The following is a 72,089-nucleotide window of genomic DNA, read 5'->3' as shown; positions in this document are numbered from 1 at the left end:
TATAACCTTCACACTGTTTCTCAGCATTCTTTTAGCTACAGAAGGAATTATGTATCTTTTTCTTATATTAATTCAGCTAGCTTAGAACAAAGAACAATAGCGTTTTGTCTTGACCAGCTGTAATCGTCTTGTTGTCTACTGCGCATGTCTTATTCTGTATGACGTGAAATTTACTATATCAATCGCTTTGTAATAACTCAATACAATTAGTTCTTGAAGGACGCCATGGTGTGTGTGTGGTTTTATTTGTCCTTCGAGAATTGATTCCAGATATATCTGAATTTATACAATACATTGGATCTAAGGTCTGAGAGGTTGAAGGGACCACCCTAGACACAGGATTAACCCTTTCAGAACTGGGCGCTTGTCCCGGGATGGATGTTTATTTACCCTTAACGGACGTGGAAAGCTACTTTTAACGCTCGGTAAGTGAATTCTATTCTTATTGAGTGAAATTGACTTGCCGGAGTCCGGGTGTCAGGTGTGTGACTTGGCTTCCATCCCACAGAGATTGCTGTTGGGTTATAGAACCTCTCATAAGTATACATAAGTTGACCGGTCATGACCTTGGGGGTCATATAGTGTTTTGGGGACACTTGTAAAGATCTTGGCGATCTTAGAAGAATAGGTTTTGGGGACCTTAGAAAAATTTACAGAGTACTCTAGAGTTTTAGTTCTGTTTGGGACAGAACTGGTGACTGATGATCAATGTATTGTGTAAACTTTGTGTATGATTGTATAATTGCTTTTGCTTTAAAAGTATAACGCTGAAAGAATTGCGCTGAGTGTGTATATGTGGACTGCTATTTTGTTTCCAGAACCAAAAGGCATACTTGGTGAGTAGTATTCCCGGAGGTTATAAAGTTACAATTTGGGTAAAGCTATTTTGGAAAAGGTAAACAGATTCATGTACATTGCAAAGTTAATTTCATAGGTGATTTAAATTTGTCTGAAACAAAACAGCAGCTCCATGAGCAAAATTGTGTGTTTATTGTATCTGAAATACTCTTGAACTTGTTCCAAATTTATTCTGTTACAGTCTTGAAGTGATTGTAGCTGTATTAGTACAAAAAAGTATCACGGACCGTACCATATTTTTTGTTAAAGGAATCTAAGTTGAGGTATTGTCTAATTGTCTCATTCACACCGTTGTCTGATTGTCTGCACCGCTAGGTGGCAGTCAAGCATGATAAATTGTTTTGTTTTCATAGGAAAATTCAATGTACGGAGCAATACCTAGTTAACCCTTAGATGGATCATATGGCAGGATGGACAGAAAGCCGGTTTGGGTATTCTGACAATTTTGGATCCATTATTGATCCAGACTTTCCTGAGTAATCTTAAACCCCATTTAGTGGTCCCAGTCAAACAAATGATTACTGAATGGTCCCAGCTTTTCCTTTTGTCTCAGGTGATTTCTTTTTTTTTATAATACTTTATTTCTCTGCAGGAATACATGACAAAGATCACCAAAAAATAAATAAATAAATAATAATTACATAGATCAACTTATCAAATCAATTTACAAAACAAAAACGTATTAATTTAACCAATGATACACATTGCATTCCTGCGAATTTTCCTTTTTCTTTTCCTCTTTTTTTCCCCTTCTAAACAACTAACAATATTACAAAAACGATTCTCCTCAACAACCCTCTGCTCCAAGGCCTTAGATCCCGTGAGGGACTTATAGAACCGAGGAGAGAGAGAGGGGAAAAAAAAAAAAAACCCCAGGGAATCCCAAATGGAACAAATAAAAATATGTTGCCCCTGCCGACAGAGGGACCTGTGCCACATCACTTACTAGCTATTCCTCTAGTTCCTCTCCAATTAGCCCTTTCCCTTCCTCTGATTGTAAAAATGACTCCCATGGAGCCCAGACTTGCAGTAGACATTCCCTTTCCTCCAAAGGCATAGGGATCAATTTTTCCATGATCCCAATTCTTCTTACTTTATTTAACCAATTAGAGATTCGGGGTGTCCCTGATTCTTTCCAACATATGGTGATGCAGCTTTTAGCTGCATTCACCAAATGGCATAGCATTGAGTTCTTGTATCTCTCTAAAGGAATTTGTGAGCATTGTAGTAAGAAAAAAGCTGGGTCTTCCGGAATCTGGTAGTCAGTAAATAATTGAGAGATTCTCTGAACTTCTTGCCAAAACTGTCTAATTACTGGACAAAACCAGAAAATATGGGCTATGGTGCCTCTCTCCCTACACCCCCTCCAACACCTATCCGACATTTCTGAAGATAATTTATTCATTCGAGACGGGGTGTAATACCAACGCATTAGTACTTTGTAATTTAATTCCTGTATCTTAGTACATCTAGATGATTTAAAAGTTAAATGTATTATTTTCTGCCGTTGGGATGGTGTAAAAGTTTGTTCGAGGTCCCTTTCCCACTTATCTAGACTCGCTATACCAAAATCCTCAGGAGGTGCTGTTAGTAACGCATATATCTTAGAGATAATATGGGAGAGAGGTTCACTCTCCCCACAGTACTTCTCAAACTTAGTAAGGGGTCGACCATACCCTTCGGTGGGTCCCAATGTTTCAAGAAAGTGTTTAACTTGTAACGCCTGCCAGAAGGGCAATTCGTATTGTCCTCCTAGTCGCGTTAATATTTCTATTGATGGCCACTTACCAAACCTCAGAAAGTGTGAAGCCTGGAAACATCCTTTCTTTTTTAATTTCCCAAATATTCCTGATTCCAAACCAGGAGGGAAATTTGGGTTCCCTAGAATAGGAAACAGGGGGGTTTCTGGTGATGAAAATTTGGGGATCCGAGTAAATTTAGCACCCATACGAAGGGTAGGTCCTATTAAGGGATGTACTTTTAATATAGAAGGTAACGCTGCATAGCACCATATAGCTCTATCTAAGGGGATAGAGCTGATATGTTGTTCCAAGGTAATCCATCTTTTACTATCTCTATGGCGGCACCAGTCAATAACTCTACCTAACTGGGTAGCTTGATAATATTTATATAAATCAGGAGCCGCTATACCACCCACCTCTTTAGATAGCGTTAACAAATTCCTATTAATTCTTGGCCGTTTACTTGCCCATATAAACTTTGCAAACGCTATTCGAGTTTTACTAAAGAAGGCGGGTGGAATCGAGATAGGTAACGCCTGGAACAAATAGAGAAATTTTGGCACTATATTCATTTTCAAAATGTTACATCTCCCGAACCAGGAATGTGAGGCTTTATTCCATTCATCTAACAATATGCTAACTTCCCTTAGTAAGGGTGGAAAATTTAGGGCATATACATCTATTAAATTGGGTGGAATCTGTAGCCCTAAATAATTCAAAGCCGTCGTTGTCCATTTAAATTTAAAATTATTCTCCAAGTTTCTTTGGGTGGAACGCTCCAGGGATACCCCCATTGCCTCCGACTTGCTATAGTTTATTTTAAAGTTCGACAGAGCACCATAACACTCCACCTCCCTTAATAAATTAGGGAGCGATATTTGTGGACTGGAAAGTGAAAATAAAAGATCATCCGCGTAGGCTGAGAGTTTATATTCCTGATCCCCCAAGGGGATACCTTTAATATCTGGGTTCTGTCGAATTCTATTTAATAAAGGCTCCAATGTCAGCGCAAACAAAATAGGAGACAAAGGGCAGCCCTGGCGCGTCCCATTGGATATTAAAAAATTTTCTGAATTTATTCCATTAGCCTTCACCAAGGCTTGTGGCGTTGAATATATTCCTGCTATCCAGTCCAGCATTCGATCCCCCAGGCCGATCTGTTTTAGTACTCCTAGCATAAAGGGCCAGCTAACCCAATCAAAAGCCTTCTCTGCATCTGTATTCACAAAGATACTCGGCAACTTCCTCTGATTTACATATTGAACTAAATTCAAAACTTTAATAGTGCTATCTCTAGCTTCCCGTGTGGGGACAAATCCCTCTTGGTCCCAATGAACCAGCTGCGTCATAAATGGTTCTAGGCGAGCCGCGAGTATCTTTGTGAATATTTTGTAATCCGTATTCAGTAATGATATTGGACGGTAACTACTGCAAACTGATGGATCTTTTCCTTCCTTTGGGATCAGTACAATATGTGCTCTCAATGCTTCTACGGGGGGTAAAGCAAATTGTCCTAATGCATTAAATGTCTTGACCATATAAGGAGCTAGTAATGGGAAAAAACTTTTAAAGTATTGCAGAGAGAATCCATCTGGGCCAGGTGCCTTCCCATGCCGCATCATCTTCATCACTGTAGATACCTCCTCTATTGTTATTGGTAACTCAAGTTTTCTTCGTGTCGGAGACGACAGTCTCGTTAAATGTGAGGATTCAAGATATTCTTCTAGTGATGAAGAAGACTGGGAAGGCACCGGGAGATTATATAATGAAGTATAATATTTTCTAAATTCCTCTACAATATCCTTCGGTATTGAGGATTTTAGACCTCCTTTTGTTTTAATATAAGGTATATATGAATGAAGTTGTTGTTTTTTTAGTTTTCTGGCCAACAGCCTGCCACATTTATCTCCCGAATCATATATTAACCTCTTCCCTTGCTGTAGTGCCGCCATTGCCTTATACCGCAAGAGGTCAGAGAGTTGTCTTCTTAAATGTGCTAATTCTATTCGCATTTCCGTCCCCATTGTCATCTTATGTTGTAACTCTATTTCCCTTATCCTTTCCAATAAGTGACCCGTCTGTTCTTCTCTGGCTCTCTTTATTCGGGATCCATGTTTTATTAAAATTCCTCTAATTACTGCCTTATGGGCTTCCCAGACTACCCCTACATCAATTTCTCCATTGTCATTAATTTGGAAATATGAGTCGATTTCTTTAACCACATCTTCTCGTATTTCAGGGTACTGCAGCAGGCTTTCATTTAACCGCCAGTTCCATTGTGTCTTATGGGTAGCACCCTTCAAAAAGATCTTAATTATAACTGGTGCGTGATCGGACCAGGTTATATTACCTATCTGAGTGTCCTGTACTAACGAGAGAATTTGCTGTGGCAATAAAAAGAAATCGGTTCGTGAATATCGTTGATGGGGGTTCGAGAAATATGTAAAATCCCTCTCTTCTGCATGAAAGGCCCTCCATGCGTCAACCAGTTGGGATTCATCTAATTTCCGAAGGATATTTTTCCTAATTCTCCCAGAGACAGAGGATGTCCCATTAGAGGTGTCTAACTTAGGATCTAGTGGGACATTAAAGTCCCCCCCTATGATCAATATTCCCTCCCTAAATACCATTAATTTGGATAGAACTTTGTTCAAAAAACTATCTTGATGTACATTTGGGAGATAAATTGTTGCAAGAGTCACCTTAACATTTCCTATAGACCCTTTAAGGAATAAATATCTTCCCCCTGGGTCTTGACATCTATCCAACAGAGACCACATAATACGGTTAGAAATTAAAATAGCAACTCCCTTGGTTTTAGCCTGTTGATTAAAGGCATGATATACATTTGGAAAATGTCTACTTTGGAGATAGGGAAGTTTTCCTTCCTTCAAATGTGTTTCTTGCACCATGCCAATATCAGTTTTGAGACGTTTTAAATCATTTAATAGCATTTTACGTTTTTCAGGAATATTAAGTCCTCTAGCGTTCAGTGATGTGACACATAATCCCTCCATCTTCTCCAAGATGGGGGCAGCACTAAGGGTAGATAAAAAAAAAAAAAAGGGGGGGGAAAACAAAACAACACCTATCTAGGGGTACACAATTACCCGTAGGCGTTGGATATGGGGGCAGTGGCTAGCAAGTGCAGGGTTGGTGGAGCACTACTTCCCCTCCAGAGAAACTCTTTATATTAGCATCCATAAAGACAGCAACTATAATTTATTTTCAATTAATCCCACATTCCCTCCCCACCCCTTTAATAACACGTAACACACAATAACCTGGTCTCCCGCATCCCCACCCTACATTTCCCTTTCAAGTAAACCTATAATGTCCCAGCCAAAACCAATAACTATATCATACCTTGGGGAGAGGAGAAAAAAAAAAAAAAAAACATCCCTCCCCCTCCCCCTCCCCCACCCCATCTCCTATATAAACTATAACCAAAACAGCACACTTATATTCCTTGTATCATGCATATTACTCATTGCAGGTCCCCCCCTTCTGTGGGGACATAACAGAAAGAAGATAAATAACTAAATAAATAACTAAATAAATAAATAAATAAGAAGGGGGAAATGGGGAAATCCCTCATTTCCCTCAACGTCCAAACCACACACCAAAAGTGACCATAAATGTGAGATATAACACCTTACTTCTAACATCTTAGAATCTCGTAGATTTATTACAACCTCTTAACTTAGAACCTGACCCTTCACCCCTAAGTGTGTATGTGTTGCAACATATTTCTGGCCTATGCCATATTGCCCCACCTCCACGCTCTACTACTCTCCCTTACCCTTTATCCCCCTACCCCCTAACTACTTATCCCCAAGACCAACCCACATGGTCTACTCCCTAAGTGTATGATCTATCCACCTCCAAGTGAGAACAGTGCACCTATTTATAATATTTGTGAACCTCAGTTTATTCCTTCATAGTACCCCCCCCCCAACTAATTTATATTTAACCCTTAAAATAATCTAATATACTTTTAAATCGATGTGTATGTGTATTTATATATTTAAATCTATTCCATTACTCCCAAAAAAATAAAAAAAATAAAATAAAAAGAAAAAGAAAAGGAGGGAACATTTAAATATTAACTATTCAAATAATCCCTCGTTATGTTACCCACATGGACCTAACATCTCAAGTAATACGCTTTTAAGTTAAGAGAAAGAAAAAAAAAAAAGGGGGGGAGGGAAGGGCTCTGGGGAGGCAGGAAATGGTATGTAAAAAAAAAAAAAGAAAAAAAAAAAAGGGGGGGGGGAGAAGAGGGGGGAGTGAGGGAGTGAGGGAAAATCACATATATATTGTTTTATATCATAGCATCATATATATATATATTATGAAAAATGCATACATTTATCCTTAATTCATACTTGCCAAAGCCCTATACTCAGGGAGAGGGGGGGAGGGGGGTTGATGAATAATACATACATATCCCAATTCCCTTATAACACAATGTCCCTGGGCAGGGAGCCTACTTCCACTATTTGTTGTGATTTAGCTTCTTTACTTCCCAGTAAGGTGGTTTCACCCACTGTCCTTGAGGCTCCCTCTTTCAGCTGTCTTTTCTTTATTGGCTGAAGCCAGTCCTGCACCTCACAGCAATCAGTACCCAAAAAAGAAAATAGGGCCGGTAAATCCTTTGGAGACATAAGCAGGAAGGAGGCTGACCCCCTTCTAACCGTCAGGGATATTGGATACCCCCATCGGTAAGTGCCCCCTGATAACTTTATCTTCTCCAATAGTGGGCGCAATTGAGCCCTTCTCTGTAGGGTGGCACGTGATAAGTCCGGTAAAATACTGATCTTGGCTCCTTCATATAGTAACGGGCCTATTTCCCATGCTTTCCGACTAATCATCTCCTTGTGTGCATATCTGTGTAGGTGTCCAATTACGTCTCTAGGTCTGGACGGGTCTATCGAACGTGGGCCTGGGGCTCTGTGGAGCCTGTCAAATTCAATTTCTTTTGGAGCAGTGCTAATCCCTAATTTTTGACATATGTTAACCACAGTTCCATATAGTTGATCCTCCTGAATATTTTCTGGGATACCTCTAAATCTGAGGTTATTCCTCCTGCTCCGATCTTCAGCAGCCTCCAATTTTAATTGTATTAAAGATGCCTGAGCTATCTGCTCTGTTTCCAATTTAGATACCCTCTCCTCCAGGCTATTAACCGCAGATGTGTCCACGTTTACCCTATCTGTCAGGGCTTGTACCTCGGACCGTACTAACTGCATTTCCCTTCTGTGTCCCTCTTCCAAACGGGATACCAAGGCCTCCATTTCTAAGCGGGTTGGGAGTGCCTGCATAATTGTTCTCAAGGCCTCTATCTCTTGACGAGTTGGTAAAGCCTGTATTACTGACCTAAAGTCCATATCTTCTGTGAACGGGTCCAACGCACCCTGACCTACCTCCATCCCTCCTTCCACATTCTCTTGTACCTGTACTATGTTTGGGGTTAACGGAAGACTCATCCTGGGTGCCGCCCTCGGGATCTCGATGCCAGCCGTCTCCCTAGTTTCAAGCATAGACGCCCGAGCTGTAACCGCTCTGGTTTGCGGGAAGAAGCTTTTAATCTCCTGCTGAGTAAAGTCCTTTTGTGCATACGAATCCTTTTGTGCAGCTTTTACCTCTCTCTTTTTCCTTGCGACACGCATCCCCCAGCAGGAGGGCTGGATACAAATATTATTATAATATATATATAATTATTATTATTGGTGATTATTGGTGATTATTGGTGATCAATAGATTAATACAGTCCCAGCTTCACCTACAGGCAATCCGCAGCGTCTCTTTTATACTTTTACTTCCACCACCGCTTTCACTTTCATTTCCCTGTACACACCCCCACTTCACTTCATTTTCCTTGCAATATCCATTTACAACAGTCTTATTCACATCGGGGGTTAGTACAGCAGGGGTGAAGCGTTTTACAGACTACATGCTGCGAATGATCCAGATAAGATCTATCGAAGGGCCAGAGGATAGGAGGTAAGAGAAGGGAAGGGTGGACAAACGGGATGGGGCGGATGGGATGAGATATAGGATGATATACACCTTCCTGGTTAATAGATAACTTTCAGTAGCTTTTCAGTAGCTTTTCAATAAATTACCGGTCTTCAGCTGCCAATCCGACATTACATTCCAACATCACATTCCGTGTAGCTTCACATACTCCACTCACTACACACGCCGCTGTGCGCCATCCCCCACCTCCGCCCCCACTTCCTCTTTCACCTCTCGGCTGCTTCTCCGCTCCTCTGTCTCACCCTCGCCTTCTCCGGTTACAAGCTTGGCTGCATTAGCTTGCACTGACCTGAATTTAGCCTGTATCAGCCTCGGTCACACCAGTAATACTGCGGAAATGCTACGGGAATAGCCGAAAATAGCTGCCTTTGAGTTGTGAACGCTGGAGGGGATACCGGAGTGCTCCGCTCAGATCTCACTACTCCAACACTGCCATCACCATGCCACGCCCCCCGGGAAGGTGTGATCGTCTCAGGTGATTTCACTGACAGTCCAATGGTTGCTATTTCAATAAATGGGAGACTCCTCCCCTATCTCGTTGATAGCGGGGCCACTAGGAGTACTATTTGTGAAGATCATTTCAGAGGCAAATGGGAACCAGCGGAACCCTCTTTGGGAATTAATGGGATACTGACAAAAACATATAGGACTCCACCCCTACCAATAGAAGATGATGAAGGGTACACCATATGCACACATTCTTTCAGGATAATACCAAGGTGTCCTGTAAATTTGTTGGGAAGAGACTTGTTTGGGCCACTAGGAATCACAATTAGAACCAACTCAGAAGGAGGTCTAGACATTTCCTCAGATAAAATCACTATAGTAGCATGCAAACCAGGTTTATTGATGCTGTCACAACAAAATAGTGAAGAAGATTTTGAGGATTTAGACCCCCAGGTCTGGTCTACATCAGATCTGGATGTAGGACTTGTTTCATGCACACCATACAAGGCCACTCTCAAAGAAGGTGCATTTCCTATCTATCATAAACAGTATCCACTTTCTAAAGAAAAGATGGATGGCATAGTGCCAATGGTGAAGAAGTTTCTGCAGGATGGAATCCTGGAGGAAATTATTTCTCCATACAACACACCTGTTAACCCTGTAAAGAAGCCGGATGGCTCCTTCAGATTTGTACAGGACTTGAGGGCCATAAATGACCTCATAGTCCCAATAGCACCCATTGTACCTGATGTTCCATCTCTACTGTCCTCCATTCCAGCAACAGCCAAATGTTTTACTGTAATTGATTTAAAGAATGCTTTTTTCTCTGTCCTTGTAGACAAGGAGACAAGGCCACTCTTTGCTTTTACTGTGTCGATTGACCAACACAATCGCCAGTTTACCTGGTGTAGAATGCCCCAGGGATATATAGACTCACCTGTGGTCTATTCTATAGTACTCCAAACCACAATCAGGCCTTGGACTGCCCCTCATGGTTCTGTACTGTTGCAATATGTTGATGATCTTTTGATTTGTAGTTCTTCAGAGGACTGCCGAGCTGATAGCCTATCCTTATTGAAATGGTTACATACGTGTGGTCACAAAGTGTCTAAGAAAAAATTACAATGGTGTAAACAGGAGGTTGAGTACCTAGGGTTTGTGCTGTCTCCGGGAGTTAGGAAAGTCAGTCACAAAAGAACTGTTGCTATAGTGGGTCTGCCCCGCCCACTTACCAAGAAAGACCTGCTAACCTTTCTTGGAATGATTGGTTACTGCCGCCAATGGATACCTGACTGTTCTTTCTATGACAATATATTGAGACAAGCAACACTCTCTGAAATGTCTGACATTGTAAAATGGTCTGATGAAATGTTAAATGCTTTTACCATGTTGAAAAGTGCAATGGTTACCAGCCCGAGCCTCGGCCTCCCTGATTTTAGCAAAATGTTTCACTTGTTTGCTAGGGAAAATTGCAGAAACATGGCAGGAGTACTGGCCCAGGAACATGGTGGGAGACTGCGCCCTGTAGCTTTTTTCTCAAAGGTGGTTCCAGTACAGGTGCAAGGCATGCCTGCTTGTCTCGTTGAAGCTTGAAGCGTTGGCTTCTTGTTCTATGGTTGCAGAGTTGGCAGCACCATTTACCTTGGGCCATAACACTACTTTACACACCTCACACAACGTTACCACACTCCTCAAAACTTTACATACTCAGCATATGTCAGCACAAAGATTGAGTGGGTATGAAGTCATCCTCCTGTCCAATCCAAACCTGAAAATTAAAAGTTCAAACATAAACTCTGGCCCAGCTCCAATTTTGAATGCCTTATTAGGTCTTAAAGGAGAACAGGATGACTTACCACCACCTCATGACTGTACACAATCAATACATCAGGACACTTCACCTAGAGCAGATATGCTTTCAGTACCAATTCCTACTGCACAAACAGTTCAAATGCCCATGCTAACACCTCAGCCATGTTCCCTGAAAGAGACACATTGGCTCACGGAACTACAGGCTTTTGCCACCCCTGATGATATTGCGCAATGGAACTGTGATGGGATGGTACAAAAGGATCCTAAAACAGGATTAATCTGCAAAGAGGGGAAGCCGTGTATTCCTGTTGCTAGCGCCCCCCTGTTCATTGCACAATACCATGGACTGGGTCACAAGGGATGGCAGGCCACATGTGAACTTCTAGATGCAGATTTTTTCATTGCAGGATTACCTAATCTAGTCAAAGCTTTTGTAAGGAGATGTGTCACTTGCATTAGGAACAATCCAACAAACCCAAAGAAATCAAAGCATGAACATCTTGAGTACCCAACAACACCGTTTACCCATTTACAGATAGACTTTACACATATGCCCAAAGAAGGAAAGAAACAACAATACCTTTTGGTCATAGTGATCATGATGTCACGCTGGCTCGAAATTTTTGTCACCAACAATGAAAACGCACAAACTGTAGTGAAGATCCTCACACAGGAAATTATTCCTAGATGGGGGTGTCCATTGCAAATAAATTCAGACAATGGCCCAGCTTTCACAGCTAAAATCTGCCAAGATCTTGTAAAAGTACTAAAAATAGACTGGAAATTTCACCTCCCCTACCATCCACAGAGTTCAGGAATTGTAGAGAGAATGAATAGAACAATTAAAGACAAGAGAAGGAAAGCTACGGGGGGAATTTTGGCAAGTGGAAAAAAGTTCTCCCAGCTGTATTAGCTGAAATCAGAATGACCCCTCACAGTGTGACGGGTTATTCCCCCTTCGAGGTACTCATGGGTAGGCCATTCCCCACACCGTGGGCTAATCATCCCTTGATGGTAGAGAAAGGTGATTTGGAACAAATACAGGAGGAATATGTAAAAAAACTGATTGAAACTCTTGATATTGTTGAAAGAAGAGTTGCTCACACCTCTCCTTCTTCTTCACAGGTACCAACCCACCCGTTCCAGGTCGGTGATCAAGTTGTGGTCCAGAGGCTTCAGAAAGGTCGAAAGCCGCAAGAGGTTCCATTCGGACCAGTGACCAAAGTGGTAGCCATCACCAGGACCGCCATCCTTACAGAGGAAAGTCCTACTTGGATCCATGCCAGCAGAGTAAAGAAGGTTGATCTAAGCCCAGGAATTCAAGAAAGGCTGAAAAGAGGTGAAGCAGGTGTTTTAAGTCCTCAAAAGACAAGCACAGACATAAAGGACAGTGATGTCACTCATTTCACCACAGACTTCTGGGAAGGCCTTTTGCCTTCTGGATGTTTCTACTTCTGATCTTTGTCCCAGTGTGGATAATAACTAACTGTATCTTTCATCCTGACGACTTAGGTGCCTTAAAACTCATATGTGGTAAAAGCGAAATACACACCAACCATACTGACTTTCACCTCAGAAATCGCAGTAAAAGAGATGTCTCTAATGAATTGATCAAAGAAACAAGTTTTTCTGGAAAAATGTTACTGTTAAAATTTAAATATGCTTATGCTAGAAAGTCAGGATATGAAAAATGCTGGATTTGTAGTAAGTTGCACCCAGAAACTGCTAAAATCCCACTTTTAGCTGTCCCTCTAAACCTCAAGTCATTATTGGAAAATACTCTAGTCTTATGTATTAAGAATGTCTCGGAAGGGTACCGCAATCAGAGTATTATGTTTTACACTTTAGGAAAGACACATGAACCTGAGTGGTGTGTTCAGCTAGGCAATACATCCAACGGAATAGGTATGTGTTCCAAGTCTGTATTTAACATTTCAAAGGGTATTCCCTTCCACACCAGTAACATTATCATAGGTCATATGTGTAGTTACAAAAATCAATCCCTTAACAACACCATTAGTGAACTTACTACATACAGGAACACAACCTCTGGGATACTTGTGAGTAAACATTTGAGGCTGGAACTGAGCCCCAACGTAGTTCTCTAAGACGTTTTTCATTGGGAAACAATACATATGTATGCTGTGCTAAAATTTGTTACCCATGGATCCCCGCAGGAGTGAAAGGATGGTGTTATTTAGCACAGTTGGTACCAGTCATGTCAGCCCTAGGCCAGAATCAGGAACATCACATACAAGTGACTTCAAGTCCAGTACATAGGTTAACTTATAAATACAAGAGAGAAACCCCACCTATATTTTCTACTACAGATAAGTCATGGACATGGTTTCCATCCTGGACAGGATGGGGCATAACCATGATGGACAAATTAAATAACTACACTAGTTTAATAAATGATGTTATGGAAAAAAACTCCCAAGATATAGGACTACTCAATGTCGAGCTCAAAGCAATTAGAAGACAACTAGAGTTACACGAATTGGCTATTGAAAGCATGAGTGCAGCTCTGACAGGTTTATGCGAAATGACCCAAGATTATGAATGTTGTACATGGTTTCACAATACCAGCCTAGAAATCCCAGACTACTATGATGTTATTAGTCAACACCGAACACAGGTAAATGAATTAATGAAACAAGCAAGGGACATAGGTAATTATGGATGGAACCCCTTTTCTAGTTTGGGTTTAGGTGGAATGTTTTCATGGTTAAAGGACATAGTGATTATGATTATCATAGTACTATTGTTAGGATTGATAGGCTACCTGATTTTCAAGCTTATTCTACTTTGTATTAGCAAATGTACTACACCAGACCAACCTTCTCACGCATATACACAATATCTGCAGCTTTATGTAAATGAATATAACAAACGTAGCAAGAACCGTAGATTTCAGGAGGCTGCGGAACTGTAGAAGTCATTCCATGACTTAAGAGGGGGTTGAAAGGTTATGTTAAGCATCCATCTTGTTTCTGTCAGCCATCTTAATATTCACAAACTTCCATTTTACAATATGTACAGTTTGAACACCCCTTTAACTTCTCAGATAACTGTCTCAACATGAGATTCTTCTAACTCATGTGTTCTCACACACTTATCTATAACCTTCACACTGTTTCTCAGCATTCTTTTAGCTACAGAAGGAATTATGTATCTTTTTCTTATATTAATTCAGCTAGCTTAGAACAAAGAACAATAGCGTTTTGTCTTGACCAGCTGTAATCGTCTTGATGTCTACTGCGCATGTCTTATTCTGTATGACGTGAAATTTACTATATCAATCGCTTTGTAATAACTCAATACAATTAGTTCTTGAAGGACGCCATGGTGTGTGTGTGGTTTTATTTGTCCTTCGAGAATTGATTCCAGATATATCTGAATTTATACAATACATTGGATCTAAGGTCTGAGAGGTTGAGGGGACCACCCTAGACACAGGATTAACCCTTTCAGTTTGGGCCTGGTTAGTACCTGGATGGGAGACCTTCTGGGAATACCAGGCGCCTTAGGCTTTATTTTAATATGTTGTTGGCGTGGACGACCTGTTTTAATTAAGCCTGGTTGCTAGGTTTACAAAAAGTTGTCACTAAATGATATATTGCTCACAAAAGCCATAGTTATATGTGGAATTGCACCCCAAAATATATTCTGCTGCTTCTCCTGAGTACGGGGATACCACATATGTGGGACTTTTTGGGAGTCTAGCCGTGTACGGCACCCCGAAATCCAATCAATGCCTTCAGGATTTCTAAGGGTGCAAATTTTTGATTTCACTCCTCACTACCTATAACAGTTCCGAAGGCCATAAAATGCCAAAATAACACAACCCTCCCCCCCAAATTACCCCATTTTGGAAAGTAGACACCCCAAGGAAATTGCTGAGGGGCATGTTGAGCCCACTGAAAAAATTTTTTGTCCCAAGTGATTGAATAATGATACAAAAAAAAAAAGTTTACAAAAAAGTTGTCACTAAATGATATATTGCTCACACATGCCATAGTTATTTGTAGAATTGCACCCCAAATATATATTCTGCTGCTTCTCCTGAGTATGGGGATACCACATATGTGGGACTCTTTGGGAGCCTAGCCACGTACGGGACCCTGAAAACCAAGCACTGCCTTCCGAATTTAAATATAAAACGCTACCAAAAAAAACTGTTAGCAATCGCAAGGATCAGGCCTGGCTCTGCGAACGCTGCAGTTATGTGTTTAGTGTTTTGTAAGTGACAATGATCGATCGATACTGCACTTGGGTGGGCTGGGAGGAGGGGCAAAACGCAGGTGCTAGCAGGTATCTGGGCTGATCCCGCTAACAATATGTTTTTTTGGAACCCTAAACTGCTGGGGACGTTAGTATAGATCTGATCAGTCAGATATTGATCTGTTCAGATTCTATACCACTACGGGAGGTTTATGCTGTGCGCGTGGGTGTTAGCGGTACTGGCACTAACCTAGCGCTACCTGGGGCGACGCAGACCCTGACCCTAAAACCTAATTGATATCACCCGCCGGGTGATCAGGGGCTTAAACCTTTATTAGGTAATAAATGGTGGGTGCCCTGATGCTATAAAAAGCAAACTAACTAACCAGATTCACCCATAACACTTATACGGAGATCACTGGGGAAAGGGTTAACTAGCGGCAACCAGGGGGTTAAAATCTTTATTAGGTAGTATATGGGGGTCCCTGGCGCTATATAAAAACCTGACGGGGAACCTAAATAAGTAACTGGCTAACCAGCGTCACCAGTGACACTTATACGGTGATCGCTGGTGAAAGGGATAACTAGGGGCAATCAGGGGGTTAAACCGTTATTGGGTAGTATATCGGGGTACCTAGCGCTATAAAAACCTGGCGGTGAACCTAAAAAAATAACTAGCTACTTAGCGGCACCAGTGACACTAATGCAGCGATCAGAAAAACGATTGCTTAGTGACACTGGCAAAAGGGGGTGAAAGGGTTAACTCTAGGGGCAATCAGGGGGTTAAACCTTTATTGGGGGTAGTAGGGGGCTACCCTGGACCTAACATTAACTGCCCTGACAGCTTTTACTGTCACAACTGACACTAAATGCAGTGATCAATAAATAAATGATCACTGCAATCAGTGACACTGTGACTGGGAGGGGGAGGGGGGTTTGTGCGTCTATGTGTGCCTACATGTCAGTGTAGTGTTGGTGCACACTTACTTTCACTGTTCTCCTCGTAGTCCGGTCAATAAGACCGCCCCGAGGAGAATGACATCCCTGCCTGTGTTTACTATACACAGCGGGGGAAGCTTCTCATTCGCCGGGAGCGATCGAGAGGGGATGGCCATCCCCTCATCCCGGATCGCTCCTGAAGCGAAACGGACCACCGCATCCAGCGGGAGGGGGGTCCCATCGGACCACCCACCCGCTGGCAGGCGAGCATGTACATGTATGTGCTTTCATAGTTTCATAGTTAGTTAGGTTAAAAAAAAGACACCAGTCCATCCAGTTCAATCTGAGTGAGTGTCTACAATTGCCCCTATTCCTGTACATTGCACACTCACATTGGTCCCTACCCTCAAGAAGCCCACAATCCAAGGTCCCTATGCATATACTAGGGCCAATTTTGAATAGAGGCCAATTAACCTACCTGCATGTCTTTGGATTGTGGGAGGAAACTGGAGTACCCGGTGGAAACCCACGTAGGCACAGGGAGAACATGCAAACTCCAGGCAGGTAGTGTTGTGGTTGGGATTTGAACCAGTGACCCTTCTTACTGCTAGGTGAGAGTGCTAACCACTACACCACTGTGCTGCCCTTGTGCCTGTCGGTGCCATTGTGCCTGTCGGTGCCATTGTGCCTGTCGGTGCCATTGCACCGATGTACATTACCATGCGGCGGTCCTTAAGTGGTTAAGGATGATAAAATAAATAGTCTAACATGCTATAGAAGCAGTGTCAGAGTTATGAGCTTTAATCATAACTCATTGCTTGGGTTCATCACTGAATTTTGTGGACCCAAAAATATTACTTGACTGTGTTAGGAATGAAAAAGTATATAGCTCAATCAACTGCCTGAGTTATGAGCTTTAATCAGAACTCATTGCTTGGGTTTACCCACTGAATTTTGTGGATCCAAAAATATTGCTGGATCGAGTTAGGAATAAGAAAGAGAGCAGGGATTTCAGTCTGATCCCTCTTGGGAAAGTCTACAGAGAGCCCCCGCTCTCTGGAAGTAAAGGGCGACTGTTGGAAGACCATCTTACATTTCAATTGTAAGCTATAATTAAGCCTCTAGTCTGGTTGCTAGGTTGTTCTGAAGTAGAAGGCTGAGGGACTGGGTCAATCTCAGTTCGTGCTGGACTTGTGGAAGAGTGCTCATTCCTCTGAGAAGGCCGGGCTAGATCTGATTCAGTCTCTCTCTCTCTTCCAACTGCTTCTATGGCAATATGGCAGGCAGTCCAAATGTTTGGTTATGGCCTATAAAGTGAATGGCAGATCCTATTCTAACTGTTTATCCTTTCTTCTTGGGAATTCAGTGTTTTGATCTTGGAATGGTTCTTAGCTTTTCTTGGTTAGAGTATGAGGGCACCATACTACAGCCAACAAACTTTGGCCAGGCCAAAATCAACGTGCCCTATTCTTGGTTCAGACTTTAGGGACTGGGTCAAGATGTCTTCTCCCCATAGGGGAAAAGGTATGACACATGCCATTCCCACACAAATAGGTTTAAACCTCCATAATTTAAACCATATGAAAGTTTTCAATGAAAACTATTCATTAATGTCCATGTATAGTGTAGCCAGTAGCAAGCAAAAACAGAGTAGGATTCAGGCACAATGCACGTAGATATCACTTGCTGCCCATTTGCTAGAGCAGGATTTAGACAGGACCCCCTCCCAAGCCCACTGTAGCATTGTTTGTATATAATGCTGTTAACTACCCGTTTGCTACTCATTAGTATGCCCACCTTGGAGCAGTGTAGAATGCATTGCCAGTGATTTCCCCTTGCGCATATGCTCTGTGGTCCCAACAGAGCACATTTCATAGGCAATGTAAATAGTAAATGGCTGCTCTACTAGAGCCGACCTTTGGTTTATATGAAATTCAAATGATGTGTTGTGCAATCAAGCCCACTGAAGCATTGTTTGTTTACAATGCCATTAATTCCCCTCCACTACACATTTATATGCCCAACTTGGAGCAGTGTAGAATGCATTGCAAATGATTTCACCTTGCGCATATGCTTTTTGTGGTCCCAACAAAGCAGCATTCACAAGCAATGCAGATAGTGATTGGCTGCTCTAGGGGAGCCAGTTATACGAAATGCAAATGATGTGTTGCACAATCAAGCCCACTGTAGCATTGGTTTTATACAATGCCATTAATTCGGCCTTTGCTGCTGATTCATACCCAGTCTGGCGCAGCATAGAATGTATTGCGACTGATTTCCCGTTTCAGGCTCTCTGTGGTCCCAACAGAGCAGTGTTCAGATGCAATGCACATAGATTTCTTGCTGCCCATTTGTTGCAGCTAGGCTTTCGACAGGACCCCCTCCCAAGCCCACGGTAGCATTGTTTGTATAGAATGCCATTAATTTGCCCTTTGCTGCTGATTCATGCCCAGCCTGGCACAGCATAGAATGCATTGTGATTGATTTCCCATTGGTTTCCAGCTCTTTGTGGTCCCAACAGAGCAGTATTCAGACACAATGCACATCATTGATTTATTTTTATTTTTTTGTTAGGCTTTAGTGCGGTTATTAGTTAGCATTAGAACCATATTGTTTAATGTGAAAATTATGTATATTTTTTTACTGCTGAATGCTTTATTTTTTTAGAAGCCAGGAAAGCATTTTATTGTTTTAAAATGCCTAGCTTGTCAATATTACAATTGAGTGCAGTGTGTTTTAAAGGTTGTTAATGCAATAATTGGGGCCTAAAACCTGATATCATCCTCCTTGTGTTTTTTAATGTTACCAATATCTCGTTGCAGATGACTGGAATGAGCACAAGATGTATGTGTGAAATGCGTCCACATGACCATAGTTTGGTGTCTTTGGTGTTATCTTTGTGAAACAATATAAAAGGCAATCTGAAGTTCTGGATCTGCAGTCATTTCTTTCTTCCTTCTGACTGGAATGATCCAATATGGCTGGGCTGCTGTTCAATCTAAAGTAAGTGAAGGGTACACATTTTTTCTTCATTTTATACATTTATTTTTCTTTAAAGATGCATTTAGCCTTTAACTCCAGGGCACGTTCATCCCATTGGTGGTCAATGGGCAGCATGTCTCCCCTTGGTGGTCAATGATGGGCAGCATGTCTCCCCTTGGTGGTCAATGATGGGCAGCATGTCTCCCTTTGGTGTGTCAATGATGGGCAGCACGTCTCCCCTTGGTGTTCAATGATGGGCAGCACGTCTCCCCTTGGTGGTCAATGATGGGCAGCATGTCTCCCCTTGGTGCTCAGTGATGGGCAGCACGTCTCCCCTTGGTGGTCAATGAGGATTCACTATTGAGTTGGCCCACCCTTTTGCAGCTACAACAGCTTCAATTCTTCTGGGCAGGCTGACCACAAGGTTTAGGTGTGTGTCTTTGGGAATGTTTGACCATTCTTCCAGGAAGAGCATTTGTGAAGTCAGGCACTGATGTGGACGAGTAGGCTTGGATCGGGATTCTCTGCTCTAATTCATCCCAAAGGTGTTCTATTGGGTTGAGGTCAAGAATCTGTCCAGCCCAGTAAAGCTCCTCCACCCCAAACTCGCTCATCCATGTCTTTTATGGATTATGCTTTTTACACTGGTGCACAGTCATGTTGGAACAGAAAGGGGCCTTCCTCAAACTTCCCACAAAGTTGAGAGCATGAAATTGTCCAGCATTTCTTGGTATGCTGACACCTTAAGTGTTGCCTTCACTGGAATTTAGGGGCCAAGCCCAACCCCTGAAAAACAACACCACACCATAATCCCCCCTCCACCAAGTGATTTGGACCAGTGCACAAAGCAAGATCCATAAAGACATGGATGAGTGTGTTTGGGGTGAAGGAACGTGACTGGAATGCAGAGTCCTGACCTCAACCCAATAGAATACCTTTGGGGTGAAATAGAGTGAAGGCTGAGAGATGGGCCTTTATCGTCCAACATCAGTGCCTGACCTCACAAATGTACTATTGGAAGAATGGTCAAATATTCCCATAGACACACTCCTAAAACTTGTAGACAGCCTTCCCAGAATAGTTGAAGTTAGAACTGCAAAGAGTGTGCCAACTAAATATTGAACCCTATGGACGAAGACTGATATTCCATTAAAGTTTGTGTGTGTTCGTGTGTAAAGGCAGGTGTCCCAATACTTTTGACAATATAGTGTATGTGTAAGGGGGCACTCTGCCACACTCTGATGCAAGGGGGCGATACTCTGCTATAAAGTGGGACTCTGATGTAAGGTGTTGTGGGTGATGCAATGGGCTTTGGGGAGATTCGATATTCTGGGGAGATGCGATTGGGCGATGGGATTCGATGTGTTGGGGCGAAGCGATTCGATGTGCTGATGTGATTCGATGTGATGCGATGTGCTGCGATGTGCTGGGGGCGATGCGATGTGATGTGCTGGGGGCCATTTGAAGTTCTGGGGATATGTGATGCGATTGGGCGATGGGATTCTAGGTGTTGGGGTGAAGCGATTCGATGTGCTGATGCAATTCGATGTGTTGGGGGTGATGCAATGTGCTTTGGGCGATGCGATGTGCTGGGGGTGATTCGATGTTTGTGGGAGATGTGATTCGATGTGCTGGGGGAGATGCAATTCGATGTGCTGAGGGTGATGAGATTCGATGTGCTGGGGGAGATGCGATCCTATGTGCTGGGAGCAATGTGGTGCGATGTGCTGGGGGCGATGAGATGTGCTGGGGCGATGCGATTCGATGTGATGTGCTGGGGGCGATGCGATTCGATGTGTTGCGGGTGATGCAATGTACTTTGGGAGATGCGATGTGCTGGGGGTGATTCGATGTGCTGGGGAGATGTGATTCGATGTGCTGGGGGAGATGCGATTCGATGTGATGCCAAGTGCTGGGGGGCGATGCGATGTGCTGGGGTGATGCGATTCGATGTGATGTGCTGGGGGCGATTCGATGTTCTGGGGAGATGTGATGCGATTGGGCAATGGGATTCGAGGTGTTGGGGTGAAGCGATTCGATGTGCTGATGCGATTCGATGTGTTGGGGGTGATGCAATGTGCTGGGGGTGATTCAATGTGCTGGGGGAGTTGCGATTCGATGTGCTGGGGGAGATGCGATTCTATGTGCTGGGGGAGATGCGATTCTATGTGCTGGGGGCAATGTGATGTAATATGCTGGGGGCGAAGCGATGTGATTTGATGTGATGTGCTGTGGGCGATGCGATTCGATGTGTTGCGGGTGATGCAATGTGCTTTGGGGAGAGTCGATGTTCTGGGGAGATGCGATGCGATTGGGCGATGGGATTCGATGTGTTGGGGCGAAGCGATTCGATGTGCTGATGCGATTCGATGTTTTGGGGGTGATGCAATGTGCTTTGGGCGATGCGATGTGCTGGGGAGATGTGATTCGATGTGCTGGGGCCAATATGATGTGCTGGGGGCGAATCGATGTGCTGGGGTGATGCAATGTGCTGGGGGTTATGCGATTGGATGTTCTGGGGAGATGCGATTCGATGTGCTGGGGCGATGCGATGTGCTTGGGTGATGTGTTTCGATGCGATGTGGTGGGGCAAAGCGATTTGATGTGTTGGGGGTGATGCAATGTGCTTTGGGCGATTTGATGCGCTGGGGCGATTCGATGTGCTGGGGGAGATGCGAATCGATTTGCTGGGGAGATGTGATGTGCTGGGGGCGATGAGATGTGCTGGGGCTATGCGATTCGATGTGCTGATGCAATTCGAAGTGTTGGGGGTGATACAATGTGCTGGAGTGATGCGATTCAATGTTCTGGGTGAGATGCAATTCGATGTGCTGGGGCGATTCAATGTGATGTGCTTGGGTGATGCGATTTGATGTGCTGGGGCGATGCGATGTGCTTGGGCAATGCGTTTTGATGCTATGTGGTGGGGCAAAGCGATTTGATGTGCTGCTGCGATTCGATGTGCTGGGAGATGCAATGTGCTGGGGGAGATGCGATTCGATTTGCTGGGGCGATGCGATGTGCTGGGGCGATGCGATTCGATGTGATGATGCAATTCGAAGTGTTGGGGTGATGCAATGTGCTGGGGTGATGTGATTCGATGTTCTGGGGGAGATGCGATTCGATGTGCTGGGGCGATTCAATGCGATGTGCTTGGGTGATGTGATTCAATGCGATGTGTTGGGGCGGCGCGATTCGATGTTCTGATGCGATTTGATGTGTTGGGGTGATGCAATGTGCTTTGGGCGATGCAATTTGCTGGGGGCGATTCAATGTGCTGGGGGAGATGCGATTCGATGTTCTGGGGAGATGCGATTCCATGTGCTTTGGGCATTTTGATGCGCTGGGGCTGATGCAATGTGTTGGGGGAGATGCAATGTGATGGGGAGATGCGATTCGATTTGCTGGGGCGATGAGATGTGCTGGGGTGATGCGATTCGATGTACTGATACATTTCGAAGTGTTGAGGGTGATGCAATGTGCTGGGGGTGATGCGATTCGATGTTCTGGGGGAGATGCGATGCGATGTGCTTGGGTGTTGCGATTTGATGTTCTGGGAGAGATGCGATTCAATGTGCTGGGGCGATTCAATGCGATGTTCTTGGGAGATGCGATTTGATGCAATCTGTTGGGGGCGACGCGATTCGATGTTCTGATGCGATTTGATGTGTCGGGGTGATGCAATGTGCTTTGGGCGATGCGATGAGAAGTGTTGGGGGAGATGCGATTCGATGTGCTGGGGGCGTTGTGATGCAATGTGCTGGGGCGATGCGATTTTACGGGGGGTGATGCGATGTGCTGGGGGAATATTTTCTTATTTTTAATCCGATTATCTATGTAACATAGAGAAAGTTGTTTGTGCAAATAGTTGTAAATAAGCAGTTTTTTTAAATACTCCCACCATCCCATCTAAGGCCCCATTCACACATGCGGACATTATGTGCGTATTTCATCCATCCGTTTACGGATGAAGTACGGACATGCATGCATTCCTATGGGATAGCGGGAGTCAGCGGATGAACATCCGCAAACACCCGATATCGTCCACTTCCGCAATTGTCCGATTCTGCAGACGGAGGAAAATCCTATTTTTCTATCCGTCTACAGAGCGGATCGGATGAACACGGATAGACGGACGATCCCCCATAGAGGAGAGCGGAGAGCTGACAGGGCGGTCCATGCACAGTGTACTGGGACCACCCTGTTATCCTCCGGCTCAGCGGGGACAACAGAGCGATCCCCGCTGAGCAAGCGGATCATCACGGGGCGGATCATTACTAAAACATCCCCTGTGAAAGGGGCCTAACACCAAAACACAAGCACAATTTTTCAAAATTAATATGCACAGTTTGAACTTCATAAAGTCATCTTCAATACGTCTAGATGCATAAATGAATTGTGTTGCTGACATTATTTTTTTTTTAATTATTTTTTTTTCTTTTTAAATGAAAAGCTGTACAGAAAAAAGTATCAGCTGAGTGTAGATATGTGTGTGTGTGTATATGTACAGAACACGATATATATATATAGTGTGTGTGTGTGTTTCTTGAATAATATTTCTTGTACATGCAGTATATTTACTGGTTCCTGGAGGGAGGAGGGGTTTGCATAGATATGGGTGGCAACTTCCTCTAACACTGCCGTTGCCATGGAAACCTGACCTGAAACTTATTACACTGCTTGTGCAGCATTGAGCATGTGCGAGATCTGCAAGGCTGAAATCCAGGAAGAAATACAGTCTGGCTTCAGATGCCCACACTTAAGATGGCCACAGTCTGCTGCTAGTTTATAAACTTTCAAAATGCTGTAATAACCTAACAAAACGGACCTTAGTTTACAGACCAACTTTACTGAATACATTAAGCTTGTGTATTATAGGGGTATTTTTATTTAAAAAGTGTAATTTTGGCCTGAGCACCACTTTAACCACTTGCTTACTGGGCACTTAAAGCGGAGGTCCACCCTAAAGTGGACCTCCGCTCATCGGAACCCTCCCCCCCTCCGGCGCCACAATTGGCACCTTTCAGGGGGGAGGGGGGTGCAGATACCTGTACAGTACAGGTATTCTGCACCCACTTCCGGGATAGCTCTCTGCGGAAAGGGGCATAGATTACGCCCCTTTCCGCAAGTGCCCCGCTGCCTGCTGGGAAACACACAGATCCCAGAGGCAGCGGGGACCATCCTTATTGCGCAGCGCGATCCGCGCATGCGCAGTAGGGAACCGGGAAATGAAGCCGAAAGGCTCCATTTCCTGATTCCCATACCCAAGATGGCGGCGGCAGCACCCGACAAGACGATCTAGAGATCGGCTTCGGGTGCCGACATCGCGGGCGCGCTGGGTAGGTAAGTGTCCTTATTTTAAAAGTCAGCAGCTGCAGTATTTGTAGCTGCTGGCTTTTAAAAAAAAAAAAAACGCGGAGTCCCGGCGGACTCCCGCTTTAAACCCCCCTCCTGCCCAGACCAATTTTCAGCTTTCAGCGCTGATGCACTTTGAATGACAATTGCGCGGTCATAGAACACCGTACCCAAATGGAATTCTTATCATTTTTTTCCCACAAATAGAGCTTTCTTTTGGTGGTATTTAATTACAGCTGGGAGTTTTATTTTTTGCTAAACAAACAACAAAAGATGCAAAAAAATAAAAAAATCATGTTTAATAGTTTGTTATAAAATTTTGCAAACAGGTCATTTTACTCCTTCATTGAAGTGCACTGATGAGGCGGCACTGGTGGGACTGATAGGCAGAGTTAAGGCGACACTAATAGGCACAGATAAAGTGGCACCGATAGGCACAGATAAAGTGGCACCGATAGGCACAGATAAGGCAGTACTGATGGGCACAGATAAGGCGGCACTGATGGGCAAAGATGGGCACAGATAAGATGGCACGGATGGTTGGCACTAATAGGTACCACTGATAGATGGGACTGATGGGCACTGATAGGTGGCACTGATAGGTGGCATTGCTGGGCACTGATGTGCGGCACTGATGGGCACTGGTAGATGACACTGATGGGCACAGATATGTGGCACTGGGGTGCAGCACCGTTGTTGAGGCAGATTGTGGGCACTGATGGGTGGCACTGTGGGCACTGATGTGTGGCACAGTGGGTACTGATGTGTGGCACTGTGGGCACTGCTGGGTGGTGAAAGGTTATGTTAAGCATCCATCTTGTTTCTGTCAGCCATCTTAATATTCACAAACTTCCATTTCACAATATGTACAGTTTGAACACCCCTTTAACTTCTCAGATAACTGTCTCAACATGAGATTCTTCTAACACATGTGTTCTCACACACTTATCTATAACCTTCACACTGTTTCTCAGCATCTTTTAGCTACAGAAGGAATTATGTATCTTTTCTTATATTAATTCAGCTAGCTTAGAACAAAGAACAATAGCGTTTTTGTCTTGACCAGCTGTAATCGTCTTGATGTCTACTGCGCATGTCTTATTCTGTATGACGTAAAATATACTATATCAATTGCTTTGTAACAACTCAATACAATTAGTTCTCGAAGGACGCCATGGTGTGTGTGTGGTTTTATTTGTCCTTTGAGAATTGATTCCAGATATATCTGAATTTATACAATACATTGGATCTAAGGTCTGAGAGGTTGAAGGGACCACCCTAGACACAGGATTAACCCTTACAGAACTGAGGGCTCGTCCCGGGATGGATGTTTATTTACCCTTAATGGACGTGGAAAGCTGCTACTTTTAACGGCTCGGTAAGTGAATTCTATTCTTATTGAGTGAAATTGACTTGCCGGAGTCCAGGTGTCAGGTGTGTGACTTGGCTTCCATCCCACAGAGATTGCTGTTGGGTTATAGAACCTCTCATAAGTATACATAAGTTGACCGGTCATGACCTTGGAGGTCATATAGTGTTTTGGGGACACTTGTAAAGGTTTTGGTGACCTTAAAAGAAAAGATCTTGGCGATCTTAGAAGAATAGGTTTTGGGGACCTAGAAAAATTTACAGAGTACTCTAGAGTTTTAGTTCTGTTCGGGACAGAACTGGTGACTGATGATCAATGTATTGTGTAAACTCTGTGTATGATTGTATAACTGCTTTGCTTTAAAAGTATCACGCTGAATGAAGTGCCGAGTGTATATGTGGACTGCTATTTTGTTTCCAGGACCAAAAGGCATACTTGGTGAGTAGTATTCCTGGAGGTTAAAAAGTTACAATTTGGGTAAAGCCATTTTGTGAAAGGTAAACAGATTAATCTACATTGCAAAGTTAATTTCATAGAAGATTTAAATTTGTCTGAAACAAAACAGCAGGTCCATGAGCAAGATTGTGTGTTTATTGTATCTGAAATACTCTTGAACTTGTTCCAAATTTATTCTGTTACAGTCTTGAAGTGATTGTAGCTGTATTAGTACAAAAAAGTATCACGGACAGTACTGATTTCTTTTTGGTAAAGGAATCTAAGTTGAGGTATTGTCTAATTGTCTGATTCACACCGTTGTCTGATTGTCTGCACCGCTAGGTGGCAGTCAAGCAAGTAAATTGTTTTGTTTTCATAGGAACACTAAATGTACAGAGCGATACCTAGTTAACCCTTAGGTGGTTCATATGGCAGGATGGACAGAAAGCCAGTTTGGGTATTCTGTCAACTTTGGATCCATTATTGATCCAGACTTTCCTGAGTAATCTCAAACCCCATTTAGTGGTCCCAGTCAAACAAATGATTACTGAATGGTCAACACTTTCTAGAACTGACTTTGGCAAAGCTCTTTCACAGAAAGATGTCTCCACACAACATTTACAAGGGAATACGAAGGGGAACTTTAGAGGCAGAGGAAATTTTAGAGGCAGATTTAAGGGCAGAAATGGAAGAGGGATGAGTCGCTCTAGAAACAATGGATGTTTCAATTGCGGTGCTGAGGATCACTGGGTGAGTCAGTGTCCTCACCCCACCCCTTCTCAGACTCCCGATTCCAGCTCTGTCCCTAACCAGACACAACAACCACAGGCATCCATCCAACAAGGTCCAACATTTCCAATCAAATGGGGAAATCAACAACAATGATGGGGCCCGGAGGGTAGTGTCCCAGCTTTTCCTTTTGTCTCAGATGATTTCACTGACAGTCCAATGGTTGCTATTTCAATAAATGGGAGACTCCTCCCCTATCTCGTTGATAGCGGGGCCACTAGGAGTACTATTTGTGAAGATCATTTCAGAGGCAAATGGGAACCAGCGGAACCCTCTTTGGGAATTAATGGGATACTGACAAAAACATATAGGACTCCACCCCTACCAATAGAAGATGATGAAGGGTACACCATATGCACACATTCTTTCAGGATAATACCAAGGTGTCCTGTAAATTTGTTGGGAAGAGACTTGTTTGGGCCACTAGGAATCACAATTAGAACCAACTCAGAAGGAGGTCTAGACATTTCCTCAGATAAAATCACTATAGTAGCATGCAAACCAGGTTCATTGATGCTGTCACAACAAAATAGTGAAGAAGATTTTGAGGATATAGACCCCCAGGTCTGGTCTACATCAGATCTGGATGTAGGACTTGTTTCATGCACACCATACAAGGCCACTCTCAAAGAAGGTGCATTTCCTATCTATCACAAACAGTATCCACTCTCTAAAGAAAAGATGGATGGCATAGTGCCAATGGTGAAAAAGTTTCTGCAGGATGGAATCCTGGAGGAAATTATTTCTCCATACAACACACCTGTTAACCCTGTAAAGAAGCCGGATGGCTCCTTCAGATTTGTACAGGACTTGAGGGCCATAAATGACCTCATAGTCCCAATAGCACCCATTGTACCTGATGTTCCATCTCTACTGTCCTCAATTCCAGCAACAGCCAAATGTTTTACTGTGATTGATTTAAAGAATGCTTTTTTCTCTGTCCTTGTAGACAAGGAGACAAGGCCACTCTTTGCTTTTACTGTGTCGATTGACCAACACAATCGCCAGTTTACCTGGTGTAGAATGCCCCAGGGATATATAGACTCACCTGTGGTCTATTCTATAGTACTCCAAGCCACCCTCAGGCCTTGGACTGCCCCTCATGGTTCTGTACTGTTGCAATATGTTGATGATCTTTTGATTTGTAGTTCTTCAGAGGAGGACTGCCGAGCTGATAGCCTATCCTTATTGAAATGGTTACATACGTGTGGTCACAAAGTGTCTAAGAAAAAATTACAATGGTGTAAACAGGAGGTTGAGTACCTAGGGTTTGTGCTGTCTCCGGGAGTTAGGAAAGTCAGTCACAAAAGAACTGTTGCTATAGTGGGTCTGCCCCGCCCACTTACCAAGAAAGACCTGCTAACCTTTCTTGGAATGATTGGTTACTGCCGCCAATGGATACCTGACTGCTCTTTCTATGACAATATATTGAGACAAGCAACCCTCTCTGAAATGTCTGATATTGTAAAATGGTCTGATGAAATGTTAAATGCTTTTACCATGTTGAAAAGTGCAATGGTTACCAGCCCGAGCCTCGGCCTCCCTGATTTTAGCAAAATGCTTCACTTGTTTGCTAGGGAAAATTGCAGAACCATGGCGGGAGTACTGGCCCAGGAACATGGTGGGAGACTGCGCCCTGTAGCTTTTTTCTCAAAGGTGGTTCCAGTACAGGTGCAAGGCATGCCTGCTTGTCTCGTTGAAGCTTGAAGCGTTGGCTTCTTGTTCTATGGTTGCAGAGTTGGCAGCATCATTTACCTTGGGCCATAACACTACTTTATACACCTCACACAGCGTTACCACACTCCTCAAAACTTTACATACTCAGCATATGTCAGCACAAAGATTGAGTGGGTATGAAGTCATCCTCCTGTCCAATCCAAACCTGAAAATAAAAAGTTCAAACATAAACTCTGGCCCAGCTCCAATTTTGAATGCCTTATTAGGTCTTAAAGGAGAACAGGATGACTTACCACCACCTCATGACTGTATACAATCAATACATCAGGACACTTCATCTAGAGCAGATATGCTTTCAGTACCAATTCCTACTGCACAAACAGTTTTTGTTGATGGCTCTTGCAGCAGACCAAGTGATAATGTCTATCATGCAGGATATGCTGTTGTCCAACTGCCGGATACTGTCCTCGAGGCCAATCCAATACCCTATCAGTCTGCACAAGCTGCTGAATTGATAGCATTAACCCGTGCATGCCAGCTGTTTGCAGGAAAAGAAGTAAACATTTACACTGATTCCAGGTATGCTCATGGTGTGGTTTGGGACCATGGTGTAATATGGCTTCGCAGAGGATATGTGGCAGCAGATGGAAAGAGCATCTCACACTCTGACCTAGTCACAGCATTACTAGATGCAATTCAGTTGCCTTCAAAACTAGCTATCATGCACTGTAAGGCACATACAGGCCAAATGACTGATATAGCCAAAGGTAATGCACTAGCTGACAGAATAGCTAAAGAAGCTGCATCTACACAAAAGGCAAACATTCAAATGCCCATGCTAACACCTCAGCCATGTTCCCTGAAAGAGACACATTGGCTCACGGAACTACAGGCTTTTGCCACCCCTGATGATATTGCGCAATGGAACTGTGATGGGATGGTACAAAAGGATCCTAAAACAGGATTAATCTGCAAAGAGGGGAAGCCATGTATTCCTGTTGCTAGCGCCCCCCTGTTCATTGCACAATACCATGGACTGGGTCACAAGGGATGGCATGCCACATGTGAACTTCTAGATGCAGATTTTTTCATTGCAGGATTACCTAATCTAGTCAAAGCTTTTGTAAGGAGATGTGTCACTTGCATTAGGAACAATCCAACAAACCCAAAGAAATCAAAGCATGAACATCTTGAATACCCAACAACACCGTTTACCCATTTACAGATAGACTTTACACATATGCCCAAAGAAGGAAAGAAACAACAATATCTTTTGGTTATCGTGGACATAATGTCACGCTGGCCCGAAATTTTTGTCACTAACAATGAAAACGCACAAACTGTAGTGAAGATCCTCACACAGGAAATTATTCCTAGATGGGGGTGTCCATTGCAAATAAATTCAGACAATGGCCCAGCTTTCACAGCTAAAATCTGCCAAGATCTTGTAAAAGTACTAAAAATAGACTGGAAATTTCACCTCCCCTACCATCCACAGAGTTCAGGAATTGTAGAAAGAATGAATAGAACAATTAAAGACAGGATAAGGAAAGCTACGGGTGGGAATTTTGGCAAGTGGAAAAAAGTTCTCCCAGCTGTATTAGCTGAAATCAGAATGACCCCTCACAGTGTGATGGGTTATTCCCCCTTTGAGGTACTCATGGGTAGGCCATTCCCCACACCGTGAGCTAATCATCCCTTGATGGTAGAGAAAGGTGATTTGGAACAAATACAGGAGGAATATGTAAAAAAACTGATTGAAACTCTTGATATTGTCGAAAGAAGAGTTGCTCGCACCTCTCCTTCTTCTTCACAGGTACCAACCCACCCGTTCCAGGTCGGTGATCAAGTTGTGGTCCAGAGGCTTCAGAAAGGTCGAAAGCCGCAAGAGGTTCCATTCGGACCAGTGACCAAAGTGGTAGCCGTCACCAGGACCGCCATCCTTACAGAGGAAAGTCCTACTTGGATCCATGCCAGCAGAGTAAAGAAGGTTGATCTAAGCCCAGGAATTCAAGAAAGGCTGAAAAGAGGTGAAGCAGGTGTTTTAAGTCCTCAAAAGACAAGCACAGACATAAAGGACAGTGATGTCACTCATTTCACCACAGACTTCTGGGAAGGCCTTTTGCCTTCTGGTGATGTTTCTACTTCTGATCTTTGTCCCAGTGTGGATAATAACTAACTGTATTTTTCATCCTGAAGACTTAGGTGCCTTGAAACTCATATGTGGTAAAAGCGAAATACACACCAACCATACTGACTTTCACCTCAGAAATCGCAGTAAAAGAGATGTCTCTAATGAATTGATCAAAGAAACAAGTTTTTCTGGAAAAATGTTACTGTTAAAATTTAAATATGCTTACGCTAGAAAGTCAGGATATGAAAAATGCTGGATTTGTAGTAAGTTGCACCCAGAAACTGCTAAAATCCCACTCTTAGCTGTCCCTCTGAACCTCAAGTCATTATTGGAAAATACTCTAGTCTTAAGTATTAAGAATGTCTCGGAAGGGTACCGCAATCAGAGTATTATGTTTTACACTTTAGGAAAGACACATGAACCTGAGTGGTGTGTTCAGTTAGGCAATACATCCAACGGAATAGGTATGTGTTCCAAGTCTGTATTTAACATTTCAAAGGGTATTCCCTTCCACACCAGTAACATTATCATAGGTCATATGTGTAGTTACAAAAATCAATCCCTTAACAACACCATTAGTGAACTTACTACATACAGGAACACAACCTCTGGGATACTTGTGAGTAAACTTGTTAGTGCTGCATTTGAGGCTGGAACTGAGCCCCAACGTAGTTCTCTAAGAAGTTTTTCATTGGGAAACAATACATATGTATGCTGTGCTAAAATTTGTTACCCATGGATCCCCGCAGGAGTGAAAGGATGGTGTTATTTAGCACAGTTGATACCAGTCATGTCAGCCCTAGGCCAGAATCAGGAACATCACATACAAGTTACTTCAAGTCCAGTACATAGGTTAACTTATAAATACAAGAGAGAAACCCCACCTATGTTTTCTACTTCAGATAAGTCATGGACATGGTTTCCATCCTGGACAGGATGGGGCATAACCATGATGGACAAATTAAATAACTACACTAGTTTAATAAATGATGTTATGGAAAAAAACTCCCAAGATATAGGACTACTCAATGTCGAGCTCAAAGCAATTAGAAGACAACTAGAGTTACACGAATTGGCTATTGAAAGCATGAGTGCAGCTCTGACAGGTTTATGCGAAATGACCCAAGATTATGAATGTTGTACATGGTTTCACAATACCAGCCTGGAAATCCCAGACTACTATGATGTTATTAATCAACACCGAACACAGGTAAATGAATTAATGAAACAAGCAAGGGACATAGGTAATTATGGATGGAACCCCTTTTCTAGTTTGGGTTTAGGTGGAATGTTTTCATGGTTAAAGGACATAGTGATTATGATTATCATAGTACTATTGTTAGGATTGATAGGCTACTTGATTTTCAAGCTTATTCTACTTTGTATTAGCAAGTGTACTACACCAGACCAACCTTCTCACGCATATACACAATATCTGCAGCTTTATGTAAAAGAATATAACAAACGTAGCAAGAACCGTAGATTTCAGGAGGCTGCGGATCTGTAGAAGTCATTCCATGACTTAAGAGGGGGTTGAAAGGTTATGTTAAGCATCCATCTTGTTTCTGTCAGCCATCTTAATATTCACAAACTTCCATTTCACAATATGTACAGTTTGAACACCCCTTTAACTTCTCAGATAACTGTCTCAACATGAGATTCTTCTAACACATGTGTTCTCACACAGTTATCTATAACCTTCACTCTGTTTCTCAGCATCTTTTAGCTACAGAAGGAATTATGTATCTTTTCTTATATTAATTCAGCTAGCTTAGAACAAAGAACAATAGCGTTTTTGTCTTGACCAGCTGTAATCGTCTTGATGTCTACTGCGCATGTCTTATTCTGTATGACGTAAAATATACTATATCAATTGCTTTGTAACAACTCAATACAATTAGTTCTCGAAGGACGCCATGGTGTGTGTGTGGTTTTATTTGTCCTTTGAGAATTGATTCCAGATATATCTGAATTTATACAATACATTGGATCTAAGGTCTGAGAGGTTGAAGGGACCACCCTAGACACAGGATTAACCCTTACAGGTGGCACTGTGGGCACTGCTGGGTGGCACTATGGGCACTGCTGGGTGGCACTGATGGAGGGCCCCTTTTTTATTACAGAGGTGGCACTGGCAGGGGGCAGGTGGGTACTGGTAAGCTGGCCGTGATCGGGACTAATGTCCCGATCACGGCCACCGGTGATCGGCTCTTTTTTTTTCTCTTCGCGCTGTCAGCGCGAGGAAGAAAAATAGCCGATTACCGACTCCGTTGTATCACATGATCAGCTGTCATTGGCTGACAGCTGATCACGTGGTAAGGGGTCGGGATCGACCCCTTGCTCGGATCCGTGATCAGGCGAGTCTTGTAGACTCGCCGATCACAGAGCGTGCCGCGTGCGCCCCTCAGGCTGCTCGTGCAGGGGACGACGTCAATAGACGTCGTCCCAGCAAAGGAGGTCCACGCTGTAGCCGTCATTTGGCTATAGCGCGGGTCTCTACTGGTTAAACTGAGCCGCAGATCTAAACCATTGTGCAGAAACTCCAAAACTACTGAGGTGGACGGAGTGGTGGGGTCCCACTGCTTACTTTCTGCAAATGTTTTAAATGTATTCCATATTTTAGAATAGATAAAGTTCGTGGAAGGTTTCCTAGCCTTTAGGAGAGTAGAAATCACCCCCACTGAGAATCCTAATGACTGGAAATTCTGCCGCTCAAGATCCAAAGATGTAGATTCACTTTGTGAGGAGCTGGGTGCACCAATTTCCCCTGTGAGAGAAGCTGCGGGAACACTGGGATCTTCAACGGCGGGGCATACGCTGAGGTTCACTGCCCAAGGGAACCACGGCCTCTTCGGCCAGTACGGCAGAATAGCTATCACTCTGACTGGCTCCATTGATAATCTGATTAAAAACTTTGCGATCAAGGGTCTGGGGGGAAACGCATATGCGGTCTCGCATCGCCACGGACTCAAGAGGGCATCTACTGCTTCTGCACGGGGATGAGGCAGACGGGATGGAAATCTCGGCAGCTTCGCATTCATTGGAGAAGCAAAGAGATCTATTTCTGGTGGCTTCTGCAGACTCATGATCCAACTGAACTCTGATGGGTGCACTGCCCACTCGTTGCTGTCTGAAATGAGGTCTTCCTTTGACCCCCAGAGGAGACTTCTCTTCATAGAAGCTGAAATTGATATTCTCTGACATAGGGACTTCTTCCTCCACTGCGTCAAAAAGCCCCATTGAAAAGTCCTCAGATGCCAATGAGCCCAAGGTAACATTGGAAGGCAAGCCGCCATGGTCCCGATTAAACTCAAGCAATTCGAGGCTGACAGGTGGGAGAGAGATCTGACATGGACCATCTTCTGAACAATCGCCTTCACCTTCTGGGGAGGGAGGCGCACTGTACCAGCCTTGGTGCTGAATAGAGCACCCAGGTAAATCATCACCTGAGTAGGGGTTAGGAGGCTCTTCTCTGTATTTACTAACCATCCAAACTCTCTCAGAGTCCTCAGAAGAATCTCCTTGTGGTCCCGTAGCTGGGCTTGATCGAACGCTAGCAGTAGAATGTCATCCAAAAAGTGAAAGACTCGAAGGTGCCAGGGCTGAAATTAGAACTTTTGAGAATATCCTTGGTGATGTGCATAGGCCAAAAGGCAGGCATTGAAAGTGGAGATGTGTTGAGCCTATTGCCACTCTCAAAAATCTTTGGAACGCTGGTAACACGGGAACATGGAAATAATCATCTTGCGAGTCTACCTATACCATCCAGTCTCCTGGTTGGACCATCTGGATGATCGTCTGCAAGGATTCCATCTTGAACGAGTCGAGCTGTATGAAACGATTTAACCTCTTCAGATCCACCACTGGTCTCCACTCTCCACTCTTCTTGGGGGTGAGGAAGAGAGGAGAATAGAATGCCATGAATCTCTCGGAGGGAGGGACCGGTAAAACTGCCTGTTGTACTACAAGAAGGTGAAGATATTTCTGCAGAGCTTCCGCTTTCTGCTGTGAAGTTGGACTTTTTTTTAGAACTAACGAGTCCTGTGGGGGCACATCTTGGAAGGTCCAAAAATGGGTAAAACGGACTGTAGAAACCACCCACGGATCTTCGCAACGACTGCCCGATACCTCCGCAAACCTCTTCAACCTGGCTGCAGTGGCCTTTTGTCAAATGGACTTTGTCCCCTCCTGATTATTGGAGAGGCTTCTCTATTTGCCTTTAGAAACGTGGCCTGAGTACTCCTCCAATTCTTTTTGGGGTCTCTGCCTTGTCTAAAGTTGGAGAAATTCCTATTCCTGGAAGCTTTGAATTTTGTTGATACCACGTGTGAATGCCTCACCCTTCTATCCTGGGGAAGTAGCCCCAACTTCCCTCCTGTCACTAATCCATAAAAGACATGGATGAGCGAGTTTGGGATGGAGGAGCTTACTGGGCTGGACAGATTCTTGACCTCAACCCAATAGAACACCTTTGGGATGAATTAGAGCAGAGAATCCCGAGCCAAGCCTACTCGTCCACATCAGTGCCTGACTTCACAAATGCTCTCCCTGGAAGAATGGTCAAACATTCCCAAAGACACACACCTAAACCTTGTGGTCAGCCTGCCCAGAAGAATTGAAGCTGTTGTAGCTGCAAAAGGGTGGGCCAACTCAATAGTGGATCCTCATTGACCACCAAGGGGAGACGTGCTGCCCATCACTGAGCATCAAGGGGAGACGTGCTGCCCATCATTGACCACCAAGGGGAGACGTGCTGCCTATCATTGACCACCAAGGGGAGACATGCTGCCCATCATTGACCACCAAGGGGAGACATGCTGCCCATCATTGACCACCAAGGGGAGACATGCTGCCCATCATTGACCACCAAGGGGAGACATGCTGCCCATTGACCACCAAGGGGAGACATGCTGCCCATTGACCACCAATGGGATGAACGTGCCCTGGAGTTAAAGGCTAAATGCATCTTTAAAGAAAAATAAATGTATAAAATGAAAAAAAAATGTGTACCCTTCACTTACTTTAGATCGAACAGCAGCCCAGCCATACTGGATCATTCCAGTCAGAAGGAAGAAAGAAATGACTGCAGATCCAGAACTTCCGATTGCCTTTTATATTGTTTCACAAAGATAACACCAAAGACACCAAACTATGGTCATGTGGACGCATTTCACACATACATCTTGTGCTCATTCCAGTCATCTGCAACGATATATTGGTAACATTAAAAAACACAAGGAGGATGATATGGGGCTTTGGGCCCCAATTATTGCATTAACAACCTTTAAAACACACTGCACTCAATTGTAATATTGACAAGCTAGGCATTTTAAAACAATAAAATGCTTTCCTGGCTTCTAAAAAAATAAAGCATTCAGCAGTAAAAATATACATCATTTTCACATTAAACAATATGGTTCTAATGCTAACTAATAACCGTACTAAAGCCTAACAAAAAAATAAAAATAAATCAATTATGTGCATTGTGTCTGAATACTCCTCTGTTGGGACCACAAAGAGCTGGAAACCAATGGGAAATCAATCGCAATGCATTCTATGCTGCGCCAGGCTGGGCATGAATCAGCAGCAAAAGGCAAATTAATGGCATTGTATACAAACAATGCTACCATGGGCTTGGGAGGGGGTCCTGTCGAAAGCCTAGCTGCAACAAATGGGCAGCAAGAAATCTATGTGCATTGCATCTGAACACTGCTCTGTTGGGACCACAGAGAGCCTGAAAAGGGAAATCAGGCGCAATACATTCTATGCTGCGCCAGACTGGGTATGAATCAGCAGCAAAGGGCGAATTAATGGCATTGTATAAAACCAATGCTACAGTGGGCTTGATTGTGCAACACATCATTTGCATTTCATATAACTGGCTCCCCTAGAGCAGCCAATCACTATCTGCATTGCTTATGAATGCTGCTTTGTTGGGACCACAAAAAGCATATGCGCAAGGTGAAATCATTTGCAATGCATTCTACACTGCTCCAAGTTGGGCATATAAATGAGTAGTGGAGGGGAATTAATGGCATTGTAAACAAACAATGCTTCAGTGGGCTTGATTGCACAACACATCATTTGAATTTCATATAAACCAAAGGCCGGCTCTAGTAGAGCAGCCATTTACTATTTACATTGCCTATGAAATCTGCTCTGTTGAGACCACAGAGCATATGCGCAAGGGGAAATCACTGGCAATGCATTATACACTGCTCCAAGGTGGGCATACTAATGAGCAGCAAACAGGTAGTTAACAGCATTATATACAAACAATGCTACAGTGGGCTTGGGAGGGGGTCCTGTCTAAATCCCGCTCTAGCAAATGGGCAGCAAGTGATATCTATGTGCATTGTGCCTGAACCCTACTCTGTTTTTGCTTGCTACTGGCTACACTATACATGGACATTAATGAATAGTTTTCATTGAAAACTTTCATATGGTTTAAATTATGGACGTTTAAACCTATTTGTGTGGGAATGGCATGTGTCATACCTTTTCCCCTATGGGGAGAAGACATCTTGACCCAGTCCCTAAAGTCTGAACCAAGAATAGGGCACGTTGATTTTGGCCTGGCCAAAGTTTGTTGGCTGTAGTATGGTGCCCTCATACTCTAACCAAGAAAAGCTAAGAACCATTCCAAGATCAAAACACCGAATTCCCAGGAAGAAAGGATGAATAGTTAGAATAGGATCTGCCATTCACTTCATAGGCCATAACCAAACATTTGGACTGCCTGCCATGTTGCCCTAGAAGCAGTTGGAAGAGAGACTGAATCAGATCTAGCCCGGCCTTCTCAGAGGAATGAGCACTCTTCCGCAAGTCCAGCACGAACTGAGATTGACCCAGTCCCTCAGCCTTCTACTTCAGAGCAACCTAGCAACCAGACTAGAGGCTTAATTATAGCTTACAATTGAAATGTAAGATGGTCTTCCAACAGCCGCCCTTTACTTCCAGAGAGCGGGGGCTCTCTGTAGACTTTCCCAAGAGGGATCAGACTGAAATCCCTGCTCTCTTTCTTATTCCTAACTCCATCCAGCAATATTTTTGGGTCCACAAAATTCAGTGGGTAAACCCAAGCAATGAGTTCTGATTAAAGCTCATAACTCAGGCAGTTAATTGAGCTATATACTTTTTCATTCCTAACGCAGTCAAGCAATATTTATGGGTCCACAAAATTCAGTGATGAACCCAAGCAATGAGTTATGATTAAAGCTCATAACTCTGACACTGCTTCTATAGCATGTTAGACAATTAATTTTATCATCCTTAACCACTTAAGGACCGCCGCAAGGCAATGTACGTCGGTGCAATGGCACCGACAGGCACAATGGCACCGACAGGCACAAGGGCAGCACAGTGGTGTAGTGGTTAGCACTCTCACCTAGGAATAAGAAGGGTCACTGGTTCAAATCCCAACCACAACACTACCTGCTTGGAGTTTGCATGTTCTCCCTGTGTCTGCATGGGTTTTCTCCGGGTACTCCGGTTTCCTCCCACAATCCAAAGACATGCAGGTAGGTTAATTGGCCTCTGTCCAAAATTGGCCCTAGTATATGCATGGGGACCTTGGATTGTGGGCTCCTTGAGGGTAGGGACCAATGTGAGTGTGCAATGTACAGGAATAGGGACAATTGTAGACACTCACTCAGGTTGGACTGGTGTCTTTTTTCAACCTATCTAACTATGAAACTATGAAAGCACGTACATGTACGTGCTTGCCTTCCAGTGGGTGGGGGGTCCGATCGGACCCCCCTCCCGCTGGATGCGGCGGTCCGTTTCGCTTCAGGAGCGATCCGGGATGAGGGGATGGTCGTTGGTTTCTGGCCATCCCCTCTCGATCGCTCCCGGCGAATGAGAAGCTTCCCCCGCTGTGTATAGTAAACACAGGCAGGGAAGAAGTGATGTCATTCTCCTCGGGGCGGTCTTATTGACCGGACTACGAGGAGAACAGTGAAAGTAAGTGTGCACCAACACTACACTGAGATGTAGGCACACAACCCCCCCCCCCCCCCCCGATCGCCCTCCGCCTTCCCCCCCCCTCCCAGTCACAGTGTCACTGATTGCAGTGATCATTTATTTATTGATCACTGCATTTAGTGTCAGTTGTGACAGTAAATACTGTCAGGGCAGTTAATGTTAGGTCCAGGGTAGCCCCCTACCCCCCCAATAAAGGTTTAACCCCCTGATTGCCCCTAGAGTTAACCCTTTCACCCCCTTTTGCCAGTGTCACTAAGCGATCGTTTTTCTGATCGCTCCATTAGTGTCACTGGTGCCGCTAAGTAGCTAGTTATTTTTTTAGGTTACAAAAGAAATTAGAAATCTGCGCTTAGTAAAATAAAATAAAATAAAATGATATAAAAACAGCAGCTGAACACTATAACCCGGATACTGGGCACACAAAAGCAGAAAAAAGTAAAAGTGCTTCGCTTGGCCTCTTAAATATAAATGTGACTTAATAGGGAAAATGTGTGTGTGTATGGAAAATGTGAAAAACCTAAATAATGTGAAAAATCATTAGTGAAAAATACTTTGAAAACCCAAATGTCCAATGAAGTCAAAAGAAATTAATCTGTAACTCAAATGTCCATTAAAGTGAAAAACCAAATAATCATAAAAAATAATGTGACACAATATAAAGTCCCATGTGAAATATAAGACAAAAAATGATGATTGATCTTGTATGTTCAAAACAACAATAATAATGCTTGACCACGTGGACCCTTCACCTCTGTAAACCAATAATGAATGGAGGCTTACCAGATCTCCAGTGACCCCCTGTTAAGGAAGGTCAGTCTGCGCACATACGATCACATAGACGTTTCGATAAGGAAGCCGAAAGCCGACCCAATCGTTCGGTGCAAGAAGCCGGGAAACGACCCAATCCTTCGCATATCACGTAGTCTCCAAATACACTCGGATCCTCTCTTAGGCCTCAAAACGTCATATCACTGGTGCTGCTCCTGGATAATGCTAATGCACCTGGGGTGATTAGGGTGTGCCCAGGCACGCTGCGTGCCTGGGCACACCCTAATCACCCCAGGTGCATTCATTATTGGTTTACAGAGGTGAAGGGTCCACGTGGTCAAGCATAAGTTGTTTTGAACATACAAGATCAATCATCATTTTTTGTCTTATATTTCACATGGGACTTTATATTGTGTCACATTATTTTTTATGATTATTTGGTTTTTCACTTTAATGGACATTTGAGTTACAGATTCATTTCTTTTGACTTCATTGGACATTTGGGTTTTCAAAGTATTTTTCACTAATGATTTTTCACATTATTTAGGTTTTTCACATTTTCCATACACACACATTTTTCCTATTAAGTCACATTAATACACATTTATATTTAAGAGGCCAAGCACTGCACTTTTATTTTTTTTAGGTTCACCGCCAGGTTTTTATAGCGCTAGGTACCCCGATATACTGCCCAATAATGGTTTACGCTGCACTTAGGTCTAGGGACATTCAGGGTGACATGGTTAGCACCTGGATGGGAAACCGCCAGGGAATACCAGGTGCCGTATTCTTTTTTTTAATATGTTGTTGGCATCGATGACCTGTTTTATTTTTCTGCTTGTTTGCCGAGGTGACCATCTTGGCATTTGTCAAGAGGGTTGAGAGTGGCCAGAAAGATCGCCTACAACCAAATCAGCCTGAATTTGCCCGATCTCATTTGATTTTGGATGCTAAGCAGGGTCGGGCCTGTTTAGTACCTGGGTGGGATTCCGCCTGGGAATTCCAGGTGCCGTAGACTTTTTCTTAATATGTTGTTGGCGTCGACGACCTGTTTTATTTTGCTGGTTGTTTGCCAAGGTGAATATGTTGGCGTTTGTCAAGAGGGTTGAGAGTGGCCAGAAAGATCGCTTACTGTACATCACCCTGAATGCGCCCGATCTCATCTGATCTCGGATGCTAAGCAGGGTCGAACCTGGTTAGTACCTGGATAGTACACCGCATGGGAATACCAGGAGCTGTAGGCTTTTTTTAAATATGTTGTTGATGTCGACAACCTCTTTTATTTTTCTGCTTTTTTGCCGAGGTGACCATCTTGGTGTTTTTCAAGAGGGTTGAGAGTGGCCAAAAAGATCGCCTACGGCCACATCACCCTGAATGCGCCTGATCTCGTCTGATCTCGGATACTAACCAGGGTCGGGCCTGGTTAGAGCCTGGATGGAAGACCCCCTGGGAATACATTCTGAAATGGTACATTTAGAAAATTTATTTTATCATCATCCATGATTTTTATGTAGGTACCCACCATCTGCTAATGCTGCAGAAGCAGAAAAGGGATTCCGTCTTGCTTGGAGTGTGCCTGGCTTCCCATCTTGCTTTGAGAGATCATAGCTTCCCATCTTGCTTGAAGATTTCATGGCTTATCAAACAGTCATGAAAAAGAGAAAATTTACAATGGAATTATGCTTACTTATCCAGAGATAATGAAATCTGAGGTTTGGGTTAAAAATACAAAATCGAAACCATGGCACGATATACATTTTTTTTACTGTTAACCTAAAATGCTTACTTCATGGTTAAACCTGGCTTAACCCTTTCATGACTAAGCCTATTTTTGGCATTTGGTGTTTACAAGTTAAAATCCATATTTTTTGCTAGAAAATTACTTGGAACCCCCAAACATTATATATATATATATATTTTTTAACAGAGACTCTAGAGAATAAAACGGCGATTGTTGCAATATTTTATGTCACACGGTATTTGCTCAGCGGTGTTTTAAATGCAACTTTTTGGGAAAAGAGACACTTCATTAATAAAAAAAAACAAAACAGTAAAATTATCCCATTTTTTTTTTGCATAATGTGAAAGATAATGTTACGCCGAGTAAATAGATACCAAACATGCCACACTTTATAATTGCACGCACTTGTGGATTGACGACAAAGTACGGTACCTAAAAATCTCAATAGGCGACGCTTTAAACATTTTTTACGGTTACCAGGTTAGAGTTTCAGAGGAGGTCTAGTGCTAGAATTAGTGCATCAGCGCTGAAAGCTGAAAATTGGTCTGGGCAGGAGGGGGGTTTAAGTGCCCAGTAAGCAAGTGGTTAAAGTGGTGCTCCGGCCAAAATTACACTTTTTAAATAAAAATACCCCTATAATACACAAGCTTAATGTATTCAGTAAAGTTGGTCTGTAAACTAAGGTCTGTTTTGTTAGGTTATTACAGCATTTTGAAAGTTTATAAACTAGCACCATCTAAAGTGTGGGCATCTGAAGCCAGACTGTATTTCTTCCTGGATTTCAGCCTTGCAGATCTCGCACATGCTCAATGCTGCACAAGCAGTGTAATAAGTTTCAGGTCAGGTTTCCATGGCAACGGCAGTGTTAGAGGAAGTTGCCACCCATATCTATGCAAACCCCTCCTCCCTCCAGGAACCAGTAAATATACTGCATGTACAAGGAATATTATTCAAGAAACACACACACACACTACATCTACACTCAGCTGATACTTTTTTCTGTACAGCTTTTCATTTAAAAAGAAAAAAATAATAATTAAAATAATAATAATCACAGCAACACAATTCATTTATGCATCTAGACGTATTGAAGACGACTTTATGAAGTTCAAACTGTGCATAATAATTTTGAAAAATTGTGCTTGTGTTTTGGTGTTAGGCCCCTTTCACACGGGATGGATCAGTAATGATCCGCCCCGTGATGATCCGCTTGCTCAGCGGGGATCGCTCTGTTGTTCCCGCTGAGCCGGAGGATAACAGGGCGGTTCCAGCACACTGTGCATGGACCGCCCTGTCAGCTCTCCGCTCTCCTCTATGGGGGATCGTCTGTCCGTGTTCATCCGATCCGCTCTGCAGACGGATTAAAAAATAGGATTTTCCTCCGTCTGCAGAATCGGACAATTGCGGAGGCAGACGATATCGGGTGTTTGCGGATGTTCATCCGCCGACACCCGCTATCCCATAGGAATGCATGTATGTCCGTACTTCATCCGCAAACGGATGGATGAAATACGCACATAATGTCCGCATGTGTGAATGGGGCCTTAGATGGGATGGTGGGAGTATTTAAAAAAACTGCTTATTTACAACTATTTGCACAAACAACTTTCTCTATGTTACATAGATAATCGGGTTAAAAATAAGAAAATATTCCCCTAGCACATCGCATCGCCCCCCTCCCGGTAAAAACGCATCGCCCCAGCACATTGCATCACAACGCCCCCAGCACATCGAATCGCATCTCCCCCAACACTTCTCATCGCATCGCCCAAAGCACATTGCATCACCCCCGACACATCAAATCACATCAGAACATCGCCCTCAACAGATCGCATCAAATCGCATCACCCAAGCACATCGCATTAAATAGCCCCAGCACATTGAATCGCATCTCTCCCAGAACAGCAAATCGCAACACCCAAGCACATCGCATCGCATCTCCCCCAGAACATCGAATCGCATCACCCCCAGCACATTGCATCACCCCCAACACTTCGAATTGCATCAGCACATCAAATCGCATCGCCCCAGCACATCTCATCGCCCCAGCAAATCGAATTGCATCTCCCCCATCACATTGCATCTGCCCCAGCACATTGCATCACCCCCAGCGCATCGAAATGCCCAAAGCACATTGCATCACCTACAAATCATCGAATCGCATCAGCACATCGAATTGCTTCGCCCCACCTTATCGCATCAAAATGCATCACCCAAGCACATCGCATCGCCTCATCACATCGAATCGCATCTCCCCAGAACATCGAATCACATCTCCCCCAGCACATCGAATCGCCCCCGCACATCGCATCGCCCAAAGCACATTGCATCACGCCAACACATCAAATCGCATCAGAAAATCGAATCGCGCCGCCCTCAACACATCGCATCGAATCACATCACCCAAGCACATCGCATTGAATGGCCCCAGCACATCGAATCGCATCTCCCCCAGAACATCGAATCACATCACCCCAGCACATTGCATCACCCCCAACACTTCGAATTGCATTATCACATCGAATCGCATCACCCCAGCAAATCGAATCGCATCTCCCCCAGCACATTGCATCTCCCAGCACATCTAATCGCCCCAGCACATCAAATCGCCCAAAGCACATTGCATCACCCCCAAAACATCGAATCACATCAGCACATCAAATCGCTTTGCCCCACCACATCGCATCGAAACACATCACCCAAGCACATCGCATCGCTGGTAGAAGGGAATTAATTAATTTACAGTTAAATGTTGTTAGAGTACTTACCTTTGATTGGTCCAGAGGCTTAGTAACGGTTGCCACAAACAGGAGACCCTATAAAAGAGAAAAAAGTGTGTCAGTTGCCGCAGTATAACGGACAACGAAGATCAGAACACATCCCTGCTGTTTCGTTATGGAGTCCTTACTGCGACAGGTGATCGAACAGGCTGGTGCCGTGGATGGAGAGCGGTGGCTTCGTTCCTGTCTGTCGGCTTATCCGGTGGCTGGTTCTGGTAGTGTTCTGTTTGTGGATGTCCCTCTGGTGGAGCAGTTTGATTTCCTCAGTGCATTCTCTCGGGTACCCCAGGATCTTCCGGTTTCGGCGGCTTCCTCTTCCTCCCGGTCGGTCCCTGCTCTTGACACGGTGACGCAAGAACCTTTCGGAGATGTCCGCAGCTGTTCGGCCTATTCTCCGATCTCCGAGGACGGCGCAGGTGCAGTGGACCATCGGGCTGCCCGGAAAAAAACGAGAAGGAGACCGCGAAGATTTGAATCGGTGGATTCACCCCTGCAAAACAAAAAAGGTACTGGGTCTGCTTGTTTGAAGAAAAAGAAAAAATCGAATCATTTGAATGTTACTGGGCATACTGTCACTGCTAGGGACAATGTCTATAGTGCTTTACATGTATCTGATGCGGTGGCTGCTACAGTTGATAATGCTTCACTGGTGCTTGATAACGTTGCCATGGTGAATGACAGAGCTCCTGTAATGGCTGCAGATTGCTCCATTTCTGAAGGATTTCAGCAGGCAGATGTTCCTACTGCTCAAGAAGTTTCACGTTTAAATGGAGGTGAGTCGATTGAGGAGGTGAGTCTATTCTGCAAAACTTTATGATTAATGTCACAACTTTTATCGAATTTATTGCCTAAAACTGCTTCTTCTCGCTCTGCTGATGACGCTGCTCTTATGTCAGTTTCAAAAGATAGTGTTCATACTGCTTCAAATTCTTCTGTTTTACTTAATGTTGATTTGACTTCCTCTGGTGCTACTGTTTCTAATGTTCCTGAACCTTACATTAAAGAAGTACTTACGTGTGAATTGTCTCCATTAGGTTTTCACTTACCTATTTCAGTTAAAGAAAAGATTTGGAAAGGGGATTATATTGAATTGCTTTCCTTATTGCCGTCATTTAAAGAATATAGGTTTGATAAAAAATATGGTGAGAAATCTGATGATGACAGGAGACGTTTAGGCACACGCAATTTTAATAATTGGTTACAATCTTTTTGTATTTATGCTAGTGTAATGGGCGAATGTCATCCTGAGTTATGTAGCGGTATGTTTCATCATGTTGAAATAATTTTAGAAGCTTATAAAAATGTTTCAGGTTTAGCTTGGTTCTCTTATGATGAAGCCTTTCGACAGAAGCTTTCGGTTCATATGTCTTCCTTTGGAGCAGGGAGAGACTGCAGTGACCCAAATCGCTAGCTATTAGGTCCACAAAAGTTATTTTAAGAACTGGTATGGTATAGGTGTAGTTCAGGATGGGTGGCACTAATAGGTACCACTGATAGATGGGACTGATGGGCACTGATAGGTGGCACTGATAGGTGGCTCTGATAGGTGGCACTGCTGGGCACTGATGGGCGGCGCTGATGGGCACTGGTAGATGACACTGATGGGCACGGATATGTGGCACTGGGGTGAAGCTCTGTTGTTGAGGCAGATTGTGGGCACTGATGTGTGGCACTGTGGGCACTGATGTGTGGCACTGTGGGCACTGCTGGGTGGCACTGAATGGGGGCACTTTTTTATTACAGAGGTGGCACTGGCAGGGGGCAGGTGGGTACTGGTAAGCTGGCCGTGATCGGGACTGATGTCCCGATCACGGCCGCCGCTGATCGGCTCTTTTTTTTTCTCCTCGCGCTGTCAGCGCGAGGAGGAAAGATAGCCGATTACCGGCTTCGTTGTATCACATGATCAGCTGTCATTGGCTGACAGCTGATCACATGGTAAGGGGTCGGGATCGACCCCTTGCTTGGATCTGTGATCAGGCGAGTCTCATAAACGGGCAGCCGTCATTTGGCTATAGCGCGGGTCTCTACTGGTTAAACTGAGCCGCAGATCTAAACCATTGTGCAGAAACTCCAAAACTACTGAGGTGGACGGAGTGGTGGGGTCCCACTGCTTACTTTCTGCAAATGTTTTAAATGTATTCCATATTTTAGAATAGATAAAGTTTGTGGAAGGTTTCCTAGCCTTTAGGAGAGTAGAAATCACCCCCACTGAGAATCCTAATGACTGGAAATTCTGCCGCTCAAGATCCAAAGATGTAGATTCAGTTTGTGAGGAGCTGGGTGCACCAATTTCTCCTGTGAGAGAAGCTGCGGGAACACTGGGATCTTGACCGGCGGGGCATACGCTGAGATGTTCTTAGATGTAGATGTTCTTTTAGACTCAGCAGAGCTAAATACACTGCTCGCAGCTCTAAGACGTTGGAGACTACCCCCGCCACAGGGACGTCCCATTTCCCTTGCACTGCCAGGTGATCTCAGTGTGCTCCCCACCCTTTCAAACTTGCGTCGGTGGTAAGAATGGTCCAGGAAGGGCATTGCAGGAGCCGAGGCTTTGAAATGAGGTCTTCCTTCGACCCCCAGAGGAGACTTCTCTTCATAGAAGCTGAAATTGATATTCTCTGACATAGGGACTTCTTCCTCCACTGCGTCAAAAAGCCCCATTGAGTCCTCAGATGCCAATGAGCCCAAGGTAACATTGGAAAGGCAAGCCGCCATGGTCCCGATTAAACTCAAACAATTCGAGGCTGACAGGTGGGAGAGAGATCTGATGTGGACCATCTTCTGAACAATCGCCTTCACCTTCTGGGGAGGGAGGCGCACTGTACCAGCCTTGGTGTTGAATAGAGCACCCAGGTAAATCACCTGAGTTGGGGTTAGGAGGCTCTTCTCTGTATTTACTAACCATCCAAACTCTCTCAGAGTCCTCAGAAGAATCTCCTTGTGGTCCCGTAGCTGGGCTTGATCAGACGCTAGCAGTAGAATGTCATCCAAAAAGTGAAAGACTCGAAGGTGCCAGGGCTGAAATTAGAACTTTTGAGAATATCCTTGGTGATGTGCATAGACCAAAAGGCAGGCATTGAAACTGGAGATGTGTTGAGCCTATTGCCACTCTCAAAAATCTTTGGAACGCTGGTAACACGGGAACATGGAAATAAGCATCTTGCAAGTCTACCGATAGCAAGCAGTCTCCTGGTTGGACCATCTGGATGATCGTCTGCAAGGATTCCATCTTGAACGAGTCGAGCTGTATGAAACGATTTAACCTCTTCAGATCCACCACTGGTCTCCACTCTCCACTCTTCTTGGGGATGAGGAAGAGAGGAGAATAGAATCCCATGAATCTCTTGGAGGGAGGGACCGGTAAAACTGCCTGTTGTACTACAAGAAGGTGAAGATATTTCTGCAGAGCTTCCGCTTTCTGCTGTGAAGTTGGACTTTTTGTTAGAACTAACGAGTCTTGTGGGGGCACATCTTGGAAGGTCCAAAAATGGGTAAAACGGACTGTAGAGACCACCCACGGATCTTCGCAACGACTGCCTGATACCTCCGCAAACCTCTTCAACCTGGCTGCAGTGGCCTTTTGTCAAAAGGATTTTGTCCCCTCCTGAGTATTGGAGAGGCTTCTCTATTTGCCTTTAGAAACGTGGCCTGAGTACTCCTCCAATTCTTTTTGGGGTCTCTGCCTTGTCTAAAGTTGGAGAAATTCCTATTCCTGGAAGCTTGGAATTTTGTTGATACCACGTGTGAATGCCTCACCCTTCTATCCTGGGGAAGTAGCCCCAACTTCCCTCCTGTCACTCTCGAGATTGCCTTTTCCAGTCTTTCTCCAAAGAGTGCCTTCCCATCAAAAGGGATTTTGCACCAGTTTTGTTTTGATGCTGCGTCGGCTGCCCATGGCTTTTATAATGTTGTCCTTTGGTACATCTTCTCGGATGACTACTTCAATGTTTTCTGTCCAAACTTTAATGGCATTAGACACCAAGGCTAAAGCCACAGCCAGTCTACATGCTCCTCCAGCCAACTGATAGGCTTTTTTCAAATCCATCTATACGCCTGTCCAGAGGATCTTTAAAAGGAGGCCGAATCCTCCATAGGTAGGGTGATGTTCTTGGTTAAATGCACCACTGCTGCATCAACTACTGGAGGTGTATCCAGGAAGGCTGTATCTGACTTGGCCAGCGGGTACAACTTCTGGAGTCTATTTAGGGAGAAGCGTTTATCCGTCCTCTTCCATTCCCCTTCTATTAAATCCTTTAATTCTTCTAGAAAGGGAAAAAAATGAATTTCATTTTCAGAAATGGAAAAAAGGTTTTTGTCTTTTTAGGAGGCTCTTCCACCTCTTCCCAGCAGATAGCTGGTTTAACCGCCAAGACAAAAGGTTGTACTAATGAAAAATTAAACCCCGAGGGTTCTGATTCATCTGAGGAATCCTCCGACTCGGCACTGTCCCCAGCAGATAAGGGAGGCGGGGTTGAAGAAGTGCCTGCTGGGTCCGCAGATGATTGACCCTGGTTAGTCATTTCTGACGTTTGACCCCTAAGCGTGTCTTGCAGGGAGGGAGGTGTATGAATTAGCTCTGCTAATGAGTCTTTAACCACTTAACAACCGGCCCATAACCGAATGACGGCTACAGGGCGGTTGTTTAACTCTGGGAGGCCGTCATATGATGTCCTCCCAGAATTCCGCTCTCGCGCGCCCCCTGGGGCGCGCACTCGAGAGCATCCTTGACTGCTGGGTCCACGTGATCGCTCCATCAAATGACGGAGTGATCACTTGTAAACAAACCGATCGGTACAGCGGAGGGGGAAGAGATCGGTGTGAGCAGCGCTGTGGGCTGCATCTGCAGTGCCCACATCGCTGCTCATCGAAAATTAACCCCATTATACCCTGCCATTACTCTGCAATACTCTGCTTCAATACTCTACAATACTCTGCTGCAATACTCTGCAATACCCTGCAACAACACTCTGCAATGCTCTGCGACACCCGCCAATACCCTGCAACACCCGCCAATACCCTGCAACACCCTGCAATGCTCTGCAACACCCTGCAATGATTTGCAATGCTCTGCAACACCCACCAATACTCTGCAACACTCTGCAATGCTCTGCAACACCCGCCAATACCCTGCAACACTCTGCAACACCCGCCAATACCCTGCAACACCCTGCAATACCCTGCAACACCCTGCAACAACACTCTGCAATACCCTGCAACAACACTCTGCAATGCTCTGCAACACCCGCCAATACCCTGCAACACCCGCCAATATCCTGCAACACCCTCCAATATCCTGCAACACCCTGCAACACCCGCCAATACCCTGCAACACTCTGCAATGCTCTGCAACACCCTGCAACACTCTGCAATGCTCTGCAACACTCTGCAATGCTCTGCAACACCCTCCAATACCCTGCAACACTCTGCAACACCCGCCAATACCCTGCAACACCCTGCAATACCCTGCAACACTCTGCAATAGCCTGCAACACTCTGCAATGTTCTGCAACACCCGCCAATACCCTGCAACACTCTGCAATACTCTGCAACACCCGCCAATACCCTACAACACTCTGCAATGTTCTGCAACACCCGCCAATACCCTGCAACGCTCTGCAATACTCTGCAACACCCGCCAATACCCTACAACATTCTGCAATGCTCTGCAACACCCACCAATACCCTGCAATGCTCTGCAATGCAATACTCTGCAACGCCATACTCTGAGATATCCAGTCATACTCTGAGATACCCAGTCATACTTGGAGATACCCAGTCATACTCAGAGATACCCAGTCATACTCAGAGATACCCAGCCATACTCAGAGATACCCAGCCATACTCAGAGATACCCAGCCATACTCAGAGATACCCAGCCATACTCAGAGATACCCAGCCATACCCAGCCATAGTCGGTGATACCCATAGACACCCCCCCTCCCGCCGCCCTCTGGTGCTTCTACCGACTCACCAATACGATCAAAGCCAGAATCTTTTTTTTTTTTTCAGGCTTCCCAGCTTAGAGGTGAGATGCGGGGGTCTTATTGACCCCATATCTCACTGTAAAGAGGACCTGTCATGCCATATTCCTATTACAAGGGATGTTTACATTCCTTGTAATAGGAATAAAAGTGATCAAAAAATTTATTTTTGGGGAAAAAAAGTCAAACTAAAATAAATAAAGTAAAATAAACAATAAAAATTTTTTTTTTTAAAGCGCCCCTGTCCCCATGTGCTCGCATGCAGAAGCGAACGCATACATAAGTCCCGCCCACATATGAAAACGGTGTTCAAACCACACATGTGAGGTATCGCTGCGAACGTTAGAGCGAGAGCAATAATTCTAGCCCTAGACCTCCTCTGTAACTCAAAACATATAACCAGTAAAAAAAATGTAAATCATCGTCTAAAGTAAGTGAAGGGTACACATTTTTTCTTAATTTTATACATTTATTTTTCTTTAAAGATGCATTTAGCTTTTAACTCCAGGGCACGTTAATCCCATTGGTGGTCAATGGGCAGCATGTCTCCCCTGGGTGGTCAATGATGGGCAGCATGTCTCCCCTTGGTGGTCAATGATGGGCAGCATGTCTCCCCTTGGTGGTCAATGATGGGCAGCACGTCTCCCCTTGGTGCTCAATGATGGGCAGCACGTCTCCCCTTGGTGGTCAATGAGGATTCACTATTGAGTTGGCCCACCCTTTTGCAGCTACAACAGCTTCAATTCTTCTGGGCAGGCTGACCACAAGGTTTAGGTGTGTGTCTTTGGGAATGTTTGACCATTCTTCCAGGAAGAGCATTTGTGAAGTCAGGCACTGATGTGGACGAGTAGGCTTGGCTCGGGATTCTCTGCTCTAATTCATCCCAAAGGTGTTCTATTGGGTTGAGGTCAAGAATCTGTCCAGCCCAGTAAAGCTCCTCCACCCCAAACTCGCTCATTCATGTCTTTTATGGATTATGCTTTGTACACTGGTGCACAGTCATGTTGGAACAGAAAGGGGCCTTCCTCAAACTTCCCACAAAGTTGAGAGCATGAAATTGTCCAACATTTCTTGGTATGCTGACACCTTAAGTGTTGCCTTCACTGGAATTTAGGGGCCAAGCCCAACCCCTGAAAAACAACACCACACCATAATCCCCCTCCACCAAGTGATTTGGACCAGTGCACAAAGCAAGATCGATAAAGACATGGATGAGTGTGTTTGGGGTGAAGGAACGTGATTGGAATGCAGAGTCCTGACCTCAACCCAATAGAATACCTTTGGGGTGAAATAGAGTGAAGGCTGAGAGATGGGCCTTTCTCGTCCAACATCAGTGCCTGACCTCACAAATGTACTATTGGAAGAATGGTCAAATATTCCCATAGACACACTCCTAAACCTTGTAGACAGCCTTCCCAGAATAGTTGAAGCTGTTATAACTGCAAAGAGTGTGGCAACTAAATATTGAACCCTATGGACGAAGACTGATATTCCATTAAAGTTTGTGTGTGTTCGTGTGTAAAGGCAGGTGTCCCAATACTTTTGACAATATAGTGTATGCGGAAGGGGGCACTCTGCCACACTCTGATGCAAGGGGGCGATACTCTGCTATAAAGTGGGACTCTGATGTAAGGTGTTGTGGGTGATGCAATGGGCTTTGGGGCGATTCGATGTTCTGGGGAGATGTGATTGGGCGATGGGATTCGATGTGTTGGGGCGAAGCGATTCGATGTGCTGATGCGATTTGATGTGATGCGATGTGCTGCGATGTGCTGGGGGCGATGCGATGTGATGTGCTGGGGGCGATTCGATGTTCTGGGGATATGTGATGCGATTGGGCGATGGGATTCTAGGTGTTGGGGTGAAGCGATTCGATGTGCTGATGCAATTCGATGTGTTGGGGGTGATGCAATGTGCTTTGGGCGTTGCGATGTGCTGGGGGTGATTCGATGTGCTGGGGAGATGTGAATCGATGTGCTGGGGGAGATGCAATTCGATGTGCTGGGGGTGATGCGATTCGATGTGCTGGGGGAGATGCGATTCTATGTGCTGGGAGCAATGTGATGTGCTGGGGCAATGCGATTCGAATTGATGTGCTGGGGGCGATGCGATTCGATGTGTTGCGGGTGATGCAATGTACTTTGGGAGATGCGATGTGCTGGGGGTGATTCGATGTGCTGGGAGATGTGATTCGATGTGATGCCATGTGCTGGGGGCGATGCGATGTGCTGGGGTGATGCGATTCGATGTGATGTGCTGGGGGCGATTCGATGTTCTGCATTTGGGTGGTGTGATTCGAGGTGTTGGGGTGAAGCGATTCGATGTGCTGATGCGATTCGATGTGTTGGGGGTGATGCAATGTGCTTTGGGCGATGCAATGTGCTTTGGGCGATGCGTTGTGCTGGGGGTGATTCAATGTGCTGGGGGAGTTGCGATTCGATGTGCTGGGGGAGATGCGATTCTATGTGCTGGGGGAGATGCCATTCTATGTGCTCGGGGCAATGTGATGTGATATGCTGGGGGCGATGCGATGTGCTGGGGCGATGTGATTCGATGTGATGTGCTGTGGGCGATGCGATTTGATGTGTTGCGGGTGATGCAATGTGTTTTGGGGAGAGTCGATGTTCTGGGGCGATTGGGCGATGGGATTCGATGTGTTGGGGTGAAGCGATTCGATGTGCTGATGCGATTCGATGTTTTGGGGGTGATGCAATGTTCTTTGGGCGATGCGATGTGCTGGGGAGATGCGAATCGTTGTGCTGGGGCCAATGTGATGTGCTGGGGGCGATTCGATGTGCTGAGGTGATGCAATGTGCTGGGGGTTATGCGATTCGATGTTCTGGGGAGATGCGATTCGATGTGCTGGGGTGATGCGATGTGCTTGGGTGATGCGTTTCAATGCGATGTGGTGGGGCAAAGCGATTCGATGTGCTGATGTGATTCGATGTGTTGGGGGTGATGCAATGTGCTTTGGGCGAATTGATGCGCTGGGGGAGATGCGCTGTGCTGGGGGAGATGCGATTAGATTTGCTGGGGAGATGTGATGTGCTGGGGCTATGCGATTCGATGTGCTGATGCAATTCGAAGTGTTGGGGGTGATGCAATGTGTTGGGGTGATGCGATTCGATGTTCTGGGGGAGATGCGATTCGATGTGCTGGGGCGATGCGATGTGCTTGGGCAATGCGTTTTGATGCTATGTGGTGGGGCAAAGCGATTTGATGTGCTGATGTGATTCGATGTTTTGGGGGTGATGCAATGTGCTTTGGGCAATTTGATGTGCTGGGGCGATTAGATGTGCTGGTAGATGCAATGTGCTGGGGGAGATGCGTTTCGATTTGCTGCATCGAATTGCATCAGCACATCGAATCGCTTCACCCCAACACCTAGAATCCCATCGCCCAATCGCATCACATATCCCCAGAACATCGAATCGCCCCCAGCACATCGCAGCACATCGCATCACATCGAATCGCATCAGCACATCGAATCGCTTCGCCCCAACACATCGAATCCCATCGCTCAATCACATCTCCCCAGAACATCGAATCGCCCCAAAGCCCATTGCATCACCCACAACACCTTACATCAGAGTCCCACTTTATAGCAGAGTATCGCCCCCTTGCATCAGAGTGTGGCAGAGTGCCCCCTTCCACATACACTATATTGTCAAAAGTATTGGGACACCTGCCTTTACACACGAACACACAAACTTTAATGGAATATCAGTCTTCGTCCATAGGTTTCAATATTTAGTTGCCACACTCTTTGCAGTTATAACAGCTTCAACTATTCTGGGAAGGCTGTCTACAAGGTTTAGGAGTGTGTCTATGGGAATATTTGACCATTCTTCCAATAGTACATTTGTGAGGTCAGGCACTGATGTTGGACGAGAAAGGCCCATCTCGCAGCCTTCACTCTATTTCACCCCAAAGGTGTTCTATTGGGTTGAGGTCAGGACTCTGCATTCCAGTCACGTTCCTCCACCCCAAACACGCTCATCCATGTCTTTATGGATCTTGCTTTGTGCACTGGTCCAAATCACTTGGTGGAGGGGGATTATGGTGTGGTGTTGTTTTTCAGGGGTTGGGCTTGGCCCCTAAATTGCAGTGAAGGCAACACTTAAGGTGTCAGCATACCAAGAAATGTTGGACAATTTCATGCTCTCAACTTTGTGGGGCCAGCAAGATCGCCTATGGCTAAATCACCCTGAATGCTCCCGATCTTATCTTATCTCGTCTGATCTCGAATGCTAAGCAGTGTCGGGCCTGGTTAGTACCTGGATGGAAGACCGCTTGGGAATACCAGGTGCCGTAGGCTTTTTTTTAATATGTTGTTGGTGTCGACAACCTGTTATATTTTTCTACTGATTTGCAGAAGTGACCATCTTGGCGTTTGTCAAGAGGGTTGAGAGTGGCCAGCAAGGTCGCCTACAGCCACATCACCCTGAATGCTCTTGATCTTGTCTGATTTCGGATGCAAAGCAGGGTCGGGCTTGGTTAGTACCTGGATGGGAGACCGCCTGGGAATAACAGGTGCCATAGGCTTTTTTGTAATATGTTGTTTGTGTAGACGACCAGATTTAATTTTTCTGCTTGTTTGCTGAGGTGATCATCTTGACGTTTGTCAAGAGGGTTGAGAGTGGACAAAAGTGATCAGATTTTTTATTTTTTAAAGGGACAATGCAAAAAAAGAAAAAAAAATACGATTTTTTTTTTAAAGCACCCCCCTCCCATCTTCGCATGCTTGCGCAGCAAAGAAAACGCTTACGTAAGTCACACCTCATATATAAATGGTGTTCAAATCACACATAAGGTATTGCCACAAACTAGATCTCCTCTGTAACTCTAACCTGGTAACCGTTACATTATTTTTAAAAGCGCTGTCTATGGAGATTTATTAAGTTCCTTAGTTTGTCGTCATTCCAGTAATGTTCACAAGCATGACATTGACATTAAGTATCTATTTACTTGGCATAACATCATCTTTTACATTATAGAAAAAAATTGGGCTAACTTTATGGGGTTTTTTTTTCATAAAAGTGTATTTTTCCCCCCAAAAATGTGTTTGAAAGAGCACTGCGCAAATAGACAAAAAAAAATGATTTCAACGATCACCAATTTATTCGCTAGGGTCTATGCTAAAATATATATATATATATATATATATATATATATATATATATATATATATACAGTAGGTGCCGCCATTTTCCTATAGGAGCGAGAGAGCGGCGATAATGTCTCGGGGGCATACCAGGCCCTTAGGTCCGGTAGGAATTTTAAGGGGAATCCCCTACGCCAAAAAAAGGCGTGGGGTCCCCCTCAAAATCCATACCAGACCCCTATCCGAGCACGCAGCCCGGCCGGTCAGGAAAGGGGGTGGGGACGAACGAGCGCCCCCCCCCTCCTGAGCCATACCAGGCTCAACATGGGGGGTGCCTTGGGGAAGGGGGGGCGGCGCGGCGCGGCCCCCGCACCCCAAAGCACCTTGTACCCATGTTGATGAGGACAAGGGCCTCTTCCCGACAACCCTGGCCGTTGGTTGTCGGGGTCTGCGGGCGGGGGGCTTATCGGAATCTGGGAGCCCCTTTAATAAGGGGGCCCCCGGATAGCGTCCCCCCACCCTATGTGAATGAGTACAGGGTGCAATGTACTTTTAAGATAAGCCTAACTTCCTTATCCTTTGGATTACAAATTATAAAGGACCATCATAGCTAGCAGAAGAAAAGAAGATTAAAGAATGTTTACTATTAACAAGATCTTGTAACTAGCTATTAAAGTAGGGGGAGATCCCTTGTGGTTTCACCTTGTAAAATTGTTGTTTTGCATTCATTGTTCTGTCATTTTACGTTAGGATGACAGTACAATTATTCTAACCACCTGTTTATCATAATTACAGTAAAGTATATTTATGGTTAAGTACTTCAATTGTGTGGAGTATTGTTTTCTCTCAGCAGGTGGAGCCATCGGGTGTCCTGGTAATAATACAGGTATATTATATTGTATTGTGGCGTTACCTCTCACCATTTCATTACACATTCATATTGCACCACAGCTGTGTCAAGGGGACTGAGTCAAGTCAAGGGGGGTTCATTAGCAAAGTGCAGGTGCAAATAAAACCAGCAGCTCCTTCAGGGGTTAGTGCTACATGGTAATGGGGGGGAAAAAAAATCAAGCCATTTTTGTTCAACCCACTGGTTGAGCACAAAGAAACATTCTGATGTATGGACTGAGCTTACATGAAAGAAGAACTTAATTAAAACCAGCAACAGTTGAGACAATGAACACCTTGGTCAGGTCTATGTACAGTATATCTATGCATATTGTATAGAGTACAGGGATTAAGAGCAAGCAATAAACAAAACAGAGTACAGCAGTAAGGATAACTGCCACATTCACAACAGGGTTCTCCTTTACATCCATGTCTCTAAAGTCCCACCCAGTAGTGCACCTCACCCCTATATATTGTGGACCTATACCAGTCCTTAAGGATTAGCAGACTGTACCTCACTCAACCCAATATACTGTAGTGCGCTATACCTTACCAGTCCTTAGAAGGACCTTTGTGCAAATAGTAGGTTGTGATTAGCAGACTGTACCTCAGTCCCTATACTCATAAAGGACTGCTGCAGAATAGGGCAGTAGTCAGCAGTAGTGCACCTCAATCTTATATATTGTGGACCTATACCAGTCCTTAAGGATTAGCAGACTGTACCTCACTCAACCCTATATACTGTAGTACGCTATACCTTACCAGTCCTTAGAAGGACCTTTGTGCAGTGAATCTGGGATCGATAACTACAAGCATTCTTTTTTTATATGTGAAATTCTGACAATTCAGGACTCTTGAGACAATGGAGGCGAGGGAAGGTCAGGGTAGGCAAAGAAGAGGGTGCAGGAGATGATCACCAGCACCGTGATATAGAGCACTGACACCTGCACCGTGATAGAGCGATCTGACACCAGCACCGTGACATAACACATGTATGAGGTGAATCTGGGATCGACAACTACAAGCATTCTTTTTTTATATGTGAAATTCTGCCAATTCAGGACTCTTGAGACAATGGAGTCGAGGGAAGGTCAGGGTAGGCAAAGAAGAGGTGCAGGAGATGATCACCAGCACCAGCACCGTGATATAGAGCACTGACACCTGCACCGTGATAGAGTGCACGGACACCAGCACCGAGATAGAGAGCACTAACAGCAGCACTGATACCAGCAACTTGCTGCTGGACCCCAAAAATATGACACCGCTCAACCTCTTCAAACAGGAGGGTACGGGCATATAGTACGGTGTGCTTTTTAGGTTGTGATTAGCAGACTGTACCTCACTGAACCCTATATACTGTAGTACACTATACCTTACCAGTCCTTATAAGGACCTTTGTGGAACTAGTAGGTTGTGATTAGCAGACTGTACCTCAGTCCCTATACTGATAAAAGGACTGCTGCAGAATTGGGCAGCAGTCAGCAGTAGTGCACCTCAATCCTATATATTGTGGACCTATACCAGTCCTTAAGGATTAGCAGACTGTACCTCACTCAACCCTATATACTGTAGTACGCTATACCTTACCAGTCCTTAGAAGGACCTTTGTGCAAATAGTAGGGTGTGATTAGCAGACTGTACCTCAGTCCCTATAATCATAAAGGACTGCTGCAGAATAGGGCAGCAGTCAGCAGTAGTGCACCTCAACCCTATATATTGTGGACCTATACCAGTCCTTAAGGATTAGCAGACTGTACCTCACTCAACCCTATATACTGTAGTACGCTATACCTTACCAGTCCTTAGAAGGACCTTTGTGGAACTAGTAAGTTGTGATTAGCAGACTGTACCTCAGTCCCTATACTCATAAATGACTGCTGCAGAATAGGGCAGCAGTCAGCAGTAGTGCACCTCAACCTTATATATTGTGGACCTATACCAGTCCTTAAGGATTAGCAGACTGTACCTCACTCAACCCTATATACTGTAGTATGCTATACCTTACCAGTTCTTAGAAGGACCTTTGTGGAACTAGTAGGTTGTGATTAGCAGACTGTACCTCTGTCCCTATACTCATAAAGGACTGCTACAGAATAGGGCAACAGTCAGCAGTAGTGCACCTCTACCAGTCCTTAAGGATTAGCAGACTGTGCCTCACTCAACCCTATATACTGTAGTACGCTATACCTTACCAGTCCTTAGAAGGACCTTTGTGCAAATACTAGGTTGTGATTAGCAGACTGTACCTCCGTCCCTATACTCTTAAAGGACTGCTGCAGAATAGGGCGGCAGTCAACAGTAGTGCACCTCAACCCTATATATTGTGGACCTATACCAGTCCTTAAGGATTAGCAGACTGTACCTCACTCAACCCTATATACTGTAGTACGCTATACCTTACCAGTGCTTAGAAGGACCTTTGTGGAACTAGTAGGTTGTGATTAGTAGACTGTACCTCAGTCCCTATACTCATAAAGGACTGCTGAAGAATAGGGCAGCAGTCAGCAGTAGTGCACCTCAACCCTATATATTGTGGACCTATACCAGTCCTTAAGGATTAGCAGACTGTACCTCACTCAACCCTATATACTGTATTACGCTATACCTTACCAGTCCTTAGAAGGACCTTTGTGCAAATAGTAGGTTGTGATTAGCAGACTGTACCTCAGTCCCTATACTCATAAAGGACTACTGCAGCAGAAGGGCAGCAGTCAAGTATAATATTCTTTCTATATTTGGAAGAAAGAATATTATACGTGTATAAGCCTATTACCATACCAGTCCTGAAAAGATCCTTTGTGGACCTAATAGTAACAGCTACTGATTAAACTGACTGTTCCTCACTGCCACACACAGCTTCCTGCCTGTCCCTATTTAAACTGACAAAACACAGGCTCCTGCAACAATAACTTGAATAGCACTCAAAACTATATCCTTTACTACTTTACCATACCAGTCCTGAAAAGGACTTTTGTGGACCTAATAGTAACAGCTAATGATTAAACTGACTGTCCCTGCTGCACACAGCGTCCTGTCCCTCTCTCAGCCCCGACAAAAGACAATCTGAAGCAACAATGACTTGAATAGCAGTGCCTCAAACCTATATCCGTGCCACCCATCCGTGCCATCTTATCTGTGCCCATCTTTGCCCATCAGTGCCTCCTTATCTGTGCCCATCAGTACTGCCTTATCTGTGCCTATCGGTGCCACTTTATCTGTGCCTATTAGTGCCGCCTTAACTATGCCTATCATTGCCCACCAGTGTAGCCTATCAGTGCCCACCAGTGCCGCCTCATCAGTGCACTTCAATGAAGGAGAAAAATTACCTGTTTGCAAAATTTTATAACAAACTATTAAACATGATTTTTATTTTATTTTTTGCATCTTTTTTTGTTTGTGGGAAAAAAATGATAAAAATGTCATTTGGGTACGGTGTTGTATGACCGCGCAATTGTCATTCAAAGTGCATCAGCGCTGAAAGCTGAAAATTGGTCTGGGCAGGAGGGGGGTTTAAGTGCCCAGTAAGCAAGTGGTTAAAGTGGTGCTCCGGCCAAAATTACACTTTTTAAATAAAAATACCCCTATAATACACAAGCTTAATGTATTCAGTAAAGTTTAATGGTTAATACAGCATTTTGAAAGTTTATAAACTAGCAGCAGACTGTGGCCATCTTAAGTGTGGGCATCTGAAGCCAGACCGTATTTCTTCCTGGATTTCAGCCTTGCAGATCTTGCACATGCTCAATGCTGCACAAGCAGTGTAATAAGTTTCAGGTCAGGTTTCCATGGCAACGGCAGTGTTAGAGGAAGTTGCCACCCATATCTATGCAAACCCCTCCTCCCTCCAGGAACCAGTAAATATACTGCATGTACAAGGAATATTATTCAAGAAACACACACTATATATACATCGTGTTCTGTACATACAGTGGTGTGAAAAAGTGTTTGCCCCCTTCCTCATTTCCTGTTCCTTTGCATGTTTGTCACACTTAAGTGTTTCAGAACATCAAACCAATTTAAACAATAGTCAAGGACAACACAAGTAAACACAAAATGCAATTTGTAAATGAAGGTGTTTATTATTAAAGGTGAAAAAAAATCCAAACCATCATGGCCGTGTGTGAAAAAGTGATTGCCCCCTAAACCTAATAACTGGTTGGGCCACCCTTAGCAGCAACAACTGCAACCAAGCATTTGCGATAACATGCAATGAGGCTTTTACAGCATCCTGGAGGAATTTTGGCCCACTCATCTTTGCAGAATTGTCCTAATTCAGTTACATTAGAGGATTTTCGAGCATGAACGGCCTTTTTAAGGTCATACCACAACATCTCAATAGGATTCAGGTCAGGACTTTGGCTAGGCCACTCCAAAGTCTTCATTTTGTTTTTCTTCAGCCATTCAGTGGTGGACTTGCTGGTGTGTTTAGGATCATTGTCCTGCTGCAGAACCCAAGTTCGTTTCAGCTTGAGTACACGAACAGATGGTCGGACATTCTCCTTCAGGATCTCTTGGTAGACAGCAGTTTAAAAATTGGTAGCCTGATCCCCAACCAGGTTGCCAGAAAATGTGGGCAGTTTGGACTATTACGGTACAATAAGAACAGTGTAATGAATAATGTAACAAAATTATAATTATAAAAAATACAGATGATTTTATTGATGCCAAAAAACAACTCATCCTTTAAATGTTAAAAACAATACACGTATATCATCAATGGGTAGTCACAATAAAACTGTTGATCACAGATATCAGTTTCCTCGACTAGTTTCGCGGACATTTGCCGCTTCATCAGGAGGTTTATCTGTGATTAGATCAAGAAGACAATAAGGTAATCAAAACATTGAATAAATGATAAAATATTAACATACAGCATCATAAATGGGAGGATCTTTAAAAAGGGGTACCCCTTTTTAAAGATCCTCCCATTTATGATGCTGTATGTTAATATTTTATCATTTATTCAATGTTTTGATTACCTTATTGTCTTCTTGATCTAATCACAGATAAACCTCCTGATGAAGCGGCAAATGTCCGCGAAACTAGTCGAGGAAACTGATATCTGTGATCAACAGTTTTATTGTGACTACCCATTGATGATATACGTGTATTGTTTTTAACATTTAAAGGATGAGTTGTTTTTTGGCATCAATAAAATCATCTGTATTTTTTATAATTATAATTTTGTTACATTATTCATTACACTGTTCTTATTGTACCGTAATAGTCCAAACTGCCCACATTTTCTGGCAACCTGGTTGGGGATCAGGCTACCAATTTTTAAACTATTTGATTTCTGGATGAAGGTACAAATTGCTATATATTTCTATTTCAGATTTTTACCATCAGAGGTCATATTTAATCCTTGGTAGACAGCAGAATTCATAGTTCCTTTTATCACGGCAAGTCTTCCAGGTCCTGAAGCAGCAAAACAGCCCCAGACCATCACACTACCACCACCATATTTTACTGTTGGTATAATGTTCTTTTTATGAAATGCAGTGTTCCTTCCAAGCCAGATATACTTGGACACACACCTTCCAAAGAGTTCCACTTTTGTCTCATCGGTCCACAGAATGTTGTCCCAAAAGTCTTGGGGATCATCAAGATGTGTTGTGGAGAAATTGAGACGAGCTTTGATGTTCTTTTTGCTCAGCAGTGGTTTTCTCCTTGGAACTCTGCCATGCAGGCCATTTTTGCCCAGTCTTTTCCTGATGGTGGAGGCATGAACGCTGACCTTAACTGAGGCAAGTGAGGCCTGCAGTTCCTTGGACGTTGTTGTGGGGTCTTTTGTGACCTCTTGGATGAGTCGTCGCTGCGCTCTTGGGGTAATTTTGGGCGGTCGGCCACTCCTGGGAAGGTTCACCACTGTTCCATGTCTTCGCCATTTGTGGATAATGGCTCTCACTGTGGTTCGCTGGATTCCCAAAGCTTAGGAAATGGCTTTATAACCCTTTCCAGACTGATAGATCTCAATTACTTTCTTTCTCAATTGTTCCTGAATTTCTTTGGGTCTCGGCATGATGTGTAGCTTTTAAGGATCTTCTGGTGGACCTTACTGTGTCAAGCAGCTCCTATTTAAGTGATGCCTTGATTGTGAACAGGTGTGGCAATAATCAGGCCTGGGTGTGGCTAGAGAAATTGAACTCAGGTGTGGACAACCACAGTTATAGTATGTTTTAACAAGGGGGGCAATCACTTTTTCGCACAGGGCCATGATGGTTTGGATTTTTTTTCACCTTTAATAATAAACACCTTCATTTACAAATTGCATTTTGTGTTTACTTGTGTTGTCCTTGACTATTGTTTAAATTGGTTTGATGTTCCGAAACACTTAAGTGTGACAAACATGCAAAGGAACAGGAAATGAGGAAGGGGGCAAACACTTTTTCACACCACTGTATATACACACACATATCTACACTCAGTTGATACTTTTTCTGTACAGCTTTTCATTTAAAAAGAAAAAAAAATAATTAAAAAAATAATAATCTCAGCAACACAATTCATTTATGCATCTAGATGTATTGAAGACGACTTTATGAAGTTCAAACTGTGCATATTAATTTTTTAAAATTGTGCTTGTGTTTTGGTGTTAGGCCACTTTCACACGGGATGGATCAGTAATGATCCGCCCCGTGATGATCCGCTTGCTCAGCGGGGATCGCTCTGTTGTCCCTGCTGAGCCGGAGGATAACAGGGCGGTCCCAGCACACTGTGCATGGACCGCCCTGTCAGCTCTCCGCTCTCCTCTATGGGGGATCGTCTGTCCGTGTTCATCCGATCCGCTCTGCAGACGGATAGAAAAATAGGATTTTCCTCCGTCTGCAGAATCGGACAATTGCGGAGGCGGACGATATCAGGTGTTTGCGGATGTTCATCTGCCGACACCCGCTATCCTATAGGAATGCATGTATGTCCGTACTTCATCCGCAAACGGATGGATGAAATACGCACATAATGTCCGCATGTGTGAATGGGGCCTTAGATGGGATGGTGGGAGTATTTAAAAAAACTGCTTATTTACAACTATTTGCACAAACAACTTTCTCTATGTTACATAGATAATCGGGTTAAAAATAAGAAAATATTCCCCCAGCACATCGATCCCCCTCCCCGTAAAATCGCATCGCCCCAGCACATTGCATCACAACGCCCCCAGCACATCGAATCGCATCTCCCCCAACACTTCTCATCGCATCGCCCAAAGCACATTGCATCACCCCCGACACATCAAATCGGATCAGAACATCGAAACGCGTCGCCCCCAACAGATCGCATCAAATCGCATCACCCAAGCACATCGCATTGAATCGCCCCAGCACATTGAATCGCATCTCTCCCAGAACATCAAATTGCAACACCCAAGCGCATCGCATCTCCCCCAGAACATCGAATCGCATCACCCCCAGCACATTGCATCACCCCCAACACTTCGAATTGCATCAGCACATCGAATCGCATCGCCCCAGCACATCTCATCGCCCCAGCAAATCGAATCGCATCTCCCCCATCACATTGCATCTCCCCAGCACATTGCATCACCCCCAGCGCATCGAAATGCCCAAAGCACATTGCATCACCTACAACACATCGAATCGCATCAGCACATCGAATCGCTTCACCCCACCATATCGCATAGAAATGCATAGCCCAAGCACATCGCATCGCCTCAGCACATCGAATCGCATCTCCCCAGAACATCGAATCGCATCTCCCCCAGCACATCGAATCGCCCCCAGCACATCGCATCGCCCAAAGCACATTGCATCACCCCAACACATCAAATCGCATCAGAACATCGAATCGCGCCGCCCCCAACACATCGCATCAAATCACATCACCCAAGCACATCGCATTGAATCGCCCCAGCACATCAAATTGCATCTCCCCAGAACATCGAATCACATCACCCCAGCACATTGTATCACCCCCAACACTTCGAATTGCATCATCACATCGAATCGCATTGCCCCAGCAAATCGAAACGCATCTCCCCCAGCACATTGCATCTCCCAGCACATCGAATCGCCCCAGCACATCGAATCGCCCAAAGCACATTGCATTACCCACAAAACATCGAATCACATCAGCACATCAAATCGGTTTGCCCCACCACATAGCATCAAAATGCATTGCCCAAGCACATCGCATCGCCCCAGCACATCAAATCGCATCACCCATCGCATCGAATCGCATCACCCAAGCACATCGCATTGAATCGCCCCAGCACATCGAATCGCATCTCCCCCAGAACATCGAATCGCATCACCCCAGCAGATTGCATCACCCCCAACACTTCGAATTGCATCAGCACATCGAATCGCATAGCCCCAGCACATCTCATCGCCCCCAGCACATCACATCTCCCCAGCAAATCGACAAATTCCATATTACTTTTCTACTCACCAAATATAAAACTCGTCAGTTTTCCCGCTGTCCACCGTCTTTCAAGACTTCTGTATATCTGAAATTCTCCGGTCTTTCACAATCAATCGATCAAATTTTCTTCTAGGTTCAATATCACCCTGAATGCGCACGATCTCGTCTGATCTCGGATGCTAAGCAGGGTCGGCAGCATGTCTCCCTTTGGTGGTCAATGATGGGCAGCACGTCTCCCCTTGGTGGTCAATGATGGGCAGCACGTCTCCCCTTGGTGGTCAATGATGGGCAGCACGTCTCCCCTTGGTGCTCAGTGATGGGCAGCACGTCTCCCCTTGGTGGTCAATGAGGATTCACTATTGAGTTGGCCCACCCTTTTGCAGCTACAACAGCTTCAATTCTTCTGGGCAGGCTGACCACAAGGTTCAGGTGTGTGTCTTTGGGAATGTTTGACCATTCTTCCAGGAAGAGCATTTGTGAAGTCAGGCTCTGATGTGGACGAGTAGGCTTGGCTCGGGATTCTCTGCTCTAATTCATCCCAAAGGTGTTCTATTGGGTTGAGGTCAAGAATCTGTCCAGCCCAGTAAAGCTCCTCCACCCCAAACTCGCTCATTCATGTCTTTTATGGATTATGCTTTGTACACTGGTGCACAGTCATGTTGGAACAGAAAGGGGCCTTCCTCAAACTTCCCACAAAGTTGAGAGCATGAAATTGTCCAACATTTCTTGGTATGCTGACACCTTAAGTGTTGCCTTCACTGGAATTTAGGGGCCAAGCCCAACCCCTGAAAAACAACACCACACCATAATCCCCCTCCACCAAGGGATTTGGACCAGTGCACAAAGCAAGATCCATAAAGACATGGATGAGCGTGTTTGGGGTGGAGGAACGTGACTGGAATGCAGAGTCCTGACCTCAACCCAATAGAACACCTTTGGGGTGAAATAGAGTGAAGGCTGCGAGATGGGCCTTTCTCGTCCAACATCAGTGCCTGACCTCACAAATGTACTATTGGAAGAATGGTCAAATATTCCCATAGACACACTCCTAAACCTTGTAGACAGCCTTCCCAGAATAGTTGAAGCTGTTATAACTGCAAAGAGTGTGGCAACTAAATATTGAACCCTATGGATGAAGACTGATATTCCATTAAAGTTTATGTGTGTTCGTGTGTAAAGGCAGGTGTCCCAATACTTTTGACAATATAGTGTATGTGGAAGGGGGCACTCTGCCACACTCTGATGCAAGGGGGCGATACTCTGCTATAAAGTGGGACTCTGATGTAAGGTGTTGTGGGTGATGCAATGGGCTTTGGGGCGATTCGATGTTCTGGGGAGATGTGATTGGGCGATGGGATTCAATGTGTTGGGGCGAAGCGATTCGATGTGCTGATGCGATTCGATGTGATGCGATGTGCTGCGATGTGCTGGGGGCGATGCGATGTGATGTGCTGGGGGCGATTCGATGTTCTGGGGATATGTGATGCGATTGGGCGATGGGATTCTAGGTGTTGGGGTGAAGCGATTCGATGTGCTGATGCAATTCGATGTGTTGGGGGTGATGCAATGTGCTTTGGGCGTTGCGATGTGCTGGGGGTGATTCGATGTGCTGGGGAGATGTGATTCGATGTGCTGGGGGAGATGCAATTCGATGTGCTGGGGGTGATGCGATTCGATGTGCTGGGGGAGATGCGATTCTATGTGCTGGGAGCAATGTGATGTGCTGGGGCGATGCGATTCGATTTGATGTGCTGGGGGCGATGCGATTCGATGTGTTGCGGGTGATGCAATGTACTTTGGGAGATGCAATGCGCTGGGGGTGATTCGATGTGCTGGGGAGATGCGATTCGATGTGCTGGGGGGAGATGCAATTCGATGTGATGACATGTGCTGGGGGCGATGCGATGTGCTGGGGTGATGCGATTCGATGTGATGTGCTGGGGGCGATTCGATGTTCTGCGTTTGGGCGATGGGATTCGAGGTGTTGGGGTGAAGCGATTCGATGTGCTGATGCGATTCGATGTGTTGGGGGTGATGCAATGTGCTTTGGGCGATGCAATGTGCTTTGGGCGATGCGTTGTGCTGGGGGTGATTCAATGTGCTGGGGGAGTTGCGATTCGATTTGCTGGGGGAGATGTGATTCTATGTGCTGGGGAGATGCAATTCTATGTGCTGGGGGCAATGTGATGTGATATGCTGGGGGCGATGCGATGTGCTGGGGCGATGTGATTCAATGTGATGTGCTGTGGGGGCGATGCGATTTGATGTGTTGCGGGTGATGCAATGTGTTTTGGGGAGATGCGATGTGCTGGGGGTTATGCGTTTCGAAGTTCTGGGGAGATGCGATTCGATGTGCTGGGGCGATGCGATGTGCTGGGGTGATGCGTTTCAATGCGATGTGGTGGGGCAAAGCAATTCGATGTGCTGATGTGATTCGATGTGTTGGGGGTGATGCAATGTGCTTTGGGCGAATTGATGTGCTGGGGCGATTCGATGTGCTGGGAAAGATGCAATGTGCTGGGGGAGATGCGATTCGATTTGCTGGGGAGATGTGATGTGCTGGGGGCGATGAGATGTGCTGGGGCTATGCGATTCGATGTGCTGATGCAATTCGAAGTGTTGGGGGTGATGCAATGTGCTGGGGTGATGCGATTCGATGTTTTGGGGGAGATGCGATTCGATGTGCTGGGGCGATTCAATGCGATGTGCTTGGGTGATGCGATTCGATGCGATGGGTGATGCGATTTGATGTGCTGGGGCGATGCGATGTGCTTGGGCAATGCGTTTTGATGCTATGTGGTGGGGCCAACCGATTTGATGTGCTGATGTGATTCGATGTTTTGGGGGTAATGCAATGTGCTTTGGGCGATTCGATGTGCTGGGGCGATTCGATGTGCTGGGAGATGCAATGTGCTGGGGGAGATGCGTTTCGATTTGCTGGGGCAATGCAATTCGATGTGATGATGCAATTCGAAGTGTTGGGGGTGATACAATGTGCTGGGGTGATGTGATTCGATGTTCTGGGGAGATGCAATTTGATGTGCTGGGGCGATTCAATGTGATGTGCTTGGGTGATGTGATTTGATACGATGTGTTGGGGGCGGCGCGATTCGATGTTCTGATGCGATTTGATGTGTTGGGGTGATGCAATGTGCTTTGGGCGATGCGATGTGCTGGGGGCGATTCGATGTGCTGGGGGAGATGCGATTCGATGTTCTGGGGAGATGCGATTCGATGTGCTGAGGCGATGCGATGTGCTTGGGCTATGCATTTCTATGCGATATGGTGGGGCGAAGCGATTCGATGTGCTGATGCGATTCGATGTGTTGTAGGTGATGCAATGTGCTTTGGGCATTTCGATGCGCTGGGGGTGATGCAATGTGCTGGGGGAGATGCAATGTGATGGGGGTGATGCGATTCGATTTGCTGGGGTGATGAGATGTGCTGGGGCGATGCGATTCGATGTGCTGATGCAATTCGAAGTGTTGGGGGTGATGCAATGTGCTGGGGGTGATGCGATTCGATGTTCTGGGGGAGATGCGATTCAATGTGCTGGGGCGATTCAATGCGATGTGCTTGGGTGATGCGATTGGATGCGATCTGTTGGGGGCGACGCGTTTCGATGTTCTGATCCGATTTGATGTGTCGGGGGTGATGCAATGTGCTTTGGGCGATGCGATGAGAAGTGTTGGGGGAGATGCGATTCGATGTGCTGGGGGGCGTTGTGATGCAATGTGCTGGGGCGATGCGATTTTACGGGGAGGGGGATCGATGTGCTGGGGGAATATTTTCTTATTTTTAACCCGATTATCTATGTAACATAGAGAAAGTTGTTTGTGCAAATAGTTGTAAATAAGCAGTTTTTTTTTTTAAATACTCCCACCATCCCATCTAAGGCCCCATTCACACATGCGGACATTATGTGCGTATTTCATCCATCCGTTTACGGATGAAGTACGGACATACATGCATTCCTATGGGATAGCGGGTGTCGGCGGATGAACATCCGCAAACACCCGATATCGTCCGCCTCCGCAATTGTCCGATTCTGCAGACGGAGGAAAATCCTATTTTTCTATCCGTCTGCAGAGCGGATCGGATGAACACGGACAGACGGTCCGTTCTCATCCGATCCCCCGTAGAGGAGAGCGGAGAGCTGACAGGGCGGTCCCAGCACACTGTGCAGGAAAATCCTATTTTTCTATCCGTCTGCAGAGCGGATCGGATGAACACGGACAGACGATCCCCCATAGAGGAGAGCGGAGAGCTGACAGGGCGGTCCCTGCACAGTGTGCTGGGACCGCCCTGTTATCCTCCGGCTCAGCGGGGACAACAGAGCGATCCCCGCAGAGCAAGCGGATCATCACGGGGCGGATCATTACTGATCCATCCCGTGTGAAAGGGGCCTAACACCAAAACACAAGCACCATTTTTCAAAATTAATATGCACAGTTTGAACTTCATAAAGTCGTCTTCAATACGTCTAGATGCATAAATGAATTGTGTTGCTGAGATTATTATTTTTTTAATTATTTTTTTTTCTTTTTAAATGAAAAGCTGTACAGAAAAATGTATCAACTGAGTGTAGATATGTGTGTGTATATATGTACAGAACACGATGTATATATAGTGTGTGTTTCTTGAATAATATTCCTTGTACATGCAGTATATTTACTGGTTCCTGGAGGGAGGAGGGGTTTGCATAGATATGGGTGGCAACTTCCTCTAACACTGCCGTTGCCATGGAAACCTGACCTGAAACTTATTACACCGCTTGTGCAGCATTGAGCATGTGCGAGATCTGCAAGGCTGAAATCCAAGAAGAAATACAGTCTGGCTTCAGATGCCCACACTAAAGATGGCCACAGTCTGCTGCTAGTTTATAAACTTTCAAAATGCTGTATTAACCTAACAAAACGGACCTTAGTTTACAGACCAACTTTACTGAATACATTATTAAGCTTGTGTATTATAGGGTTATTTTTATTTAAAAAGTGTAATTTTGGCCGGAGCACCACTTTAACCACTTGCTTACTAGGCACTTAAACCCCCCTCCTGCCCAGACCAATTTTCAGCTTTCAGCGCTGATGCACGTTGAATGACAATTGCGCGGTCATACAACACGCTGAGGTTCACTGCCCAAGGGAAACACGGCCTCTTCGGCCAGTACGGCAGAATAGCTATCACTCTGACTGGCTCCATCGATAATCTGATTAAAAACTTTGCGATCAAGGGTCTGGGGGGAAACGCATACGCGGTCTCGCATCGCCACGGACTCGAGAGGGCATCTACTGCTTCTGCACGGGGATGAGGCAGACGGGATGGAAATCTCGGCAGCTTCGCATTCATTGGAGAAGCAAAGAGATCTATTTCTGGTGGCTTCTGCAGACTCATGATCCAACTGAACTCTGATGGGTGCACTGCCCACTCGTTGCTGTCTGGAAAACAACTTGATAGGCGATCCGCCTGCTGATTCAAACGGCCCGGAAGGTAAACTGCCTTTAAATCCAACAAATTTCTTTCTGCCCATAACATAATGGGCTCTACTTCCTTTAATAATGTGATGCTGTGCGTTCACCCCTTCCGTTATATATATGAAACTGCTGCTCTGTTGTCTAGCCGCAATAGCACTTGTTTCTGCCGTAGATGTTCTTTTAGACTCAGCAGAGCTAAGTACACTGCTCGCAGCTCTAAGACGTTGGAGACTACCCCCGCCACAGGGACGTCCCATTTCCCTTGCACTGCCAGGTGATCTCAGGCGATTCGATGTTCTGATGTGATTTGATGTGTCGGGGTGATGCAATGTGCTTTGGGCGATGCGATGAGAAGTGTTGGGGGAGATGCGATTCGATGTGCTGGGGGCGTTGTGATGCAACGTGCTGGGGGGATGCGATTTTACCGGGAGGGGGGCGATGCGATGTGCTGGGGGAATATTTTCTTATTTTTAACCCGATTATCTATGTAACATAGAGAAAGTTGTTTGTGCAAATAGTTGTAAATAAGCAGTTTTTTTAAATACTCCCACCATCCCATCTAAGGCCCCATTCACACATGCGGACATTATGTGCGTATTTCATCCATCCGTTTGCGGATGAAGTACGGACATACATGCATTCCTATAGGATAGCGGGTGTCGGCAGATGAACATCCGCAAACACCCGATATCGTCCGCCTCCGCAATTGTCCGATTCTGCAGACGGAGGAAAATCCTATTTTTCTATTGGTCTGCAGAGCGGATCGGATGAACACGGACAGACGATCCCCCATAGAGGAGAGCGGAGAGCTGACAGGGCGGTCCATGCACAGTGTGCTGGGACCGCCCTGTTATCCTCCGGCTCAGCAGGGACAACAGAGCGATCCCCGCTGAGTAAGCGGATCATCACGGGGCGGATCATTACTGATCCATCCCGTGTGAAAGTGGCCTAACACCAAAACACAAGCACAATTTTTCAAAATTAATATGCACAGTTTGAACTTCATAAAGTCGTCTTCAATACGTCTAGATGCATAAATGAATTGTGTTGCTGAGATTATTATTTTTTTAATTATTTTTTTTTTCTTTTTAAATGAAAAGCTGTACAGAAAAAAGTATCAGCTGAGTGTAGATATGTGTGTGTATATATGTACAGAACATGATATATATATAGTGTGTGTGTGTGTGTTTCTTGAATAATATTCCTTGTACATGCAGTATATTTACTGGTTCCTGGAGGGAGGAGGGGTTTGCATAGATATGTGTGGCAACTTCCTCTAACACTGCCGTTGCCATGGAAACCTGACCTGAAACTTATTACACTGCTTGTGCAGCATTGAGCATGTGCGAGATCTGCAAGGCTGAAATCCAGGAAGAAATACAGTCTGGCTTCAGATGCCCACACTTCAGATGGTCACAAGTTTATAAACTTTCAAAATGCTGTAATAACCTAACAAAACAGACCTTAGTTTACAGACCAACTTTACTGAATACATTAAGCTTGTGTATTATAGGGGTATTTTTATTTAAAAAGTGTAATTTTGGCCTGAGCACCACTTTAACCACTTGCTTACTGGGCACTTAAACCCCCCTCCTGCCCAGACCAATTTTCAGCTTTCAGCGCTGATGCACTTTGAATGACAATTGCGCGGTCATACAACACCATACCCAAATGAAATTTTTATCATTTTTTTCCCACAAATAGAGCTTTCTTTTGGTGGTATTTAATTACAGCTGGGAGTTTTATTTTTTACTAAACAAACCAAAAAAAGATGCAAAAAAAAAAAATCATGTTTAATAGTTTGTTATAAAATTTTGCAAACAGGTCATTTTTCTCCTTCATTGAAGTGCACTGATGAGGCGGCACTGGTGGGCACTGATAGGCTGCACTGGTGGGCACTGATAGGCATAGTTAAGGCGGCACTAATAGGCACAGATAAAGTGGCACCGATAGGCACAGATAAGGCAGTACTGATGGGCACAGATAAGGCGGCACTGATGGGCAAAGATGGGCACAGATCTGTGGCACTAATAGGTACCACTGATATATGGGACTGATGGGCACTGACAAGTGGCACTGATAGGTGGCACTGATGGGCGACACTGATGGGCACGGATATGTGGCACTGAAGTGCAGCACCGTTGTTGAGGCAGATTGTGGGCACTGATGGGTGGCACTGTGGG

At 44.8% G+C, this 72,089-nt stretch overlaps 1 long non-coding RNA gene and 3 pseudogenes across 1 annotated transcript; 3 read left to right on the top strand and 1 right to left on the bottom strand.

Annotated features, from left to right (window-relative positions):
* Nucleotides 1–35,830: 35,830 nt before the first annotated feature.
* On the bottom strand, nt 35,831–44,254 carry LOC143958956 (uncharacterized). Its single transcript, XR_013270165.1, has 4 exons — nt 44,206–44,254; nt 44,066–44,113; nt 41,079–41,192; nt 35,831–36,007 (listed from the first exon to the last, which is right to left on the bottom strand). It is a non-coding gene; the product is annotated as an uncharacterized LOC143958956 (long non-coding RNA).
* LOC143958979 (5S ribosomal RNA) lies at nt 40,683–40,800 on the top strand (annotated as a pseudogene).
* Nucleotides 44,255–54,247: 9,993 nt separating the features above from the next.
* On the top strand, nt 54,248–54,376 carry LOC143958971 (5S ribosomal RNA; annotated as a pseudogene).
* A 108-nt stretch (nt 54,377–54,484) lies between these two features.
* LOC143958990 (5S ribosomal RNA) lies at nt 54,485–54,603 on the top strand (annotated as a pseudogene).
* Nucleotides 54,604–72,089: the final 17,486 nt, after the last annotated feature.

This window comes from Lithobates pipiens, unplaced genomic scaffold, assembly GCF_037356315.1.
Source record: "Lithobates pipiens isolate NorthernLeopardFrog02 unplaced genomic scaffold, aLitPip1_a1.2 Scaffold_66, whole genome shotgun sequence".
In the NCBI taxonomy this organism is placed as follows: domain Eukaryota; kingdom Metazoa; phylum Chordata; class Amphibia; order Anura; family Ranidae; genus Lithobates; species Lithobates pipiens.
This window is presented reverse-complemented; position numbering and strand designations above follow the sequence as displayed.